The sequence below is a fragment of the Hipposideros armiger genome, unplaced genomic scaffold, assembly GCF_001890085.2.
Source record: "Hipposideros armiger isolate ML-2016 unplaced genomic scaffold, ASM189008v1 scaffold_97, whole genome shotgun sequence".
NCBI lineage: Eukaryota > Metazoa > Chordata > Mammalia > Chiroptera > Hipposideridae > Hipposideros > Hipposideros armiger.
In genome coordinates, this window is record NW_017731447.1 from 127,830 (window position 1) to 191,791 (window position 63,962).

The following is a 63,962-nucleotide window of genomic DNA, read 5'->3' on the forward strand; positions in this document are numbered from 1 at the left end:
GTTTGGTGTGGGGTCTGTAACCCGTGCTCATGGAGCAAGGAGTGCTCTTCTCAGTGTAAAGAGACAGAGCCTGCAGCCATGTGAGCTAAGCAACAGGCTAGTGTGGTGGTCAGGGTCTTCAGCCTTAATATGCTTTGCATACTGCTGTGATCTTAATATTATACCACCATCACCAGCAATGGTCACTGCCATTATGGTGGGAGCATCTAAGAATATCAGCAGTGAGGGCAGTAGAAACAGCATTGGCACTTGTAGCCAGTCCTGCAACTGCCCTTGAGTAGCTGTGTGACCTTGAGCACGTCCCCTAACCGCTCTGAAATTCAGTTTCTGTTAAAAGGATAATGGCTCTCTTGACTATATCACAGTGGGTTCTGAGGGTCGGATGAGACCGTATAAGGGAAAGTGCTTTGTAAACTGTGAAGTGCTATGTGGCCAATGCTGTAACTGTTGCTGATTACAATGGGAAAACCAAGCTTCATTTATTCTCTCATTCCCTGGATATAAAGTGCCTGCTATGCCTGATGCTAAGCCAAGTCCTGGGAATAAACAGGCAAAAAGCAACAGCCTCTGCCCTATGGCCCAACATTAAGGTCCCCACGTGCAGGTTTGCTGGTGCGCCACCTATGGGTTTGGAGCTACATACTCTGGAGCGGGTGGGATGTGCTTCTTGCGAGATCTTTAGATGGACCATCTTAAGGGCCTTGAGAGATGTGCTTTTGAAACAAGGCTCAGGGAGCCCAAGCGTCCCAGGCAGAAATTCACACAGGGGAGGGGCAGAGGAAGCAGAAGGACCTCGTGGGCCACCTCCTGCCGTCAGCCAGGTTGGCTTCTCTTTTCCTGCTGCATTTCATTGTTGGAAAACTGCTGCTTTGGTAGAAGCTGGACAGCCTGGCTCCTTAATCTTTTCTAATTTTTCCATCTGACTCATCAATTAGCCTCTTTCAAAGTCTCTTTCCTCCCCTCCCAGTGGTTGCTGGGGAGAGAGACAGCTTTTTACCATTATCTGAATGTGACCAGGGTGTGAGGACTTTAACCTCAATTCCTTTATAGAATGGGGAAGGGGTTGGGTGGGTGACCAGTCACCTGGAGGGGTGGGTTGGTTTCCTTTCATAACCATAGGACATCAGCCTGCACAGATAGCTTTGACTCCCGGCTGGGAATGCCACGCTTCCCAAAAAAGGCTGGGGATGACCCTATCTAATGCAATTTCTCTCCTCTACAGCCAACCTCAACAGGTAACCTGGTAACCATGGGGCAACTTCGCCCCTGACACTGAGCTTGTGGGTGGCATTCTAACAGCAGATGGCATTTCGGGTAGTCTTTGACCTCAGATGAAACAATTCTGCAGCATTTAAACTCTGTAGTGATTGACCCTGATCACTGACAGAACATTTCTAAGGGAACAGGGTCCCCCAGACCAAAAACCAGAGTCTCCCCAGTACACAGTGATTGTCAGACCCCAGAGAGGACCAGAAAATGGATAAAATCCCTTTCCTAGTGTATGTGTGCAATATCCCAGGGTTTTCTGCCTTCAGCTAGCTCCAAATTATTTAGTGTTTCCAAAATGAAGTATTCTGCCTTGGGAGATATCCCAAAATGCCCAGGGAACTGTTCCCTGAGTTTTTTCTTTACACTTTTTTATAGCACCCATGATCATTTTAACAAGTTAGTCCTCACTACATTGTATTAGCATGCTGATGACTGCTGTAATAAACCCCAAAATGCTCTCAAACACGATAGAAGTTTATTCCTTGCTCACATTAAATCCGAAACTGGTGTTCTGGGTTGGTGGGTATCTCTTCCCCAAGTGGTTATTCAAGGACCAGCCATCTTTTGTCCTGTGGCTCTGCCATCTTCAACATATAGCTTCCAGGTTCATCATGCTTGTTTGCATCAAGCCAGTGGAAGGGACCAGAGCATAGACAATAGCATGTGGAAGGTTTCATAGGCCAGTCTAGGAAGTGGTACATATTGCTCCACTTAGGTTTCCAGCACCCAAGATGCTATCTACCTACAAAGAAGTCTGGGAAATGCAGTCTAACTGTGTGCCCAAGAGAAGAGGTTTGATGGACATCTAGCAGTCTCTGTGACTACCATCTGCTTAGGTTATGCCTCCATGTTTATGAAAGTGGGGGTGGGGGGTGAGAAGTAAAACAGAGAGGAAAACTATCTTAAATAGCAGTAACGTAGTTGAACTTTTACAGTTAAGACCCTGAGAGGCAAAATCAAACAATAGCGGGAAGCTGTTTTCACTCATCTGGTTGGCAGTCATTTTAAAGTTTGATGGTGATGGCAGGAGTTTAAGGAAATGGGTCCTGTCATATAGTGCTTGTGTGTGTGTGTGTGTGTGTGTGTGTGTGTGTGTGTGTGTGCGGGGGGTAAATCGGTGCAAACACTTTGTCAGTGTTTATGAGATCTTTAAGTGTTCATGCCCTTTGACCCAAAGATTCCATTTCTATTTTTTAAGCGTAATACCCTCATATGTATACAGTGAAGCACAAATAAAATGCCTATTGCCAGCAATGTACATTAACCAAAAGATTTAAAACTATCTAAATGTCCAGCAGTGGGGGACGAAGTAAGTAAGTGCTGGGATATTTGTATTGTGTATCACCATGAATGGTTAAAAATGTAAAGTAGATTTTTATGAAAAGACATGATAAGGGCTTTAAGGCATATTCCAAAAGAAAAAAGAAAGTCACGAAGCAAAAGGTACCACAGTATACCATTTATAGAAATAAAAACGAACGCAAGGTAAGAGTGTAGATGTCTTTAGGAAATATGGGTTTATATGTAAAAGTATAGAGAAAAATCTGAAAGGATACATACCAGGGAAACGTTGTTACCTTTGAAGAATAGACTGGGTTTAAGATGATAATCAGTGGGGTTTTGGTTTTTATTAGTTGGATTTTAATCATAAAGCATCATTCACATACTACTTATGTAATTAAAAATAATAAGAAAAAGAAAGAGATGACTTAAAATAAGAAGAAACATCAAAAGCCCAAGTGGGGCCGGCCAAGTGGCGCGTTGGTTAAGAGCTGGCTTGGGATGCCAGAGGGCCCTGGTTCGGATCCCATATATGAGGGCCAGTGACACTGCCCTCCACAGCTAAGATGCTGAACAACAGCTCAACCTGGAGCTGGGCTGACGTGAGTTGCCCGCGACGGCATAGGCTGCAGCCCCTGCTGCCCTGGGTTGCCATAAGCTACCATGTGTAGCCAGCAGCCAGCGTGAGCGGCCCTCAAGCCACCGTGAGCGGCCGTCCAGAAGCCAGCGACTGATCTGCCTCGCCCGGGAAAAGCGTAATGATGGTGCCAACTTGGGCCAGTGAAGCAACATCCTCCACAACTAGACTGAAGAACAAAAAGACAGCAACTTGTCTGTTCCCCTTCCCCCAATTCCCCAATAAAAATCTTTAAAAAAAAAAAAGAGCCCAAGTGTATTGGATTTCGCAAATACAGAGGGTGCCAAAAAAAATGTATACACGTTTTAAGAAAGGAAAAAACTGTATTAAAATTGTAATGCTTACTATATACTGATAACAAAAGATGAATACAAGTCACTTTGACTTCTGCAATTATAAGAGGTGCTCAAAGTGGTTCCCATCAACATAATTTTAATACAGTTTTTTCCTTTCTTAAAAATGTGTATACATTTTTTTTGGTGCCCTCCATATAAATAACAATATTATTCATTATGCTTTATTGTTATCACAATGTTTTAAGACCTGGAACAAAACAACGAGAACCCTCTTATGAACCTTACTCAGCAGCAGGCCGCTTCTCCAGGGTCACCTCCAAGAAGCACAGGAGGACTTGGGATTACGACCTCATGCATATTGAGTGTGTCATTCAATCTTTCAGGACCAGTAGGAGCTCATGTGGCCCCGTAACTTTGTATATGTTTATCAACAAAACAAGAGCTCGTCAAGAAAAAGTAACAAGGATGCTGCTGTTGCCTAGTCTTTCTCAAATTATGCTCCAGCTGGCGGGAGAGGTTCCATGGCTACAATGAAAGACTAGATCACACACTTTTGCTTTGCTTCTAGAAGATATCAGGCATTGTACTAGGAACTCGGAGCAATGAATAGAAGGTCATTACCACTTCCTGTGTGGAACTTACAGCCTAGAGATAGTTTCCCAATTTACAGAAAACGTTTAGTTATTGCGTAGAATTTTCTCCATTTTCAGTTTTTTCTTCCCTTTTCCTTTGATTTTGATATTACTGATGTGCCAGCAAGCATGGACAACCACAATAAAGATGAACCAGGAGGAAATGGTATGAACAGGGAAATCCAGAAATAGGGATTTTTTTCTGTGTGTTTAATTTGACAACTAATCTTTTTGGACATGTACGCCTGGTTGTGGTATTTTATTTCATACATATGATAGAGTCATATTGCTTCCTACTAAACATTTTGGTTTTGATTTGTAAAATGGGGTTAAAAATGCAACTATCTCATGGGGCTATACAGAGGACATCATGATTTCTAGGATTGGAAACAACCTGAAAAAGTTTGAAAACCGCTGACATATACTTCTATGTTTTGTAGGGTTGTTTACTTTTCTTAAAGAGTTCGAGGCAGGCAGGAATCGTTAAGGTTTTCTGGGATTTACGCTTCTCTGACATTTTCCTGGTGTGTGAGTCATTCCCATCTGAGCCACAGCTTGTCTAGTCACAAGGCAGTGTCTGGGTCATGGAAACACAGTCTAACAAATTAAAATTTTTTCCAAATAATTTCTGTCCTGTTCTTGCATTTCTTAATGTCACAATGTCCGCGGCGATAACTCCGTAAACCCACTTTTCTTTCCTAGCCACTTTTTTTTTCATGCAGTACAGTTGCTCAAAGGCCCTTCTTTCCACCCTTAGCTTTCTGCTTCTTTTCTCTCTCCTTTCCTCACGATCATGCATCCCTAAAGCCTAGGGCTTTTGGCCTGGCCTGTGTGAGCCTGGCCTAGAGGAGGGAATGAAAGATGGAGAGGCAGGCAAAGGAAGGTGGAATTGGAAGACAGTGTGCAAGGACATGCAGAGAAGAGCCAAAGATGAACAAGGACTGTCCTTTCACAGAATCATCTGTTTATTTACTTGGTCAATAAATATTTATTAAGCACCTACTAAGCACCAGAGCCTGGGGACGTCAGGGTAAACAGAATGAACACAGCCTCTGCATGCATGCAGCTTCACCTAGCAGGACGTAGAGAAGAGTCAGCAGGCATTTGCAGCACCCTGGAATGAGTGATGGGCTCAGCAGTGCGGGGTCTTAAGGGAGCTCCTGGGCTCGGGCTAAGGTCGGAGGAAAAACTTCCTGTAGAAGGCCGCATAGTACGCCAAGAAGCCAGAGGCTGTCGTCATCCCTAGTATTCCTTCTCTTCTTCTTCCTTTAATAAGACCTTTAATAATAGCATGTCCAAAATTTAGCTGGCCAATGGCCACCCAGCTAGAGGCTGTATTCTCAAACTCCCTTGCAGCTAAGCTCAACCACGTGTCTAAATCCTGGCCATGAGATCTGAGCAGAAGTGCTGTGTGCAACTTTGGTTTATGCCCCTAAGATGAAGGGTGTGCCTCCCTTCTCCTATTCCTATTGTTTGGAAAGTGGACCTGGTGGTGGTGACTGGAGCAGCCATCTTAGACCATAAAATGAAAGCTCACTGGTACAGGTGGAAGGGGAGTGAAGTAGAATGAACCAGGAATCATACTATGAAGTAGTTTCAAGTCCAAGACTGTTATGCAAGGATGAAAAAAAAATTCTGTCTGGTATAGTTACTGTTATTTAGTCTCTGTTAGGACAGCTAGACAAATATATTAAGCCAAATATCCAGTTTAAAAGAGAATTCCAAATTCCTAATCTCTCCTTTACCACTTGGGATTCCATTGTGTAACTCATGGGCAGCTCTTGCATCGGCCAATCTTGAAAGACTGGGAAATGGGCTGTCAGTGTTTGAAACTCAATGGAGAGGTAGTTTCAGCGATACAAGCACTTTTCCAATTTAATTCCTCTGAAATTTTCTTAAAGACAGAGATGCACTGCCTTAGGAGCTGAAAGAGTAGCCTAGAGGGGAAGGATTTATGTAGTTGGTCCCAAATTGAACTCTTTTCTATTAGGAAGACATTGGATGTCCAGAAACCAGGAATAGAGTCATTTTTCACTCTCTGACTTAGAGATCTTCAGCCCCGTTCAGGGATGGACTTTGGATTAGAGTGGAGACTGCCCATCAATTCCTGTGCAGGTCCGCCCAGATGGTGCCTTCTTGGTCTCCAAGTTTGCTCTTTAGACTCTGGGCCATTTCTTACATCATCACGCCATCCTACGCCCAGTTCCCTGTTCTTCCTCCCCCCACCCCCGTGATACTGTGGCTGTCACTACTAAGGAGCAATGCTAATTGGGAGAGATCAGCCCTCAGGGACAAACCCATGACTGTGAAGGCATGTGGTTCTGCACAAATAGTATCAGTCAAGATAAGTTAGATTTTGCTTCAGTAACAAACCGTTTCCAGACTTCAAATGCAACATGGCTCAGTAGCGTCAGCTCATTTAACCTCTTGAGGGTTCCCGGATGACCATCTTATGACACCACATTTCAACAGGAGGCATCAGGCTCTTTTGAGGCATGAGAAGAGAGGACATGGAGAATCGTGGTTTGGAATGCTTTCAAGCACAAATGAGCTATTTATTGGACATGCAAGTCACATAGCCACTCTTACCTTCAAGGGCTGGGAAGGGCAATCCTCCCCTGTGTCTGGAAGGGAAGGGGGACTGGAACTATTGGTGAGTGGCAGCAATGCCTACCACAGGGATTGCACTGTGAGAAGGCTGATGGGCGAGCCCCCAGGAATCTTCTAAGTGGGTGCGTGCTCCAGGAGGTGCACGAGACCCACTGGGGACAGGAAGAATATAGTGGAGCTTCCAGTTACATTTATTCTTTCTCCTCCCCAAATTTCTATTTCTTGAGTATGTCTATTCTATCTGTTATAATGAGTATGTCTATTTATGTGGCGCATAATGTGTATGTAGTTGTACACAATTATAATCTGTAAGTAAATAAATATGCATGTACCGGGGGGTGGATGCTCAAAAAGGTTTGACGGATGGGCCAGGCATTCAAAAATGAGTGGCGAACACTGAGCCAGAGAATAGGACCCACAGACCCTCAGGCTGCGAGTGCTGAAGGCTCTTTGAAAATATGGCCGAGAGCCCTTAACTCCAAGGTGACTTGACTCAGTTTTCTTGGCTGTGAAATTCCAATCAGGATTCCCTTTTTAGAAGCTCAGATTGGTACCCAGTAGGTCTTTAGTGAACAGAGTCTGAGACAGGGTAGAATGTGGTTGAATACATCCTCTCCTCTCATGCCTGTAGCCAGCAAATGCAAAAGCAGCTGCAGTTTTGTAGAAGGACTGCTAAGAGGCGATGAACATTTATGACGAGTGTGGTGCCTGGTGTAAGGTGTGTGTGTGTGGGGGGGGGGGGGTTTTTACATCAGGGAGAGAATGGTACCTCAGCCTGCAGAGCCACGGGAAAAAAGAACAAGGAAATGGATGCATGGTCTGCCACTGCTTTCCCTACTGTGACTGCAAATCTTTGAAAGGTTCATTCTAGGGGAAGAGTATTACTGAGGAAGTCTGTCTGATGGAGAGAGAAAATGTGTGTGTGTGTGCGCGCGCACGTGCGTTGCTGGAAACTGGTGAGGACAGAGTCTATAACTTTTCCTTCCTCTGGTTAAAATAAGGTCTCCCAGCTCTGAGACACAAAATGAAGGGAAGAAAGACCACCTAGGGGCATATTGGCACAGGGAACAAGAGACAGGTGCCAGTGGGACAGATGTGGAAAGTGTCATAAGACACATCTGAAAGCACACACCAGAAGTGCCTATTTGCTGTATTGAAGCGATCAGCAGACCAGGAGACGAAAGACTATAATCCAAAGGCTTTAGGGGCCTGCTCAGACTGGGGCGCTCTTGACAGGCTGCAGATGGGCAGCCGTAGCCTCAGCCAGGGGAGAGAGGTGAGAAGTCAGTGTATAATGCAACATTGTCTTTCCTTGAAGACCTGATGATCCCCCTGGCATCCCCCTCCCATATGGGTGAAGGACATCATCAGTCTTCCAGCCATCTAGGCTCAAACCCTCAGCCATCTTCCTCACACCTGCTTCCCATTCAATCAGTTGTTAAATTTGGCAATTTCACCTCTCACACGGATCCCCTCTGCTTCCTCCCTATGCCTTCTTCCCAGACCAGGGGTTAAAAAAACACTGCATGTGATAAAGCCCGGTACTAATAGTATTTCTTAGGACTTCTAAATCTTTAGTTGCATGGAACAGAAACCAGCATGCTAGAAGAGAAGCGAGAGATAAAGGGAGCAGTAGAGAGAGATTTTAGTTTAAGAGTTAGGACACCCTAAGGGCGGTATTTCAGGAGAGGCTCAGAAGAATCTGGAAGGTAGAGCTAGAAAGCCAAGCCAGTGGGAAGAGGCAGGCTTCTCACAGCCCTTTGACTCCGCCCCTCTCTGCACATCTGCTTAGTTCTCCTTTCTCTGCGGCTTGCTTTCCTCAGCTGCTCAGGTCATGGTGGGCGGTGCCTCCCCACATCTCCCTAGATTAATATTTATGTATCCTCCTTTCAAGAGACTCAATTGAAGTCTCAGATTCCTTGGACATTTCTTAGTAGCCAAGTTGGGCCAGGTGCCTCTGTCCCATTGGCTGTGGCCAGGCAGACAGGTCCTCCCATACAATCCTAGCTGCTGGGGACTCACGTCTGTCACCTCCTGGCCTCACTTGGGTGCATCCCTATGGGTCTCATGTGTATAACCCCTGCTCTTGACCATGCTGCCTCAGTCTTCTGTAGATTCCATCTTTTTGTTAGTAAACAGTATTAAACATGCCTGTTTGAACTTCACCCTCTGTCAACACATTCTGTGATTTTCCCAGGGTGGACATGCCCAAGCCCAGCCCACCTAAGTGACTAGACCAGTCTAGTAATGTGGCCTTTGGCCACATGTGACTGCTGAGCACTTGAAGTGTGAAAATATGGCCAGTCCAAATTGAGAAGTGCAGGAAGTATCAAATGCACACTAGGTTCTTAACACTTAGGAAAAAAGAATGTACACTACCTCATTAATAATTGCTTATCTTATGTTGATCCCATTTTGGAATGAGTGTATTTGGGATAGACTCGGTTTTGGTTTTGGTTTTCCTATCTTCTACCTACCCAACTCCTATTCATCCTGCAAAACCTCCCTCCAGTTCTGCTCTTTGACCAGAACTTCAGGTTGGTGAACTCTTTTTTCCTTTTTCTTTTCCTTTTTTTGTATTTTAAAATACACTTTTGACACATTTAACCTTTCTTATAGTTATTAGCATGTGTGTGTTTTCTCTTATATTGTAGTTTCTTGTGGTCATGCTTCACTGATTTGCCTGTTCCAGGTAGAGATACCCAATAAGTGCCTGTGACTGACTGGAAATGCTAAGTCTGTGAAAAAAAGTCACTCTTGATACTGATTGGTCATTGTGAGCTCGGGTATGGCCTTTGTGCGGGTCTGTGTTCCAGTTCTCTCCATCACTCCCTTACCAACTCCCTCACACATGCCACACCCTCTCTCACCTCCATTACCATATTCATTCGTTCATTCATCCATCCATCAAATATTTAATGGCACTTTGCTGTGCCAGGTGCTCATGAATATAGGTGAATAAAGAGACCCAGTCCCAATCTTAATGGGGAGAGTGATAACAAAAGTGAATATACTTGTGGACTGTATATGTAGAATTCAGAAGAGGAATCAGTCAGTGGGGAGGGCAGGTTGAGTTAGATTTGTGGTCAGTATGAACTCATGACCTTCAAACAGGGAAGTCAGCTGCGTCCAGAGCAGAAGGAGGAAGGGCCCAGGCAGAGGCAATGTGGTGTGAGAAGACCCAGGGACGGGGGAGGGGAGTTGCATGAGGGCAGAGGACATTGTGAATGGGCAACAGGGGTCACTAGTGGGTCGGTTTCCTCTCTGTGTTCTGAGGTTTCTCTTTGGAATCCTGGGAGCATCACAGAGTACACTTGACTCTTAAAATCTCTTTTCAACAAAGCATATAGATTAATTCTGTTCTCATAAGTATTACCCCTAGGTGAACAGGTGTAAAATTTATACTCTTTCTGTATGAAAATCATGTGTATAATCTTATTTTAATGCCCTTTTGATATATATCAGCGGTTCACATTCAGGGGTGATTTTGTTCCCTACAGGACATATAGCATTGCCTGGGGACATTTTTGGCTGTCACAAATGCTGGGGGTGAGGGTCGTGCTGTTGGCATCTAGTGGGTAGAGATTTGGGATGCTGCAAAATATTTCACACTGTATAGGACAGCCTCCCATAACAAAGAATGAATGGGCCCCAAATGTCTATAGTGCTGAAGTTGAGATATCTTGAGACAGACATAGTCAGTGTAAACGTTTTCTTTTGTTAGATGGAAAGCTGAGTCTGTGACAGAAGCTGCCAGTTGCCACCTCATATCCGGTAGTCTCTCTGTCCTTAGTAGAAGAAGCCCACTTTTTTCAATATTGCAGTGCACCTGGCGAAAGGGTACTATTTCCCAGTGTCCCATGCAGTTAGAGATGGCCATGGGACTAAGTCCTGGCCACTAAGCTATCAGCAGAGATAGCTTGTCCTTTGGGGAAAGTTGCTAAAATGGAGCTGACTTGGCTTGCTTGGAGTCATGAGGACATTTTGCTCTTGTTTTAATTCCTTTCTGGTCCGTAGAATGTAGTGCGATAGCAGGAGCTCAAACAGCCATCTTGGAATACCAGTGACCTGGAGGATGGAAGCCACTTGAGGATGTGACCTTGAGGTGACCTTGAAGATGGCAGCGCCCAAAGCAGAAGGAGCCTTGGTTTCCAGTGGCTTCCTGGAGTCCCTGGACTCCCTCCTTCCAGACGTATTTTACATGAAAGAATGAGCCTGTGTGTTAAAAATCTCTATTATTTGGAGTTGCCTGTAATATATCGCTGAATCTACTTCTAGGTGAAACACAGTCACCCAGGAGACTAAAGGTCCATCGCTCTTCCTACTGTATTTCGGGACTCCTTTCTCACCACAGGCATCTACCCATCTCTTTTGGCCCCGGTCTCCTTGCATGCCAACTTGTCAGCCAGCCTCAGACACAATTTTCACGATTTTTCAAGTTCTTGGCCAGGCTCTACCTATGGGAGATTTGCACGCAGCCCATCTCCCAGGGTTGCACCCCGGGTTGTTAAACGAAGTCCCCACCTTTGGCTGTACGTCATCATGCGGGCTCAGTACGGGGTCGTCTCCCTGCCGCCTGATCCCTCACAGGAGACATTCAGAAGTTGTGAGCAAGTCGGGAGCCGAGGACCATGCCGGGGGTGGCATCGTGCTGTCACTTTTGAAGCCTGCGCCACAGCTTGGATCTAGAAGCCCTGAGACATGTTTGCCAAAAGGCTGGCGTTTTGATGTGGAGTGGAGAAATCGCTGTTCCTTTGAGGGGGAGGAAAACACCTTTCGTTTCTTCAGGGAAAGATAAGTCATGCAACTTTGCGGTTTCTCACTTCTGATCTCTGTAAAGCAGATGTTCCTTCAGGAATGGCTGGTCCAGAGGCGACATATTGAAGTTCGCAAACACCACACATTTCGATGTTAGACATTTCAGGATTGCTAAAGAAAACCACCAAATTAAACAGCCAACTTTTCCTCCTCGTTTTTGTCAAAGAGAGACTTTTAAAAACGAGCTTGGCTGCCTGCAGTGGGGCTGGCTCATTTGCCAGTCTCAGGGATGGGGAATGGGCTTGGGGGATGGGAGGAGGTGAGGAAGAGGGAACGCCTGGGCACGCAGGGAAGCCCCGCTCCTCGTGGGACAGGCATGCACGCTCCCAGGGGCCACGCACACTCCTGCTCACCAGCCTCCCAAGTGGCAAACCCCTGCTCCTCCAAGAGGCACTATCCCCACACTGAAGGGGACCTCCTCCCCCCGACCCCACCCCCATCACACAGGCGTTATCTCCTGAAGATGCAGCCTCCAGGAAGGGAGAAACTGGCAGGAGAAGACAGCTGCAGGTAAATAAATGGAAAGCACTTCTCGGGATTAGAATGAGTTTAAATGATGCACTTTGGGCTGGGCAAATTGCTTTCTTAGCCTTATGAGCCGCTTATCATTTCTGCATGCTTTAGTTTTTAAAACCCGTTGGGGGCTGGGTGTTGGAGGAGGTGGTTGCAGAGAGAAGGGAAGTGGGGCTTCAAGCAACTCTAGTGCCGCTGTGGTATGAATGAGATGAAAGTCAGCTCTGTATTTTTAGATGGGCTGGGGAAACAGGGAGACTCTTGGGTGCAGGGTTTGAAGAGCTTCTTCTGGAGAGTGACGATGAGAAGTTTGGGACGGTCCCTTCAAACCCCATCTGAGGCACCAGGTCCAGCAGCAGGCGCAGGCCCGTCACACAATCAGCAAAGTGCCACTTCCGTATTGGGCAGGGATTCCAAAGCCAGTGCCCAGGAGGAGAAACTGAGGCCCAGGGAGTAACAGTCAATTGTCTTCTGTCACTCAGCAATTCCCAGGGCGGAGTGGGGCCGGTCCCCTGGCGTCTGGTTTAAGGGTTTTGTCCGTGTGATTGGCTTGGCTTCAAATATCACTTGCTACTCCAGTACTTGGATGTGTTCCATAAATGCCCTGCTATGTGAAGCTCTTTCTTAAAATAGGAAAAGGATAAACTCATCGGAAGGGACGGAAGGACCTTGTGAAGAGAACTGGGCATAATTACAAGTCACCCTGGTTTCACTAGTTCAAGCAGGCAGATGGTGGATAGAACCGAAGCCAGGCAATTTGCACTTACCAAATTAGCACCCGTCTGTTAGCCTGCAGAAACAGGGGGGAAATGGGCATCTCTCTTTTCACCATATAAGGTGAATAAAAGCCAGTGCTCAGGGAGCATTGGCCCCACGGGATGCAGAGGCGATGTTATCCAGGCTGCCCCTCTCTCAGCCACGTGTTTCCCTTCCCTGATCCACTGCTGGTGGGAGGCAGCCCAGAGTGATGGCAAGATCTCAGTCAGCCTGTGGGGTCAGACAGGCATAGGTTCAAATCCCAGCTCAGGTGCTTACCACAGCTAGTGTGGCCTTGAGCAGCTTAACCTCGGGGAGGCTGTTTGCTCACCTATAAAATCAGGGTAATAATATCTATCAATCTATTGAAGTAAATAGAAGTAAAATGAACAGTCCATGGTGGACTCCTACAGTGATGTCTCATTAGTAATGGTTGCCAGCCATACTCTAGACCCCATCCAGTCTTCACCTATGCATGACAACGGTCACACGAATAATGGCAAGTGGCTGAGGGGCCCAAGGAGTATGACTGGCCCACTCAGGACAAATTCCTTCTCCCTCCAGGACATCCTCACAAACCAATGTTTTTGTGGGAGCTTTATGTGAAGGAAGACGGGGGTTTTATACTGCAGGGCTTACAGTCACATTGCAGAGCATGTCACATACTTTGAGGGCAGTCATTGGCACAATTTTGAAATAGTTGGTCATTCGCCATCCCTTCCATCAGCCATTACCGTGTTCGCCTGCTCTCTGTCAGGCCCTGACCTGGCCCTAAGGAGATGACCCTGCCCTCAAGGAATTGAAAGTTTCGAAGGGAAGATGGATATTTAAAACAATTATGACAAAATTTTTAAAATGCTATAATCAAAGTGTGATACATCCTACATGGCATTGGGGGATGTGAGTTACGGAGCTGGACCTTTAGGGAGGACGGGGATTTTGACACGTAGCCAACAGGGCGGAAGGGACAACATGTGAGCAAGTCCTCAGGGTGTGGCGGTGCCTGGCTCTCTCAGCGAGCAGTGAGCAGCGAGCAGCGCTGGGTAACAAGTGCCAGGCCCCCCTGAGGGCGTTTGTTGTAAATCGCTGAACGAGGCCTGGTCTGACCCTGAACATGGGCCTGGAGACAAGGAGAGTGGTTAGTCAGTGGAGTGAGTGACTCCTTCAGGTTTGCACCATGGGAAGATCAGTTTGGCTGTACTGGGGAGAATGGAGCATGAGAAGCAAGAGTGGAGGCAGGGAGACCCATCTTTAGGCTATTGCAAGAGCCGAGAGGGCCTGAACCAAGGCCTCCAGGGGCGGAGGGACAGATTGGAGGCACAGTGAGAAGAGAGGCTGGGAAGCCTTAGTAATGATTGGAGATGGGGGATGAGTGACAGGAGGCTGAGGATGATTACGCATTGCTTTCTTGGGTAATTAGAATCTTGGACCAATTTTATCTTGTGATGCTTAAGTTATAATGTTTGTACTTTATTTATCCTTTGCCATTAGACTGCGTATTCCTTGTGTGCAAGGGCTATGTCTTATTTGTTCTACCTGTATGCCTCATGCTAATACAGGGTTCTAATAACCTTAGAATTAATATATTGGTTAAGTGAAGTCATGAACAAATGAATGACTGAATGAACTCTTCATTCTGCCTGGTACTGCAGACCTCTCTCTCTCGAGAGTATGTGCCCAGCTGGTTTGTTACAGCTCCCAGAATGGGGTCTGTTGGATGCCTGTCAAATCCCATGGGAGGATGGTGGCAATGGTGGTGATGGTGCTGTTGGTGGTAATGGTGGCCATGGTGGTGATGATGCTCACAATGCAATGCTGCTCACCTGCCCCTTTCCAGAACACAATGCTCCCAAGCTTCCCTGGGGAACGCAGGGGGCCTAATTAACTAATGTGACCAAATGCCCTGGTTGGAATTTCTTGGCTGGATGAAGCCATAGGCTCTGGGAATATTTCCATTGCAGTGATCATTGCTCTCATAGCTCCCGAGTAGCCTCATTAAGGCTCTTCTATCAAAGGAAGATAAAACTCCAATCCCCTTAGCCTGGTTATTACACTTACAAACTATCCATCTCTCCATCTATAAAATTTTTGCTTGATTCCTCATCTGCTCAGTATAGATTTGTAGCTGCTATTCTGCTTGCTCTGTGCTGCTCTTAGCTGGGTCATGGTAGCCCTGAGATGAAGCAGGAAACAATCAAGGGTTGGTGGATGTGGGGAGGGGGCAAAGAGGCAGCTTTATCCTAGACAATTTGAACCACCCAAGCAATTTCTCTAGCGTTTTAAGCAGTGATACATCTTACACACTCGGAGGGCATGACTCCTGTGGACATGTGCAGGCCAACTTTTGGGAGCTAGAATGAACAGGGCAGGGGTTTTCTGGTTAAGTAGAGATTTTCAAAAACCTTTGTTTTGGTTAGTCTTGTTAAACTCCTTTTCAAAGGCTTTGGTCCATTTTTATTCCTTAAGCCGTTTAAATAAACTGAACACTGTTTACTCTTGATTTTGTGATGCAGAAAGCATCCAGGATCACGGTTCAGAATCCCCATTCCGAAATGCCAGTTTTTATTAAACATGACCACAGGTGTGGAAAGCTCAGGGGACTGGGTGAACCTCATTCCAGGACACATTCTTGATTTTATTTGGTTAACTTCCAGATATCAGCTCATTTCTTGCGATTGGTTTCTTCTGAATGGTGAAGACTGATCATTCTAAATATGTGAAGGTTTGAGTTGCTTTCTGGTTAGTGAAAGTATTACCACATATCAGATGCCCCCTCTTCCCTCTTAGCCTAAAAGTGAGATGTCACCCTGTGAATCAGGAGCATTTAGCGTAAACTGCGCTCAGCCCTATTGTAAACTTGCTATGTGGGTTTGGATATACAGCCAGTTCTGCTATCATGCTTGTTTCAGAAATGCAAAGTTTGTTCCAGTGCAATTGATGTCATTAGGAACAATTTGAGCATAGCACAAATTTCACGTTTACTTATGTGCTATTTAGCCTGTGACAAACATGAGGTGAATGCAGAAAACAGTACATGGCTAATGGAGCAGCATAGCATTGTGTAGAATGCACACACGTGTACATACCTCAGACATCTTCTGGTTATCTAAGTTTGCCCAGCGTGTTAAGAGTTACGCCCATCCACATCTGTTGTGAAAGCTTTCTGTTCACTCCAGTTAAGACTCCTTGCACCGGGTCACAATAACTCACAAGTTACAACCTTTCCAGTGTCCATTTCCACAAGCAAACATCAGGACTTTTTCTGGGTAAAGTACCATATTTATTGCTATATTTATGGGTTTCTTAACTACTTGAACTGTCATATTGAGCTACATTTTTATTAGAGTCTCTCTCGCCCTCTCTCCCTCTCCCTCTCTCTCTCTCAGCAAATAACCCAATCAGAGCCTAATAAACCAGATAGTCTGTTATCTTCTAAGTCTTCATCACAGCCGTGCAATTATACATTAGTCTTCCCAACATACTGGTGCAGAAACAGGCTCGGAGTGATCATGTAATTTGCTCAAAGTCATCATCAATGCATAGTGGATGCAGGGTTTTAATTCAGATCTGTGTGGAACTAAGACTCAAAACAAAGCGATTTGCTCAAGGCCAGAATTAGTCAGTTGCCAAAGATGGGCTAATTGGTGTGATAGATTCTTAAAAAAATACAAAACCACACCCAAAGAAAACATATAAATAAACACCAGCCTCACAGCTGGGAGCCTAATGCACTTGGAGGCAGTCAGCGACCCCATCTCCCAGGTCCTAAGGCAGGCCCTGCCCACCTGTGTGCTGTGTGAGCTGGGATGTGGGGGCCCTCTCCTATAGCAGGAGCTGTACTTTCATCAAGGGCTTCTCTACCCAAGATGTTTACGAGCAGGCTCAATCCTGGCTCAGAGTTGGTCACAGAGCTGGCACGCATTGGGGCTGGGCTTCCCAACTGCTTCCTGCAGCCGCCACTGATGCCAGCATGCTCTTAGGAGAGGTCAGCGAAGCTTCTGCTCAGAGACCAGACACAATCACTGTCTGGATTATCGGCCACTCAGGGCTGCAGAGTAGCTGGGCAAAAGTGATTACCAAGGAATAATTTCCGTCAAGGGATTCTGGTGACCTTATAAACCAAGAGACTCAAGCAGCTTGGCTCCTCTCCTTCTACAGTGGAATTAATTCCACCTAACTCTCTGCAGTCCATTTGATTTTTTTTTTTTCTGAGAGAGAATACAGATCCCAGTGATCTTTGCTGCTTCTTGGAGACATTCATGCTGGCAGTCACATTCGTGTAGGAGCTACTTGAAGGCAGATTGAAACCAGCAAACTAACTATGAGAAGAATAAAAACATGGCGTAGACAAAAAGGAAAAAAGAAAATTAATACTTTCATTTCAAGGCTAACAGCTCTTTTTTGGGAACTTGTAGGATTCCTTTCTATTTTTTTCTTTTTTTTTATTGATTGTAAATGGTTGATGGGCAAATGGATTGGGGGGTTTTTTGGTTATGGTAGGGGAGAGATTTTCTTCATGTTTCTTCTGGTTCATGGAATTTACCAACGCTTCCTGATAATCTCAGGAAGAAGCTCCTTTCTACCTTTCACTGACTAGTCCAAGGTAGAGGAGGTTCCACTGACAGGTGGGATGGTGTGAGTCTGACATTCTTTGTCCGTGTGTCCCCATGGGGCAGGATCTGGCTTAGACAGAGACTGGTTGTCTCTGCTCTCTCTCGTACTCTCTTCCCTGGCCAAGATTGGAGACAGGCCCTTGTCACCCATGATACCCATCCTTGTGACTGGGTACGTATCTGCTCTGCATACCCCAACCTCCCCTTTGTGTGAGCACCAGGGTTGTGGCATGGGAAGAAAGATTAGGAAGCTTGTTTTGGTCTTGGGTCTAAACTGTGTCATCTACTTGTATGAGTGAAAAACCCCAACGTTTTTTATTCCTTTTTAACTCCTGTTCAAGTCTATCTCAGCTGATTTGGTAGTCAGAGGGGAGAGGGCTCAGATTGGTGTTCATCTCCTCAAAGGCCAACAGTCCATTTTCATTTCATCGTATTAGTGACCCTGAGAGAAACTGCTTTGTTCATAAGGCGTCATAAATTGTGTCTAGAACAACCATCTAGGGAAGGATTCGCTTTCCGGGAAATGGCTAGGGCAAGGAGCAAGGAGGTGGGGGTTAAATGAACCCAGATTTGAATCCTAGCTCTTTCTTTTATTAACAGTTGGCCTTCGGAAGGTTAAGTCTCTGACTCTTATATTCTGTGACTTCAAAATGGGCATAATAAGACCCATTTCAGCATGTCACTGTGATGAGTAATGCAAGCAGTATGGAGAGCATATTATGCGACAGGCATTGTTCTCAGTACCTTGATTACATCAGCCTTATGCAGTTAAGAACTATTGGGTTGTGGGAAAAGTCGTGACGCATTTTTGCAATGAAAACTATAGAAAAAATACGTCATGACTTTTCCGACAACCCAGTAGTACTATATGTAATAATTGTAATGGAAACATTTTTAGGAAATATAAAATGCCAAAATTGGTTCAAGAAAAAAATTTTAAAAGATAATTAGACCAGTAAGTATTAAAGAAATTGGAATGGTAACCTCTTATTCCCCCAAAGTCAGGCTCAGATTATTTTAAAGTTTTATAAGGAACAGTGAATTTCTGTTATACACACACACACACACACACACACACACACACACACACCATCTTGAAACATGACATTATATATTTATGTAAATAAAAATTCCACGTGCATAAAAATATACACACTTTATAAAATGCATATGAACAAAAGAACCTCATTAACTTGATTAGATTGGTAACCAATGATCAAGGTAACAGGACTGGGAATGAGGAATAAAGGGAATAAATATGAGAATGAATGAGTGAGCGAATGGAGTGATACCATGTACGAATGAAAGTGTCACAAACTAGGAGTATGGTTGACTCAATTCTCTGACCTTAGATCTAGTAGAATAGAAAAGGAAAAAAGTCATCAAATTATGGTCCTTAGGTCTGACAATTTAGTAGAAAGAGATAGACATTTAAAAAGTAGAATGAAGTGAGTTAGACATTTTGGAATGATTCTGCTCATGGTAGAGTGGGCACATAAATCATGGTGTAGTAACTTCCACCTGGGTGGAGGCTGGGGAGATGAGATTGTAGAGTAGACAACATCACACTAGCAAGGGAGACAGGCATGCTGTAAATAATATGTCAAAGAATGATAGGGAAATCCATTAAAAGTGAATATTAAAAATATAGCCAATGGGAATGCACAGGTAAGGGATGATAAGGCTGTATAGCGAACAGAAGAAGGTGTCTTGAAATCTGAGCTGGGCCCACAGAACTGGGTAAGTGACCCAGACAATCAGCTAGCCTGGGGCCACGTCTGGGTGCTGATGCTGGCTCTCGACTATCCATGGAGCCCAATGAAAGCTCCCTGAACAATTGTACACCATACAAACGTGAGGTCAGTGTGACCTGAGAACCAACCCAACGACGATTAATAGAACGCAGACTTTTATTCTGCCTCCTGCACTAAGAGGTGGTCCCTTTAAATAAGGCCCCAGTGCTGTTTGTGTTGTTGTTTTGTTTGTTTTTAGTACAGTGGCATTTAGATTCTGCCTCCAAATTTACAGATATAATGAGATGATTTATCATGGAAAATTATTGCATGATCATCAAAAAGTAATGAAAGTTGTCACAGCCTCTCTTCTTAATGGCAGTTCTCACTGACCTCCTTCCCTTTCCTCTGAAAATGAGAGCTAGGAGTCTAGCGTGGAGCCACGCCAGGGATCTGACGCTGTTTAATTCACCCAAGCAGTCAACCATAAACACATTTTTTCAGAAGTAAAGACAACTTCTGTAACTTTTTAATTAAAGCACAGAGGCCCCAATTAAAGAGACATACATCACCAAAGAAACCTGTAAATCTTTGTAAACTTTTGTGGCACTGCATGTATGTTTCCAGCTATGTTCACTCTGACCTCCGCATGAAGAGTCGCAGCAGTGCTTTCCAGCGGGCCTAGAGCAGTGACTGGGCGGGACCAAGCTGTCAGTGGCAGCGCCATGGCGGAGATGCTGGCATGGAGCCTGCCTTGGGTGGAGAGAGAGATCAGAGACCCCTGGAACCAGAGCCCTGTTACTTGCTCAACCTCAGTTCACACTCAGCTTTTGGTAGGGCAAGATGGTAGCTGCCTCCAGGGTACAGAGGGACAGTCAAACACCACCACTTGGAGGAAACAATTAGATAGGTGGAGAACATGAAACAGCCCATAAAACCATCAGCCTGGGTTCCCCAAAGAGTCAGCCTCTGAAAGAAAGGAGTTGGAGGACAGTACTGGGTTAAAGGAGAGTTAAGAGGCACACAACCAAATTTAGTGTGTAACCTTTGATTGGCTCCTGCTTAGAAACAAAGTATGAAAGACGTTCCTTGGGACAATGAAAAATAAAATGGGATATAGACTTGATATTAGATAATACGATGGCATCATTATTAATTGTATTATGTGTGATAGTGATATTGCAGTTAAGTAGGATAATACTTTATTCTCAAGAGAGAGATGCTGAAGTATCTAGAAATGAAATGTCAGGATGCGTCCACATGTGTCAAAATGATACCAGTTATTGGGTATAGATGAAGGCATCCATATGTTTATTTTAGGGAATTTTAAACTGTGTATGTATGAAACAATCTTACAACAAAACTTGGGGGAAGAAAGATTGGCAGCCTGTTTTTCTTTGTCTCTTGGAGCTCCCTCTACATGAGTCATAAGTCTACTGAGGTGGGGGCAGAATCGGGTTGGGCAAGTGCAGCTGGATAGGTTTTCCTCTCTGCGGTGACATGGAGTCTGGATGCTGTGGCTGCACCCCTTTCCCAGTTTTGAAATAATTTGGGCTTCAGGAAGGAGGTAGCTCTTTGTATCTTCACTCTGTGGTACCTATGGTTCACCCACCTGGACCTGAGGGTTGCAAATGGATGAGCACAGCAGCCCCTACTCTCATGGAGCTGTCAGTCTAGCATAGGAGACAGATAAATAATTAGTCCCCACAGAGTAATCATCTCATGTAGAGGCTCCTGATATGTCCGTGATCAAAGGCTGGCATGGTGTCTGGTATCCCCAAATATGTGTGACATCATGACCCTTCTTTCTCTGTTTAAAGATAGAAACAAGGACGTCTTGGTTGGTGTCTATTTTTCTGTGAGGCTTTGGGCGCAGCCACTGGATGCTGGGGGTCAATGTTGGAAGGAAAGGGGGTGCTAGGTCACAGGACCCATTGCCTGGCTAGATCCATTGCGGAACTCAAGGTGATGATGACCGGGGTCTAGAATAGGATGGAGTGTCCAGGATCCAGGTCCAGCAAAGATGTATGTGTGAGAGTGGAAATGTCAATGAACTAGATAGACCAAGCATCTGCAAACCTTCTAGGCCCTGGATGATGTGGCTTCCTTCTCCTAGGGCTCCAGTGGCTGTCGTTAGGGTGGATGTGTGTGGTATAGAGATCTGCATGGGGCCAATGAAGGGACTCGCCTGTCCACACAGCTAGAGAGGAAAATGTCCCTGGTACATCCTTTCTTAATTTTTGAACCTTCTTTGTCAAAACTGAAAAGGGCTTTAACTTAGAGAGCTCGAGGGGCCTTGGAGATCACCACCTCACGGCTTTAAAAGGGGGCTGCCAAGAACTTCTAGAACTCTGAGGAACTTCAAGACTCAGTTTGAAAGTGACAAATCCAGTCAAACCCACGCCCCTTATAGAAAACAGGTGCATTCGCTCTCTAGGGCGATTGTAACAAAGTACCACAAACTGTGTGGCTTACCTGAAATTTATTGTCTCACAGTCTAGTGGCTGGAAGATGCCAGCAGAGCCACACCCCCTCTGAAGACAGGAGAGAAATCTCTATTCCAGGCCTCTCTCTTAGCTTCCAGTACCTCCTTAGCTTATGGCAGCATAACTCCAATCATGGAGACCATGGCATTCTTCCTGTGTGCTTGTCTGTGTCCAAATTTCTCCCTTTTTAAGGACACTGTCCGTTTCCAATATGACCTCACGTTAATGAATTACAGCTGCAATGTCCTATTTCCAATTCAAGTCACATTCCGAGGTGCTGGTGGCTAGGACTTTAATATATGAATTTTGGAGGTGGGGTGGGGCACACAGTTCAACCTCTAACAGTAGCTAGAGGGAAATGAACTTGCCTCAGCTTAAACGGACATGCCTGCTACAGGCACCTAAGCCTACGAGGAGGTCTGGATCTCCTGAGTCATCGTCAAGAGCTCTTTTCATTATTGCAAGCTGTCACCTACCCGATGCTCAGACTCCACAAGAGGTCCCAAACTGGCTTTCCTGAGCCCTAGTCTAGGAGTCATTTGTCAGTGTGGGGGTGCCCATCTCTCAACCTGTTTGTATCAGCACCTGATTTTCCTCTTGGGGCGTCCCCTGTTTTGTGTAGCACTTCTTTGGCAGGTGACACTGTTTCCACTGTGGGAACTGAAAGGGCAGGCCCCACCACTCTTATCTCCAGTGAGCCAGGTGGACACACGCCTTAGACTCAGCCCGCCAGATCATTCTCCTGGGCCTCATCCTAGTTGAGCGACGCCATGTATAGCGTGAAGGCCAGCTTTGAGCTCCAGGGCTGCAGCACCCCACTCCTGGATGGTGGCTTGCTGGCCTCCTCCTGAACCTCCCTCCAGGACCCCCTAGCTCCCTACCTTGTGAGGCCCTGATGGTCTCCAGCAAGTCCCACTTTTGTTGAAGACAGGAAGAATCCGTTTCTGTTACTTATAAAAACAATCTCTGACTGATACACTAGGGTGTCACTGGTTATCTGGAGAGGCGTCACTACATTTATTTAATTTTAGAAGGAATCAGGACACATCATGAGACCCAAAGATGACAAATTACCATTGCGTGGATTTTTTTTTTTGGACCCAGGTGTGATCTGGGACTTGACTTGTGCTCTGCGGGCATCACTAACCCACCCTGGGTGGAGCAGGGATGAGGAGTGGAAGGAGGGACCGCCAGCCAGCTGCCACATGCTAATCTACATTCCATAGCAGCCCATACTGCATGTCAATTGTGCAGTAAACCACTTCACTAGTGGCAGATCACAGGGCCCAACGATTTTATCTTGTTAAAATTGAGCCCCAATACAACAGATAAGCGCCATATCATCTCCCTGAATTAATCGACGTACAGTTTATCTTCTGAGAGGGTTGCCATGGCGTCACTTGTGTCACTGTAAACATACGTTGGGCGGGTCACTCTTACTAATGTAATTTGCTGTTAGATGTGTGTAGGTGGGACCTCCCCTAAACCAAATTATTTGGAAAATAGCATCAGGGCGAGTGATATATGTAACAAACCAAGGTCTCAGGGTTTTTGTGTATGTGTGTGTATGTATGTGTGTAGGGAAAAAGGACATGTAGGGGTCTTATTTTTTATTAAGTGCCTTAGCCTTGCTTTGGTATTTATCTTCCTGTGACAGCCCCTGATCCAGTCACAATGTGTAATTCCATTAGCATTATCTCTCAATTCATTTGAGAGGGGCTTCGGCCAGGACAGTGGTGGCATAAAGGGTTCCAGTGTTCAGGAAGCTTATTTCTTATTTCTTCAGCAAGTTTATTCCATTATCGGCAGCTCATTTAAAAGGGACTACAGGAGAGCCTGTCAAATCGCTAAAAGTGGGTTTTTAAAGTCACATCCCAAAGCTTCCTGGGAGAAAAAAAGGTTAAATTAAATAAGTGAACAATGCCTTCACAGCTAGGACAACTGAAGGCAACAGGTAATATTTAAGGGCCTCATATTTATAAAGGAGGCTTTATCTTTGTTCTTTTAATGAGGAAAATGATTTCAATCAGGTGTTAACGCTCCTGGGCGTAGTCTCACTGAGCCACTGAGTGACCTTGTGACTCTGTTTCTCTGCCTGCACCCCACTCCCATCTTGCCCACCACAGAGAGGATGCTGGGAGGAAGAAAAAGATGGTTTTCCTAACGCGCCTTGAGTAGCTGCAAAGAAAGATGAGGGCAGATGGGAAGGGGATATGGGCAATTCTCATTTGTCCACGCTAATGGGAGGCAGGGTTCACAGGGAGAAACAAATTGCACAGAAACCCCCGAATCCTCATTTGACTTTTAACCCTCCCTCCCAGAGAGTCCCTGTATTTCAAATGCTGCCGGCCCCCTCCCTGGCTTTGCTGCCCCGCCTCCTTGCCCTTGTTCACCCCGTCATGGAAGTGACCACCAGCCCCAAACATTCAAAAGATGGAGAGCAGGTGGAAGAAAAGAAGCCAGGGGTTGGGGAGGCAATGTGATAATGGCCCCTGGGAGCTGCTTGCGTTGCACGGTGCTTGTAATCCTGTTTTCTGGGAGAGGGATTTGAGGTGCCAAAAGAGTACATTATATGCAGTATTTTGAGAGTGGATTTGGGCGGGACTGTGACAGATGCCTGACCTTGCCATTAAAAATCATAATACTAATACATCCGAAAGGCAGCTGAGGGAAGAGGCTTTTTTTGAGGGCTCAGTCTACCCCCGATCCTGTGCTAAGTGCTTGATATGCATTATGTTCTTTAAAAGTGTTTCCAATTTGTTTTTGTTTTTTTGTTTTTTTAACATCTGGGCCCTTATCAGTAAATTTTTTTGAGCACTCCCAACATACACATATTTATCTATGTGTAAGTTATATGTGGGCTATTGTTTAATGTATTATGTATATTATAATGTGTGCATTACTATACATATTTTAAAAGAGTGAGAAGAATAAATAGAAATAGGGGTTATAATGCATTCTCTCTGTATCCCCAGAGAGTCTGGGGATTTGCTAGGTACTCACAACCCGCTCTGAAAAATTTCTGCTCCTCCCAGCATGCTTGACATGTAGACGCTGTCACTTCCATTAAATGAATGAAGAAACTGTGGCTGAGACTGGGTCAGTAATTTGCTCAGAGCTGGGATTGTAACCCACATCTTCTGATTCCAGGTCTGGGTTCTTTCCATGACACTGCATTTCTTCATTCTCCAATGAATGGCCTTCCTATGCCCCATTATTCCCTCCCCGTTCCTTTCCAAGGCCCTCCATGTTGATCGAATCTGCGGGGACTAACTCCTTGAATCTTGACTACCCCAAATCAGTGTGGATAGTCCCATTCCCCTTTGCCAAACACGCCTTTTCTCAGCCTCCCTTGCAGCTTAGAGTGGTCATGTGACCCAGTTCTGGCCAATCGGACATGCGAGAGCATTCTGAGAGATTTCATCTGCTGTTCCGAGAGACAGCCCTCCAGAGGAGCGCCCCAATACCGCTTCTCCTCTCTCTAGGTCTTAAATATAGGGGTCCCCCTCCTGCCTGCAGTTTCGTTTTCTGTGGTTTCAATTACCAGTGGTCAAACCAGGTCTGACAATATTAAATTGAAAAATCCAGAAATAAACAACTCATAAGTTTTAAATTGCACGCTGTTCTGAGGTGCATGATGAAATCTTGCGCCATGTTGCCTGGGATGTGACTCACCCCTTTGTCGAGCGTCTCCACGCTGTACACGCTCCCCATCCATTAGTCACTTAGCAGCCGCCTGGGTTATCAGATTCACTGTTGAGGTATCATAGTGCTTCTGTTCAAAAACCCTTATTTTACTTAGTAATGGCCCCAAAGTTCAAGAGTGGTGATGTTGGCAATTAGATACACCAAAGAGAAGCCATAAAGTGTTTCCTTTGCGGGACAGGTGAGTACAGTACAAGATATTTTGAGAAAGGGGGAGAGAGAGAGAGAGAGAGAGAGAGAGAGAGAGAGACCACATTCACCTAATTTTTATTACAGTATGTTGTTACAATTCTATATCATCAATTATTGTTATTAATTTCTTACTGTGCCTAATTTATAAGTTAAACTTTATCATAGGTCTGTATGTAAAGCAGGTCCTCGAATAACATTGTTTTGTTATAATGTTGATAAGAAAAAAAAAAGATTTGGGCCCTGGCCACTGTCAGTGGGGACTTTTGCATGTTCTTCCTATGTCTATGTAGGTTTTCTCTGGGAACTCTGGGTCACCAGCTGTGCATGTGAGGTGAACCGGCGTGTCTACATTGTCCCAGTGTAGGTGTGTGTGTGTGTAACCTGTGATGGAAGGGCATCCTGTCCCTGCATCCTGAACTGCTGGGAGAGGAACCCGCGACCCTGAACTAGAATCGGTTGGAAAAGAATTCTCTTACTTATTGTTCATCTTTCTTAAATGTATGGCTAGCTCACATTTATTTCAATGTTTAATATTAGAAGTGTTTTGGGGCCTTTATTGAGAAGTTTGGGGATGATTTTCGTGACCAGAAATATGCTGTAGGAACTTAACTTTTGTTTATATCAATTAGCTTGTGGAGAAATTGGTTTCATGACACGTCATTTTGTTTACAGTAGCAGTTTCCAGGAACCTATTGACGAGGTTACATGAGAACTTGCTGTATTGGAAAAGTCACAGTATATATATATATATATATATATATGTAGGGTTTGGTACTATCTTTGATTTCAGGCATCCATAGTGGGTCTTGAAAGGAATGTACCCCCCACAGATAAGGGGGAGAGGGCACTATTGTATGATTATGTGGATGGTATATTTGGAAATGATTTTGGCCATGAGGAACTGGGCTAAGGGCAAAAGGCAACTTGCGAAGGATCAGACACAGACAAAGCAGAGCGAGCCTGGGTCTTTGAGAGCTCATGGAGTCCCTGTTCTAACCCAGAAGCCACCTGCCTTCAGCCTACTCATGTGAGATATTAAATGTCTTTACTGCTTAAGCAGGTAGATGAGTATTTTGTATGTGCACACAAAGCCTTCCTTTCAAAGACACAGTCTCCATTTCTACATTTCTAATCAGCGTCTTCCATCCCCATTTCATCATTTTGTCAGTTTCTTTCGGCTCCTCAGTCTACGTCACTTTTATGGAAATAGGCTTGGTCCATATGGCATAAGAAGTCACATGACCTGAAGATCTTTTTAGAGCTATGCATTATTTTCCTAACTCTTTTCTGTGTTATTTTCCCAACTGTATTACTCTGTGTGTGTGTGTGTGTGTGTGTGTGTTTATAATGGCTTGTTCTAGTTCTTTCCCTTGCACTCTTCTGCCCACACCAGCCCTTTTGTGGTCCCCAAAGCTTGCCTCCCTTGGAGATAAGTACTATTTCTCCTCCATGTCCCATCACAGGGCCCTTGAACTGGCCACTTCCTCTCCCCACATCTTTATCTGGTTGGCTCCTTCTTGTCCTTGAAGCCTGAGCCCAGATGTTGCGATCTCAGAGAAGTCTTTCCTAACCCGTGTACCTCCACCCCTCACAACACCATGTTCTTCATAGAACTCACCACGCTTTGAAATGATCTTACTCATTCATTTAGCTTGTTCATCCTTGCTTCCATCCATAACGGACACTGCACAACAGCAGGGACCTAGTCTGTCTTGAGCTCCATTTTATCCCCAGCACCTAGAACTTGGCACATAGTATGTGCTCAGAATATATTGACATAACACATGAATAAAAGAAAGAGTCTATAGAGAGCTCCTTTTTATCTGTTCGATTGGATGCTGCTCGATTCATAAATTACTTAATAAAGCCAATAAGATCATTAAACTTTTTTTAAATAAAAAAAGGATGAATGGATACGAAGTACTTGCTCATGTGAATCCCTGGTTTTGCTCCCTAGGGGAATATTTCAGTATTTATGAAAAGAGGGTGCTGAAAGGTAAAACAATCAGCAATCCTAAGCAAGTGCTGGATAAATAATGTACCATCATCGTTACTATAATTTAAAATTCCAACTTAGAACATATACTTATTGTTATTATGTCTCGTTGAGAGGAGCCTTGTTTTAAAAATATTGCAACAGTAGACACTATTAATAAAAAAATAATAGTTGTAATTTAATTATGGTATTAGGGTCAGAATCAGGAAGAACTGCTTTCTGAATTGATCCTCTCCTCCTTACAGTCCCCACTACCTGGCGAATACCTATATCTTAACATTAATAACATATTGCTGCACTTGTTTATTTACTATTTGGTCCCTCGTTCACCTGAAAACCCCTAAGGGTAGGGACTATGCCTGAAACAGCTTTGATCCACAGCATAGTGACATATGGTAGGCACTTCATAAATGTCTTTTGAATGGATGATCTTAACATGATATGAGTTACACAAAGTATCCCTGTAGCCCCTTGGCATAGTTCATTCTGCAATTACAGTGAAATAAAAGACAAACAAACAAACAAACCCTTTATAGTTCCTTGAAAATCTATGCTATCTGGTTTTGGTGTTTGAAAAATGTCTTTATCATTGTTACCATCATTATCAGTGCACTCTTTCTTTCTGAAGGTGTGTTTTCTCTTCCTGTAGTTATATGCCTGAAAAAGCGTGAAGAATCAGGGAGGCAAATTACGACCATGCCCAAAAGGTGTTAATGACATCACTGCAATGAAAGTGATAGGATGCTTTAGTTTTCTTTGCAGAAGAAAATGTTTAGCGTGTTAATAACACTGATAGAAATATGGGAGGAAGCATAAATTAAGAATGGCAAAGGGACATTTAGACTGAAAATTTGGAACGCCTGCAGAAGAAGCAAACACACTTCCCCTGCGCAGAGAGGTGCATTTAATGATGGACTAATTTCCCCCAGGGGAGAGATGAGAATGCTCAGGTCATTTAAGACAAACTAGAGGATGGACGAACAGTCATTATTTATAGTTTGTTGAATGTCCACAGTGTAGTTAGATATAGGACAAAAGCCTGTCCAGTCCCCAGGTTTACAGTCCATGGAGGAGATGACGTCAAGTGACACTGAGCCCATTACCTGTGACATCTCTGAGACACTAGGATCCCTCGCCTGGTTTTCAGGCCCTTAGTAGCAGTAGAAATCTTCTGAGGCTTTCGTGGTCAGAACAGAAGAATGACAAGGATACCCTATGGAGTAGGGAGAGACTGCCTAGCAGAGCGGAAGATGAAAGCAATCTGGGCACAAAAACGAGAGACAGGAGTTGGGGGGCGGGTGGGGGGACATGGTAAGCAATGGGAGGAAAGTTTAAAAATCAAAGGAAAAAAAAAGATAATTCAGAGCCCTGGATTGTAGGAGCATCCAGTGGACGAATGCTAAGGAAAATGGCTCTATAGAGCCTGTACTGGACGAGGATGGTAGAGCTGGTGAATGAGTGCATAGTACAGAGCAGAGAAGAGATAGGGGTTCATTTCTCTCGGCATCTATTCATTCCCTTCCTCTCACTCTTAGACCTTAGATTTCTGACGTCATCCTTGAGTTCTCTCTTAGTGATGGTCTTGGGTGGGGCATTGGTAATCTTACTCCCAAAGCAGTCCAGTTCATTTCGATCAACCACTGAGACACAGCAACCCTGAGTCACACCACCTCCATCACCGTGCTGTGGAGGATACAACAAGAAACACAAAACAACTAAAACCACAGACCCTTAGAGATGTTAGAGGTCATTTCATCCATGGTCCAATCGTCACCGAAGCATCACCTAGTTCCTGCCTGAACACATCAAGTAACGGAGAGCTCACTGCCACCCAGTGAAATCTGTTCTGTCTTTAGAGAGCTCTATTGGAAAGATATTGTTTACATTGGGCCAAAATCTCTCTGTAGAAGATCGATTCTTATTCATTGATCCTACTCCTATATCTTGAAGGTATATAGAGCCAATGTAGCCACTCTTCCCCCTGACAGCTCTTCAAATATTGGGAGCCATCATATTGCCTTGAGTCTTACTTTCTCGAAGCTGGACATCACCAGCTCCTTTGATTGTTCCAAATATTATGGGGTTTTAAATCCCTTTTGGGCTTGATCACTCTCTCTTGAATGTATTGAAATTTATGCTAAAGCCTGGGGCCTTGGAACTGGATACAATAACCCAGGTATGGTTTCCCTATCTCAAAGCAGAGCAGGGGGGCAATCACCCCTTCTTTTGGGACACCATTCTCTATTAATATAGCTTGTGATTCTATTGACTTTGGCAGCACCTCGCCGCTGGTTCACATTGGTAGCTTATTGTCAACTTTCGCTTGTACTTCTTAAGAAAATGTCGTCACATCTCCCTCATCCTGTATATGCAAATTTGTTTTCTATATCCATATATAGGACCTTGGCTGTATCCATGTTACACTTCATTTTGTTATAATTTCACCATATTTTCAACACAAAAAATTACTTCTGAATACAGGTAGTATATTCTATGTTGCCAAGCTTTTTTTTTTTTTTTTTCATGCAGGAGCCGAACCAGCAACCTTGCTGTTAAGAGCGCATGCTTTATCCACTGAGCCATCTGGGCGGCAGCTCAGCTCAAGGTGCCGAGTTCAGTCCCAGCCACAGGTGGGCGTAGCCCACCACTGAACAGGCAATCTTGTCATTAGGAGCACGTGCTCTCACCAGCTGAGCCATCCTGCCACCTGTTGGCAGTTCAATGCCAGCTCAGCTCGGGCACAGCTCACGCGAAGCTCACTGACCCATGTGGGAATCGAACCAGCGACTTGGTTGCTCAGAGCTCGTGCTCTTAAACTCTTAACCAACTGAGCCACTCAGCCGGCCCTATCTTGATAAACTTTGATCATATACTTGTAGCCTGAAAAAAACAGGGTCTTCTTTTTCTTTTTTTTAGAAATTTTATTGGGGAACAGTGTGTTTTTCCAGGACCCATCAGCTCCAAGTCAAGTCATTGTCTTCAATCTAGTTGTGGAGGGTGCAGCTCCTTGGCCCATGTGGGGATCAAAATGGCAATCTTGGTGTTATGAGCCTTCGCTCTAACCACCTGAGCTAACTGGCCATCCCCAAAACAGGGTCTTCTTGATTCTGCCTTAAGATATATCCAAAAGAAATGCCAAGTCAAACGTTTCAAAGCACTGAAAAATTACAGTTTTATACTGATGGTCTCTTGAGGAGGTGTTAAAAGAAGGAATTACATCATACACTCTGAAAGGCTTCCCCCAAACTCCTTTTTTTTTTTTTGGTGACTAGTGCTCATGTTCCTCCAGAGTCCCCATCCTCACAGTCTTCCTCCTACCTGCAATGCTCATCCTCACCCCACCTTCCTTCCCAGGCTGCTGCTCCATTCTTCTCCCCATCCCCAAATCGTTTTTCTTTCTGCAGAGCTCCATAAATTCTCAAATGTAGATCAGTTAAGCTCTTCTCACCTTTTTTCATTCCTCGGCATGGTGCCCCAAGTCAACACCAAAAATGCCCAACATTAAGCAAAGGTTTCTTTCTCTTTAGAAAGGAGGAGGATTGTAAATACTTATATTTAATAGTTTTCTTTTATTGCATCATAGACAAATTTGATGACCACAGCTCCTCCATCTTTATCCAAGTTATTGGTAAATCTGTTGAACAGGATTCATTTGAGAACAGAACTCTGACACCTATCCCAAGAAAACCTTCCTCCATGTCATCTCTGACTCATTCATGAACACCTCTGGGGTTTAACCATTCGGTCAGTTAATCCGTCGAGCCCACATTGCACCATGTTCTACAGGGATTTTATTGTATTAAAGAATCCATCCAATGCCTTGATGGAATTCAGATAGTCCCTATTATGTTTCCTTGATCCAAAAGCCTCAACGCCTTGAGTTAGACAGCAAGGACCGCCTGGCAGGTTTTGTTCTTTGTGATCCCAAGCTTATCCCTAGTGATCAACATACCTTTTTCTAAATAATGACATGTCTTCCATTTACTGAACCAATGGTCAAAATCTGGGCCCAGTTCACTAGTATTTTTCAGAACTTACATTATTTTCACCTTTTGCAAAACTGGAATGACATTTACCTGTCTCTAGTCTTTCTTCACCTCTCCCTGCACAGTTCCTAATGTTATTCATAACTCACTATGGAGCTCTCACCTATTAATCTCTAAATGTTTCTTGGCATGATCATATTGGTAGCCTGTACCAATTCTGGGAGTTAGTCTCCATGTGCTTACTGATGCCGGTGTAGAAGAATATTACCTTTGACTTGATCTAAAGTTACTTTAGCAGGGAAAGAAATGATGTTCTGGATCGTTCTGAGAATCTCCCTCTAAACAGTTAGTGCCAAACAGAAGTCCTTAGGCCAAACAGGATGCTGGCTGGTCTAGCGAGTGAGAGATGAGGACTTATTGTCTGGGATGTTTAGCTCATCATGCCAGGCAGATGGGCTGCTGTGTGACCTTCATGGCAGCCCACAGAGGAACAAGATGGAGCCGATCGTTGGAAACTAGAACAAAGACATGTTTGCATATGATACAGATGGGGTGGAGGAGGGGTTGGCTGGATTCGAGAAGCGAGCATGGAGCACTAGTGGTGTGATGATGCTTTTAGCAGCAGCATTATTTTTGTTCCTTTTTAACTAGCTATTTAAAAAATGGCGTATGCAATACTTGCACATGATAGAATGTCAAAAAGAATGAAGGATATACCATAAAACAACGAAATATATGTCACCCTGGCTCCCACTCTGGGGCTGCTGGTGTTAGGTTTTTCATGTAGCCTTCCAAAATATTCTATGTATACATAAGCCTACGTAGATATGCATGCACCGTTCTATATATTCAAAAATATGCAAATATATACACAAATACACTGTTATGCACTTGGTTGGGTTTTCTTTCTTTCTTTTTCTTTTTTTCAGAGCATAGATTACATAGATTTACTTCATTTGTGTAAGATCTACCCCATGTTCTAGTGGATGGGTGTACCATAATTTTAACAGCAGTGCTTTGAGGGAATGAAAATAGAGTTGTTGTCAGGGTATTAATTTTAAGTTTGAAGTGGAAGGAGTAAACGACAGGTGTTCAGAGCTTTACATTTCAGATTCCTGTGTGACCTGAGATATGTTACTCCAACCTTCCTTGCCTCAGTTTGCCTAGCAGGAAAAGAAAACCACTTTCCTTCTTGATTCTAGTGTCAAAAAACATGAGTCAAGGCTCCTTAAATATAGGACATGGGGAAAATAACTAACAGAGTATGTATTAAGTTGTTCTTATCAGCTAGAGGTGAAATGTGGGCAGAAGGAAACCTTTATTCCAGGGCGAGGTTGGTGGTGTATTTATTGGGTGCCCACGAATAATCAGCAGAACAGCTAAGCAGGCCTGAGCCGGCTGACCCACCTGATCCTGGCCCACAGCTGGCCCTGCCTGGTGGTGTGCTGGTAAATGGTTAACAACTGCTTCACCACAAAAATAAAAGCCCTGGTTTGCAGTGTGTGCTGATTCCCATGGTGTAAATATTTCCACTGCGGCTGAGTTCCGGCCCTCAGGGTGGCATACAGAATACAGAGCTGGCAAGAGTTGTGCACAACTGAGTCTCTTCGACCCTGAAGGCACTGCACACCACTGTGATCTTGGGGCTGCGAGGGGACTCCACAAGGGACACCCAGCATGTGCAAAGCCTGCAGTCCGCAGGGGAGTTTGGGGAGAAAGCCCTTTAAAAACAGAGGAAGGAGAATGGGGCAAGGCCACAGAGTCCTGGATGATGCTAAGGAGGAAATAGGTCACCTTGGGTCCGTGCACGTCCCCGGAAACTGCCTGAGACAGTGTGGCTTCCTTTCTACTCTGCCTGAGTATAGGCACCTCCTTCGCTTCGTATTCTTCTTCCTCATTGCTTCTTTTTGTCGCCTCCTTTCTTCCTACCCTTGGGTATGCCTTGGCCCACTGATGACCCTCAGGGGCTGCTTTCTCTAGAAGTTGCTGAGTGCTGAGGGGATTCCTTGGAGCCAAAAGAAGGTGATTCGAGAAAGTTCCCACAGGGCGCTGTGCAGAGTGCCTCCAGCCGCTTCTATTTCCAGTCCTTCTTGCTGTACCTTTTATCCATAAGAAGAGCCCTTGGACCTCCCTCCTGCTCTGCCCGGCAGGGCAGTGAGGGTCAAGATCAGGTGTTGGGAACATTTTTAGCACCGTAGGAACTGGTGCTCACTAGAATCCACTCCATCTGACCTCCAAGAGGCTCCCTGGGAGAGGCAGGGGACAGAAAGCTTGTTAAGATGACCAGGACTCAGCACCACTTCCCACCTCACTGCTGGGTGTCTCTGAGGCTGACACTCTGGAGGTAACTCTGCCCAGCAGAGAGTGCGTGCTGGATGTGAGCATTCTGCTTGGTGATGCTTTCCAGCCCCCTGGCTGGATTTTCTCCTTTTCCTTGAACACATTGAGCTATACTAAGAGGCTTGAGCCAGGAGCTCTGAATACTGGGCCCAGTCCTGCTCAGTATAACCAATACCATGCATTAAGCACCTCTCTCTCTCTCTCTCTCTCTCTCTCTCTCTCTCTCTCTCTCTCTCTCTCTCTCTGTCTGTCTTTCTTATTCTAAATCCACATGGGCTCAAATAATAAGAGTAAGAGGATAATGAGGCCAAGGTCAGGGGGACAAGTCCCTCACTGTAAGTCACTGTATCAGTTATCTACTGCTGCGTAAGAAATCACCTCCAAACCGCTGGCATCCAACATCTCGTCTCTGCGCCATCATGTCTGTGGCCTCAGCTGGAAGGCTCAAAGGCTGGAATCCTCTGAACGCTGGACAGGAGCTAGAGGGTCCTCTTCTAAGGTGGCTCACTCATGGGATGGCAGGTTGGTGCTGACCCTTGGTTGGAAGGCTCAGATCCTCTCCACAGGCTGCTTGAGGCTCCTTACCACACGGCAGCTTGCTTCTCCCAGAAAGAGTGATCCGAGGGACCAAGCTGGAAGCAGTGATGTCTTTAATGAGTCCAGCCTTAGAAGTCACACACTGTCTCTTCCACGGTATCTCTCCTCGGTCACCTAAGTCAGCTCTGACTCAGTGTGGGAGGGGACTGCATGAGGGCATGAATCCCAGTTGGTGAGGATCATTCGGGCCATTTTGGAAGCTGGTTACCACGGTCACTGAGAAGATTATACTCAGACTACCTGGCAACTCCCTTAGGGATGTGTGTTACTAGACAAGAGTATTCAACCCATCGGCACAACCCTACCTTCATCACAAGGCAAAGGACTTGAAGCCTTTGTGCTCCAGTCAGAGAGGTCAACTGATGCACCTAAGCTACTTGGCAAGTGAACTAGGTAGAGGCAAGATGGAACCACGAACTGCATGTAGTTCTTGGAATTCAGGCATACTGTGGGACCTCGTGCCTGCTGGGACTGGACCCCCGAGAAGGGTCACATTGCAGTGTTTACATACTCTTGTAATAAAAGTTGGGACCCTGCTGTTTTGGGCCACTAGAGTTAGCTCACATCCTCTCCCCGCTTTACACCCCCCACCCCCTCCTCACTGCATCCTCTAACTTCTGGTTCCTTCTTTTGAAAAGACAATTTTGTTTGTTAGCTGAAAGAGAAGGAAGTACTCTTGGGAGGAAGGGGGTAGGGCAGTAGGAAACGTAGGAGCGGCTTCATGGCCCAAATGAGCAAGACCCACACCATGTATGACTTGGGGGGAGTCAAGTATTCTCCCTCCCTTGGCACCAGCCCCTGGTGTGGCCTGGGAAGTTACAGTGGAACAGCAGGGCTGGCTGGCAGAGGTGGTGCAGAGATGTCCTTCCATCAAATGGCTTGCGGCTTGTGGATTTCCATGTCAAGACTCATAGAGAATAATATGATCAGACTCGTTACTGAGCAGACCCACCACTGGGGGTCTCATAATGGGGGGTGTCAGTGGTACAAAGCCTGGAATAATCAGGAGAAGCCGGGGAGTTGAGGTTCAGAGGTTAATATTGTTGCATCCTCACTAGCACCCACAGGCTAGAGAAGCCAGGGACAGTTTGGGTCTACTAACAATACCCAGCCACCAAGTTCAAACTACAGTTAGGAACTGTGCTGACACAGGGATGCTCTTTCCTACCCTCCTCCAAAGACAGTCATTTTTCTAACCCTTGGGTTAGAGGCTTACTCAAACCCCTTGGGAAACAGAGGCAAGAATAAATTTGTTTCCATGGATTGAGAATCTTGAGAGCAACCGTTGGTACCTCAAAATGGCAGCTTTTGAGGAGCATGCAGATTGAAGGCTGCTGAAGTGTACAGTGGACATGGGGTGACACACCAGGAAGCAGGGGTCAGTGGGGAGTCGGCGCCCTTCTTTGTCGGCAACCCTGACCTCGGTATCCAGCGCAATGTCACTGCGGAAGGCTTGTACCCCTCCCAGTCTCTGCTGAGAGTTGGGATAATGTTGATATTTCTTCTCTCCTGCAGGTGGCGCCACAATTTAGGTTTTTAAGCCGCTGGCTGCCTGCAGTTTTCATCCAGCGCTCTAAACACGGTGTAAAACCCAGCCTGGGGGCCAGCTCTTGAGGGGGAAAATTCTCTATAGCACCACCAGGCTCCGGTGATTTATTTAACAAGCAAATCTGGCTTTTATCAACTTAAATAGCAGTTCTGTTCCTAGGCTAATAAAATGGTGGTAGCTAAGCGAAGGGAAACAAGGATTTCTTCTCTGCTCTCCTATTAAGCTGGCCCTTTTATTCAGCCATGAGAGATGAGCCAATACTTTTCTCCTCAAACCCCTCAATAAACCACAATCGAACTGCCACAAAAACAGCCTCTTTGGAAACAGGGCTTTACAAAACAATATGCCATGTAGCTTCTCCCCCTTGTGGCCATGGGTCCAGGCAATGACCTACCCAGCTCCCTTGCTGGGCTAGAGGTACAGAGGGCGACTTCCAGACCCACAGTCAGCAGGAGAAAGCTTGCGTCCCTCTTTGCCCCTCACCAGCTCGCAGGGGTGAACGAGGGAGGTGAAGGAGGGGGCGGGATTCGTACCTAACACAAAAACCCACGTTGAACCCTTGTGGAGGGGGCCTTTGCCCATGTGTCTGTTCATAGAGAAAAGTCAAGGCCACATAGGACCTTCCCGCCTTCATTGCATCGCGCCACTTGAAAAAAGATGTGTTGTTCTGAAAAGCATTGCTAATTCCCTATGCGTGTATTGCACTTACCTTAGCGTTTCCAAACACAGGCATACATAGCATCTCCTTCGAATGTCACTGGCCCTAAGGGGTCCAAGGGTTAGGTGGGAACCCAGGGTGCCACTGAGAAGACATGATTTGCCTCCAATTATAAAGCCGGTGGGTGGCACAGCCAGGTCTTCTAACGTCCAGGCCCTAATCATCCCACCCCATCCCACTCTCCAGCCTTGAGAGAGATGGCCAAGGGGCTTGGATTTTTTAAAAAAATTATCAACTTGGGCCAGTGAAGCAACATCCTCCACAACTAGACTGAAGACCAAAACGACAGCAACTTGTCTGTTCCCCTTCCCCAATTCCCCAGCGCTGTTCCCATCCCCCCAATTCCCCAATAAAAATCTTAAAAAAAATTATCATTAAAACAAAAAGCATAATTAAAAAAAAATCGAGTCCCACACTGTTGTTAATTTGACCCTGCCAGTTCTTCCTTACCATGACATTTTTACTGCCGCTGCTGCACACGTCTCACCCATGTTATTAAATGGAAGCCCCCATGAATGACAGGAGAGCCGGCTGGGGCCCCTCACCTGCCCATTGTTGGGCCAGCTTTTGGTCCACTTCCTCCCTGTCATTTGGCTCTTCAGGCACCACATGGCATTCGTGTCTCTTGAGTGGAAATAAATGACATCCCACACCAGGCAGGAGATAAAGAATAATAAATACATTTTATTTGCCACCTCTAAAATAAAAGGTCTTTGGCTTCCCATCCATCCATCCATCCATCAGAAAATGGACCTGGAGCCCAACAGCTACCGTCACGCATACACATACATGCGTGAATGTACACTCACAGGCGACAAGGAGGAAAAAAAATCAAGTTGTATTAAAAATGCATGCTAGAATGTCTGAGAATGGAAGCAAAGCTGTTTTCTCACTTACCCCCTCCCGTTCAGCATTTTTATGGCATACCCTGAAAGCCAAGTGGCAAACAGACATTTGAAAGGATCCCCTCCACCTCCCACCCCTGCCCCACTTTTATTGAACCACATTCCTTAAGTAACCCATTATGGTTTTCCATGGTGCTATCTGCAGTGTCACCTCTGGGAAAAGCCTATGATGGTCCCATGCAGCAGTTGTAGAGAAGATTCCTTGAAGGGGGGTCCGGACTAGGGTGGGGACAGCCTAATAGGAGCCCGAGCACATGCACCTCCTTAAATTTTGCATCCTGGCCACCTCACTTGATTCGCCCTCGTCTCAGTCCTGCCAGGAGAGACAGTTGGCCCTCCGATCCCTCAGGCCCCATGAAGGTCCAATAAGCCGCAGCACTGAGTTATTTTGTTATGTTTCTCTGGACTTCCGAAACTAACCTGATATTGTGTGCTTTATCTAGAGTCTGGGATCCAGGGTTTCTGAGAAGAGAGGAGCCAGATCAATGTATTAACACAAGCTAATAAGATAACTCCTTGCTGCTTTCTGGGCCATGCAATACTCAGCAGAGAAGCAGAGGCTAAAAGGGCTCCACTCTGTCTCCTGGAAAACCCTTTAACCAGACAGCCGAAAGTCTGCTTCCCTCCTCCCTGGAGCCTGGCTCATCTCCTTCTCCCTGAAGCACCCACCTCTGGAGAGCAAAGCTTCAGCGAGGTCCTATCCATCTAGGTGGACCCCGCCTGACCCATGTTGCTGCCCACCTTGTGTCTTGTACAGCCGGCCAGTTCACAGCTGGTTTTAATATCTCCCCAGTTTACAACTATGATGTCTGTGCAAACGTAACCCCTACAGGTAGGTGTAGGAATTCATGCTGCTGTCAATCATTTCCACCTAATAGAAAGATTCTGAGATGTTTTTGATGGGAGGGACAGTAATGGGTGTGGAGGGGAAAAGGAAAGCAAAGGAAGAGACACGAGGCAGGAGGCCAGAAACCAGCGGTAGCAGGTCAACCTTGATTGCTGCCCACGCAAGGGGGTACCTTTGTGGGCACAATTGGTGGCGCTACTGCCCTGGGACCACGGTGGGGTGGGGTGAGGGGCGAGGCATAATTAGAGTGGGAATCCCTTAGGCTTCTCTTGATGGGTGGGGCACAATCCTAGAAGGACCTGGGTAGAGGTTTCAGAGGCCGTGCTGCCCACCTCCCATCCTGGCACACGTCCTCCCTGCCAGCCGGCTGTCTAAACCAGAGCATCATCGGTGATTTCTTTCTGTGGACTTCCGAAACTGTCCTGATGTTCGCATTGTCTGTTTTGGCTGTGGTGTAGAATGTAGCGTTTCCAAGGAGTGAGGCGCCAGGTCAGCCCCTTAATATAATCATGGCTAGACAAGAGCTTACCGGGCAAGCTCTAGGGCGCTTGGCCATTCAAGTTCTCTCACCCATGCCTTCGGTCTGTCCTTGGGTGCCGTGTGTATGGGGGGGGGGTACCTCGGTGGGGTGCTGGGGCGGGGCTCTGATTAGGAATGGGTGCGTGCACCTGTGTCACCTGAGCATCTTCGGGTCCCTCCGACCATCGGAGCCCATGTCCCCACCTTCTGAGGAGGCTGTGTGCCTCATTGCTGGCGAGTGCACGCCCTGCACCCCTGTCACCGTGTACGCGCTCTTCTTTGCCCCATATCGCCACTGGCAGCGTCGCTTATGGCATGCGGAGGGGACAAGGGGGAGGTCCGCAAACGTCCGTGCGGGGGAGCGCAGGCCAGGCGGCCGAGGCCCGCGCGGAGTGTGGGGGAGGCGCCCTCTGCCCCCTCTGCCGGCCGCTTTCGGTCTGCCTGGATGTCAGCCACGAGCTCCCAGCCAGCCAGAGAGAGCCAGAGAGGGAGCGGCGGCTGGCGGCGGGGAGGGGAAGAGGCGAGGCGAGGGAGGGAGGCAGGGAGGGCGGGAGGGAGGAGAGGAGGACCCAGAGAGCGCCAGGCAGCTGGAGTTTTTGCAGCGCTTGGCCGGGCTTCAATGCACAGCAGCAGCGAGCCGCGGCGGCAGCAGGCAGCCCGGGAGCTCCGGCGGCGGCCGAGCCAGCGGCAGCCCCGCTCCCTGCCCCCTGCAAACTTTGCGAGCAGCCCGCCCGGGGGGCCGGGGGCGCGCCCGGGAGGCCGGGCTCGGCCCGCGGCCGCACTCTCCGCAGCCGCAGCACCAGCCTCCGCCGCAGCCCCGCGCCTCCCCGGGGAGCAGCCGGCGGTTCCCGCGGCCCCCCAACCCCGGCCCCTCAGCACTGCCCGGCCAGTCCCCCAGCAGGGGCGGGGGCAGCAGCGGCGCGGCCGGCTGCGGGCTGCTGGGGGGCGGCCGCCGCTGCCCAGGGAGACGCGCAGAGGCGCCGAGAGCGCTCCCCGGCGGGTCCCCAGCGCACTCGCTGCGCCCGGGCAGCGGCCCGACCAGGAGAGCATGGGCGGCGCGGAGTGACGCCGCCGTGCCCGCTTGGCATCAAGGACATTCAGCCCGCGGGGGTGGGACGAAGGGGAACAGCCCGCGTCGCCGCTGCCGCTGCTCGGGCTCTGGTGCTGGGTGGAGGAAAGGGGTGCTTGGAATCGATCCACATTTTCCGACCTTTTTGTTGGACATTCGGCCCACGTTGGACGCTGCAAGAGGAGCTGTCAAGCCCCGCAGGCTCTGATTCCGCCCTCCGTCTTCCTCGCCTCCTCCCGGGCTCCCGGTGGCTCGGTGGAGTATTTGCGTTCCGGGCTCGGGCTGAGGAGGCAGCCACACGCGCGCACACGTTCAGAGGAGGGCGAAAGGCAGCGGCGCCCGCACCATCTGCAGTGTCAATGCGGCGCTCCCGCTGAAGGAGGCAACAGCGGAGCTTCTAGGTAAGGGGCTGGCGGGGCGGGCGGCGGGGGCAGCGCGGGCGGGGATACCCAGTTCGGTCCGGGAGTCCTCGGCTGCCCTGGAGCCAGCCCGCTGCACGCACGCACACGCACACACACACACACACACACACACACACACACACACACACACACACAGGCACAGGCACACACCGCGCACAGGCACCTGCCCACGTCGCACCTGGACACCCGCGGAGGTGCCGCGCGGCCACGGCAGGTATTTCCTGTGTTCTTTCTCGGAAGCTCCCGGACTACGACGTCTCTTCCCCGGGACTTTCAGGGTGGGAATCTGTGTACGACTGCCTCTCCCTCCCACCCGGGGTAGGCTGAGCGAGTGATTTTTTTTCTCCCCCAATTCCCAGCCCCCTTGCATCCCTAGCTGGTTTTCAAAACGGGAGAAGTAATGGGAGGTCTTAGGAGACCCGCCCAGTATCATCTGGGCTCTGTGGCCTTAAGACACCCTGGGATTTTAATGGTAGATAGACCGACAGATACTCAGACATTTGGAGAGTCTGGGGGCTCAGCGCGCGGGGAGGAGGCCACATCGGCGGATGGGGCTGCAGTTCTGGAAGGCGGCGCATATGGAACAGACACTGCGTTTCCCCAGTAAGAGGCAGCACCATCGCTTTTTCTGAAGCGTGGCTCTGCTTCCCCGAGAATGCGCCGGGATTTCAGGCAGGAAGGGGTTTAAGCACCGCTCCGGGTGGGTGTGTTGCTTGTCAAGGGAGAGTAGGGGCGTCAGATTCTCCATAAAAGGTATGACCTACTCACATCTGCAGTCTCTGGCCAACAGTAAGGACACAGGGCTTGGGGACACAGGTCTTGGGTCTCCCTGTTCACCTCCCCACCCTTCCTCTGCACTGTGCTGGAAAGCATCACCTTTAGTCTCTGTTATCACACTGTTAGCCTCTGGCTAACACCTTCACGTGCCTTTCCAGGGTGTGTGCCTGGGAAACAGATCTAGAAGGGGGGGTCCACGAGGGTATAACCCAGGAAGGGAGGAGACACCCCTCTCTGTTGACCACCTCAGCAGTGCCCATCCTGTAGGAGGCAAGACACTCTTAGATCTGCCAGCGTCCCCAGAGCCAGGCTGCTCCTGACGGCAGAGCATCACTTTCCAGAAGCCTGTGGTTCAGGGCTCTGTTTCCCGGAAGCTTTTCCTTCCTTGCCTTGTCTCCCTGGCTGGAGGTTCACAGGCTGCTGATTTTCAAACTTTTTCTGGAGGAGGTAGGAGATGGCTGGGGCTCCAAGAAGGCTTTTTCACAGTTCCCATGGCGGGAAGCGAAGACCAATCCACTCAGGGCTTGGCTGGTGTAGGAAGGAGAATGTGAGGTCCAAAGAAAAGGTTAGTTTGGAGTTGAATATAAACATAACAAGGTCCCATGTTTCTATAGCAGGCGCATGTCGGGCTAGCTTGTCGTCAACCTGGAAAGAAGTGGAATAAGCTTGTGCCCTCTAGACAAGATTATGTGTTCTGCAAACCCACCAGTGGCGAAAAAGATATTGGGAGTTTTCCAGAACCTTAGGGGAAAGAAGTCAACATGCTTTTTAAACAAGAGGACCTCGGTGTTGGGCACAGGATTTGGTTGATCCTGTAAACCCTAAAGATGGGTGCTGAAATGAAGAGCTCTCTCGGCAACCCCCCCCCGCTATTTTTAAACTTTTTTGCAGCTCCTGCAAAGGTCTCTAGCGAGGCTAGAGTGGAGAGGAGCAGACACCCCGGGAGGCAGATTGTATTCTGGCTGTGTGCTGTGTGATCTGCCCTTTGATTGATTGAAAAGGGTAGATGGAATAAAGCAAAGCTGTCACAATGGGGAGAGCCCAGGAGTGGGAAGAAGCATTATTTTCTTTTTAAGAATGGTGTGTGTGTGTGTGTGTGTGTGTGTGTGTGTGTGTGTGTACGAGTTCTCAAAGAACCTAGTTATACGTGGTCAGCGCGTCCAACCATGGGTGGCAGCAGAACCCACCTCTGTCTTCCGGGCTGTGGAAGAACTGGAATATTTCCCCACGCATGCCCCTTGAGAGCGTGGACAGGGAGGTCCCGCGTACACGTTGAGCGGCACATGGCTTTCAACAGAAATAGAGAACTCCAGCAACAGTGGGTGGCTCCCAGGTAAACATCCCCTCATGGGACCTTGAAGGGACAGAAAGATGGGGCGCAGAACTCCCTGAAATGCTGGTGCCTCTTGCCCATGGACTCACCTCCTTTCTCTGCCGCCCTCTCTACCTTCTTTTCTCATATATTTGTAGCCTCAGGATCTGTCATGTTAATGCAAAGCCAGCAGTCCTCATGCTGGTGATCAGCAAAAGATTTTTAAACATGGGTTCAGAAAAACATCCCCACAGTTTCCACACTTTGTGTCGGGTACCCATTTGGTTTCTAGGACAAAGCAGGCATTAATTAATGTCTGTTTCATTTTTTCCCTGGCTTTCTGGCCCAGCCCTGGAGCATGTCATGTTGTCACTCTCGCTCTCTACCACTCCTCTGTGGTCTTCCCTTTAAGTTCCCGGGGGTCCTCTCTCTCTCAGAAACGAGTTGCACTAGAAAAACCCAACTGTGAATGCTTTCTTTGGGCCGACCTTTGCTGCTGCTGGGCTGTGCTCTAGGCAGCTCTGCTGAGAGTGTGAGCTGTTCCTTCTTGCCTAACCCAGTACTCGCTTGCGGGCTGGGCCTCTGTCCTCCCAGAAGTTCACCCTGGATGCCTACCGGTGCTCTGCAAACATTTCCGGAGGAATCAGAGGGGGCCACCAACTTGTTCCCTTTCTCTGCACCTCTCCCGGTGTCTGCTGCTGCTGCTCCCTGCAGACAGGGAAATCTGCATGGCAGATCCGGCCTATACTTGGCCTCCTGATCCTTTTCATCGCAATGAGGGCTGCTGGGAATTAAGTGTGTGTGTGTGTGGGGGGGGATGGGGGGGTTGTGCAGCAGTCCTGAAGTGAGGAGAGAGCTAAGGGGGCGGGGTGATTAACGGTCCTCAGTTCCTAGTTATCACCAGGCTTTGATGCAAAGAAATTGCAGCCAATCTCTCTCTTGCTAGCCAGTTAGGAGGCTTTTTTTAAAAAAAGCTGCGTCTCCCCAGCCTCACCCGGAGAAGCCACTATACAGATAATGCCACCTCGGAGACCTGTTGGAGTGGCTCTGTGATGGGCGGTGGTGGGACGGCAGCCATACAGGAAACCGCTTGTGATCCGGGCTGTGATTTGTCTGTGCAACAGATGTGCCATTAATTTTTAGGCTCTACTCTCTTCTTATTATTTGTATCCAGTGCTACCCGATGCGAGACTGGTTCAGACGCTGGGGCGGTTGAACAGGGCTCCTGTCCCTCCCTGAAAACCCCGCTTCTTGCTTCCCCACACCCCCTCCCCTCCTCCGCGTCCCCACCACTTGCTAATCCACCTCCTGGCTTTGTGCGCATATCCGCCAGCCCGTTCGCCCTCAAATTTGTGGCACTCCGAGAAATCAATATAACATGAATTTAACGACAGCTGGATGATTAAGTGTTATTTATATTTAAGAGCGGCATTTTAAAAAGACGTCGTGCTAATAAATCAAACGGCTGTTGGGGAGATGCACGTGATTAGGGTAATTGCCCTATAGGCTACTGAGCAATGCGTGGCCCATGCAGAGCCCTGCAGCTGCAAGCCCCACTGCTCCCCACCCTGAACTCCCACCTGAACCCCTCCCTCCCATCCTGGGGGCTTACTCACTCTTCTCTCTCCCCTCCTCGCTGCCCAGGCTGTAGCGGTTCCCGTTGTGGCAAGAAGGTAGCCTCAGCAGGGAGACTGAAGGGGGCTCTGCTGCTTAGTGGTAAGAGATGGATCTTAGAAGTGGAGGCAGGCAGGGGCTTCTAATTCCCAGGGCAGAGGCCCGGTTCCAGAAGGAGGAGGCTGCTTCCCTGCTTGGTCTGAAGCAGCCTGGAAGAGAAGCTTCCTGAGTCCCTGTGTGAGTCCCTGCGAGCGCCTGACCCCTGTGCTACAATCATGGGACACCAGCCACCCCATGGAAGAGGAAGCTGTTAAGATCTGTCTTTGTGAAGTTGACAGAATGGGAAAGAATAATAGTTCATGATGATGATGACGATGGTGGTGGCTAATATTTATTGAGCCTTTTCTCAGGTGAGGCATCATTTAAGTTTCTTTGCACAGGTTGGTTCCTTTTCCCCTCCTAACAACACAGAGGGGCAGTTGCTATTACTATACCCACTTCCTCCAGGAGAGACCTGAGATGGGGCGGGTAAGGACTTTGTCCAAGATCACACAGCTGGTGGGTGGTAGAGCTAAGTCTCAACCCTAAGCAAACAAACTGACCTCCCTCCTTGTCACCACGCTGTTTGCCTCCTTAGACTATCTGTGAGGAGCATGCTGCCAGGCCCTTGGGAGGTTTGGGGGAAGAGTGTGCCGGGAAGTTTAGACTACCTGGATCCCCCTCTGGCCTACCTCTGTGACCCCAGGTGAATCTGTTTAACTTTTGAGGCTCATTCTCCCACTCATCAGAGGGGGCCGAGTCTCATCCTCACTGTTGGTGGGTTGTGAAATGGCGGGGCTCATTCTAGCAGAGCCTCAGTTTCCCAGGTGACTCTGGCCTCATTTGGCAAGTGAGGACTCCGCCCACTCGCTCCTGCGAAGAACTTAAGGAGTGAGTGAGTGGGGTCCCGATCTCTGCTTTCCATTCTGTAAGGCTGAGTCTTGTGCTGGTAGGAATCTCGTTGTCCCTGAATGACTGCTTCGAGTTTGCTGGCATCGGGGAAACACCTCTCTCCCATTTTATCCTTCAAATCACCCTGAAAGGTGAGGATTAGTGATTTCCATTTTGATGGTGGCGGAACTAAGGTGGAATGCCCCAAGCTCCAAGATGCTGCATGGTGGATGGTCTTTTCACTCTTGGAGAAGGATGCCCCCAGTCGGTGCTCAGTTAAGTTCATTCATTCATTCATTCATTCATTCACCCTTGGGTTCCAGATTTGAGAAGCCAAAAGCAGGGAAGGAATCTTTGCTCGTGGATGTCACACGCCACTGGGTGCTGGGGTCATATGGTAGATGGAGCAGAGGTTTATTGGAAGTTGGCGCCCAAGGGCCGTGCATGGGGAAGTCGTCCGATTAGGAATGGCATCTGGATTCCGAGAGCTGTGGGCAGTGAGGCCCTGATGGAGCTGTGGACGCTGGTTGGGTGCTGTCCCATCCCAAAGCCGGGCCTAGGCTGCCTGCGTGGGCCTCTCCCACCTGAACATTAGGAAACAGCCACGGGTGATCCTCTGTGGTTAGCTGTTTGGTTTTCTTCCTCCAAAAGACAAGCTTTTATTCTATGCATTATTGATTTGGCGTTTGTTTGTTTTTTCCTACACTGAAGTGAGTGAGGGTCCTGCCAAACTCGCAGTGGCTAGAAGGGGTGCACTTGGAATAGCATCACCGCCCCCCTAGGGCAGCAGTTGGAGGGGCTGACACTGTTGGATGTGGGGTCCTGCTCAGACTTAACACCAACAGGTGTGTGTGCCATCTTAGGCACCCTCACTTTGCCGGCTAAGCATGGCTGTTCCCTCCCTCCCCACGGTGCCTTCTCCATGAACCAAGATTCGCAACAGCAAATTGGATTGGGGGATGTTTTGTCACTCCAACTCAAAACAGATCGCTAGCTAAGAGGATATGGTCTCCACAGTCGATGCGCCGAATGCAGACTGGCTGAATTGATCCCCGAGGCCTTATGGGTGAAAGCACTTTCAGTGGAAAGAAGCATTCGAGGAGGAGGTCACTGGAACTGTAAGAAAGGAGAACCAGGACTGGTCAAAGGCTTTCCTGGTCTTCACTCAAGATTGGACATACTGATTGCCCCGTCTCATAGGAACCCAGCTGGGTTTCCCTCTTGGCCATGCAGAGTCTAGGACTAGAGGACGAACAGACCATTTCTTGGCTTTGGCCCAGAGGTCAAGAGGAGGGAAAGTAAGCAAGCAAAGCAGGGCTGGCTGATTGTAGAGGGAGTGGACAGTGAGAGGCGGGCATGTTGGGTCAGTAGCCATTGGGTTGCATAATTGAATCAGGCTGTATGGAATGTCAGCTAACCTTTCAGAGAGAGTTCATTTTCTTCCTCTTCATCTCAGACCTGCTACTTGCAGGTAAGCCTGAAGCAGCGCAGAATTTCCCAAAGTATATTCCGTGGAAGTGAATAGATGTTGCACACGCACAAAGTTTCCATGGCCAAATAAGTTTAGCCTGAGTGTGAAGCGAAGCTAAAGAGGTTCCTTGTTGCAGGACTTCTCAGAGCCTTTAGACACACTAATATGGATTGTGCACCCACAAAAGGGAGCTAGCCTATATAGTGGCCCTAGGAATCCACCAAGAAATGCTGGGCTAACACATACTCTTTCATTTGCCTGATTTGAGCTGTGAATAAGGGGGTGGATTCTACAATAAAAAATTCAGCAAAACGTTCATGCCACACACACAAAGTATCAGGTTCTGGTGATTATGTGGATACTAAGATTTCAAGCAGAATTTTGCCAGATGGGCCAGGCAGTCCAACTCCAGGCTCAGCATTTGCCCCTTGTCCTTTCAAGGCAGCAGAGAACTTCTCAGACAGGTGTGAGGTCCAGGCAGGTGTCTATTTTCTCAGGTTCCTAGACAATCCTGGTATGTTCCCCTGGTTCAAAAGCACTGGTCTTGTGGGAAAAGCTAGATGTTGGAGATAACTAGATGTAGATAATCCCAACTTTGTCACTTACGAGCTAAGGGGTCTTGGGAAAATTCCCCTTATGTTTCAGGGTTACCACTGATAAAATGAGGGGGTGGTGGTCTAGATCAGTGATTTAAAAAATTGTTTATCTATGCAGGTAGAACGCTTTATTCAAATGAAAATGTGTATGGAATGCCAATGCACAGAACAGATACAACGAGGACTGTTACGGTCAAAGCTTTGGGGGAGCCTATTGGCTTGCAGGTCCGTCCCTCTTCCCCAATCTTGTTCTGGATTCCCTGGAAAGCAGAGCCCGAGGCAAAGGCTGATGTGGTAACCCTTTGTCGAGGGTGGGATCCCAGGGCAGGAGGAGTGAAGGAAAAAGGGAGGAGAGGTAGGGAAGGAAGAGAGATAAAGAATGTATTCTCCGAGCGAGCTGTCGCTTCCTGAGGAAGCACAGCTGGTGGCTCAGTCACTAAGGGAAGGGTCTAGAGAAGCCGGATAGGAACATGCATCAGAAGAACCTGGAGGACAGGCACGGCCGGCACCCATCGGCTGGGTCCTTCCTGGGTGCTGCAGCTCCCTGGGCACCATTCACCCCATGAGGTGGGATATCTCCTCACTTTGGGGTTGTGGTGCTACATCAAACTGGCACCTCTGTGGTCAGGCCCATGGGCTGGGCTTCTGGGGCTCCCCCCACAAAGGGCTGGATGGTGCTACACCTGGCAGATTCATTCTTTGCCCCGAAAGAGGAAGAAAGGCTTCAAGAACTCAAGGACCAGAGGAATGGTGTGAGGTGTCCCTGGGGTCCCTCTGGCAGGAAGGGGGCAATGGCTGAAGTTCAGATTTGGGGGGGTGTGGGTGTCAGGATGGGGCCAGGCAGATCTGGGCGGGTACACAAATTAGGGGCCTGGGATAAGGGGTTCCGTGTAAGGACTCCATCTATGGTGTTTGACAGCAGAGTCAGATAGCAAACCAGGGCAGGCTACTCCCATAAGGCATCATGCAGCCCCCCCAATTCATGGCTATAATAGCAATAGCCAACCACACTGTGGGTTACCCACTGAGACCCCAAATAGGAATCACATGAAGAATGAGTTCCAGTTAGGTTTCAAGAGGCTTTCCTAACTTTGAAGGCTCATTAACCAAAGGAGTGTCTTCCACATGGTTGTAGGTGAATATCTCAGCCACTTCTGTGTGTGGTAGCTGAGAGGGCAGATGCAAATGACCTCTGCCTCTCTCCTTATTTTAAAAACTATTATAAGCATTAGACTATAAAGCAGCAGGGGACATTTCTGCATAAAATAGTTTCCATACATAATCGCCTCTTGCCAGCTCTGTCCTCCTTTTTATTACAACTCTTGTGCTCCTGAAGCCCCTCTAGGGTCATGCGGGCACAGGACAGATGGTTGCACTGTGCTTATGACCCCTTTCCCCGCTCTCTTCACCATTAGATGCTGACCCTGTCTCCCTCCCCTAAATGTGCTTGCCCTTAACTGCTGATTGATGTGGGCAACTCACTGACTTGGACGTGTGCCTGCGTTAGCATGCGTGCCTGAGATTTCTGGCTCCCTGAGGGTGAGGACCAGCCCCTGCTGGAAGCAGTCCCTTGTGTCATCAGGGACTTAATTCATACTTTTAAATAATGGTGAAGAATCTGCTGCTGGCAGTAGCAACGATGACAGCAGCCTTGAAATGATGTCTTTCTTTATGTCTTTACATGAGAGGAACCATTTCTTACTTCTCTTGCATACTCGGTGCCTAACCTAGGGCCTATGATACCAGAAGCAATCAATGAACATTTGCTGAGTAAACTGAATGAATGAATGGAGCAGGAGACAGTGGAGACCAATGGGCTCTAAAGGATAAAATAAGGGAAGTGTGAACAGGCTGCAATGGTGGGTGTCTGCATTCTGGCCAGGGCAGGGTTGGAGGATTGAGATAAACCAAGACGACAGCAGACTGAGCCCGTCAATCACCCTAGTGTGTCCTGGATGATGGCGGTCTGGGGGTGGGTAGGGTGCAGTGGTCTAATCACATTGTTGTGCATAGAGTTGATTGCTTGCTTTCCACGTAAAGCTCGCTGTGGGTTTAGGTGCTGATAGATTGGGGGGTGGAGCGGGGGCGACAACCAAACGGTATTTCCCAGAGCATTCTAAGGACAAGTTTCTCCATGGAAAAAGCATTCTGTGGCCAAATAAGTCTTACAAGCACCTTATGCTGTGTCCTCTTGGGGATTCAAGATGCACGTTAAAAGCTTAGGAGTCCTGCTATAGGAAAACCTGCTTATTTATTCTTAGCCAACCACTTTCCAGCTTATTTGGCACTGGGATCCCTTTGTGTGGGTGTATTGAAACCTGGAACGGGTGTTCAGGAGGAAGCATTTGGGGAGGTGCTGGGCTTCAACGGGAAGCCTTCAGGTCTGAGTTTTGTTTGGAGAAATAAACAGGAGAATGAATCTACCGTACTGTTCAAATGCAGACTTGAGGGGTCCAGCTTCCGGAGGAGCTTGGCTTGCTCTTGACCTTGTCATATGCATTTTGAGAATCTCAGAAATGGCTGTGAATTGTTGTGAGACTTTGGCGACTGTGGTGCCTTCAGATGTGTATCTTCTAAAGGGATCATCTTAAGGAGTGTGATTACAGCTTTGACAGGTTTGCGGACGTGTTTCCAAAAAGTAGCACTTCTCAGTTGTACGTAATAGATCAAGATGGATGTTTGCAAAATACGTGAGTAATGACATTCACCTTCCCCATGTCTTCTTTTCAGCTACACGTACGGAATAATAGGCTTCCATATAACTGGCGAAGATAAATGTTCTGAATTAACTAAGAAAGTTATTAAGACACAGCTCCCTAGATTTTGGATGGTTGAAACAAATTTTCTCTTGGGAAAGAAACTTTGCTGAAGGTTTCTAATGAGACTGTAAATCCATGGTTACCCACCATTGGGTAGTGACCCCGAGAGCAGAGTTAGGAATTTCCCGTGGGAAGCGTTTCACCGCCTAGTATTCATCTTACACTGGTAATGATGTGTGTGGTTGAGCGTTTGGGTGGGGGTGGGCTATCACCCCAGTGGTATCTGGGTTTGGATCACCTGGGGCCATTGGCTGATAACCCACGTGCCCAATTACAGGGCCTTGGCCATGTTTTGCCCAAGCACCGTGCTTCTTCCCAAAGTGAATAACAATTGCTAACACACACTTGCTAACAAAATTCCCCTGGCACCCATTCATAAAGCATTGCACTGGTGATTTTTATCAGCATTAAACTGTTTGGTGACTGAGTTTAGAATTATAGGAATCGTAGAAATGAATTAGCAGTAAATCAAGTCCCAGCTGAGTTTGAACCCAACTGCAGTGAGTTTTAAATTAAAAATATCTTGCTATGATGAAGCGGTTGTAAGTCAAGCACTAGAGCTCCGTCACTCTTGACTTTGGAGAAGCATAGCAGTCACCCTTTGAAAGGAAAACCCTGACAACAGCTTGTATTGATTCCCAGTCATGCTGGGAAATTGCCACTTCATTTCTTCTTCATAAACTGTTGGCTTTCTTTTTCTTTTTCTTTTTCTTTTTTTTTTTAAAGGAATCCTATTTGCAGGGACACAGCAGAGCTCTGGGAACAGGGCAGGTGGGAGAGGACTCAGGCCCAGGGGGCCACGATTCATCACATTCTTTTGGGTCCTTCTCAGAAGGAGCCATGCGGAAGGGGCGTTTGGCTCTGTGGGTATTGTACGGTTTGTTTTTCCACTTGGACCATATTGGCTTCTTCTTTCGGTGGGGATCTGTACAGAAAAACAATAAAGGGAACACTTCAAGGGGGCTGCAAGTCTGTCATGTTTCAGTGACAATTGCGGTGTAATAGGAAATCCTTTATGTAAGTTACGGTGCTCTCTGAATGGAGCACCAAGCTGAAATGTGGCTACAGCTTCTCAAGGCCTATTTTTTTTTTCTCCTGCAAAATAATCCTGAGGTTTACATTTTCAGGGCAATTGAAGGAGTATTACGTACTGGCCAGGGAATAGGGAGACCCAGCTTCTAATCCTAGGTCTGCCGAATATCTTTCAGCAAGTTCCCTCTCTGGGCCAGGCCTTGATTTCTCTTTCCTTAAAGCCGGAATATGCTCTTGCTGTTTTGGACCTGAAACCCAGGAGATGACGAGGAATGTGGCATGCATATTAAAGGACCAGGTGAGTATCAGAAGAAAGATTCCATTTACACACAAGGTCAGAGAAAATCAAGAGCGAGAGAATGAAGTCTAAGCTTAGGCCTCTCACTATTACACCTTCACCATCTCCTGCGTGTTTGCTGTTGCAGTGCAGAGCTGTACGTGATAACAGCAGCCTGCACAGGGTCAGAAAGGAGACTACGTGTGTGAGATCAGGGGGCCGTGGGAAAGGATGGTTGATGCAAGAGTACAGAGCCTGGGTAGGACGGGGTCCTGAACCTGGCAGTAGTAGTAGGTTAAAGGGGGGGACGGTGGAAAAGCAAACGAGTCATCATTTCCCTTGATGCCTATCTTTCACTTCGCCCTATTCATATGTTATATATTTACATATCTTAGAGAGATAGATGCACTGTTATGCGATTTTTAACCAACTAACCCATTGATCAATCAACTAGTCAATTTAGCCACTCCTTCTCGAGTGTCTACTCTGTGCCATGCACTATGCAAGAGTTTGGTTGTATTGCAATGAAAGACCTAGTTTCTGCTGTTAGGGAGCTAGCTCACTGCTTGGTGTGGCCACAGCACACATGTTGCTAGATCATTTAAATACAACGTAGTAAGAAGTGAGATCTGGGTATGCAGAGGGCACCCTGGAAATACATAAGAAGGGGCACCCATCCAGATATGTAAGGCAGGGTATCGGAAAGGTCTCCTGGAGAAGGAGAAGAGGGCATCAAACTGAGCTGTGAGGGGTGTTTTGTAGGGAGAGTGGGATTGGCCTGGTGAACAGGAGGCAGAGGTGCCAAGGCAGAGGAAGCAGCATGGACAAGGCATAGAGAAGTGAGAGCACACAGCACCTGCAATAGTTCCAGGCAGAGGTGGGAGGTGGGGCTGAATGTAAACACAGGTAGAGGCTGGGCCAGGACCAGGGCTAAGTGTCCAGCTAAGAGTTTTATCGGGCGGGCCTTGGGGATTTCCAAGTTTGAGAATCAACAAGACTGGATGGGCGCTGTAGAAAGATCACTGTGGGGGCAGCCCACAGAAACAGTCGGAGTGAAGCTATTATAGTAATACAGGCAGACACGGGAGAGGGCTGATCGAAGGCAGTGACAAAGCAGAGAAAGGGACTGACTGGAGAGGAACCTAGGAGTGAGAGTGAATATGGTGGTGAAGGTGGAGGGGTCAAGGGGAGTCATCTAGCTTGGGCAGCTGGTGGAAGGTGACACCATTCATTTAGCTTGAGGTTTCTAGACTGAGACTCTACAGAGGGGGCGTGGTGGGGAAAGGGGAGTGTGTTCTTTTCTGGACATGGTGAATTGAGGTGCATGTGGGGTTTTCAGGTAGAGGTGACCAGGAGGCCAGCAGATATATGGCTCTTAGTGCTCTTGTGTTCCTGGCGGCTTCATCGAGTGCTTACTATGATATTTACTTCTGGTCCCATTTGTAGATTTAGGAGTTCATTTTGGGATCTGGCAGAAGCTTACTGCAGAAGCTTACTACAGAAGCGAGAAGACCCACATATAGATTTTTACATTTTTCAAGTGGTTCGTGTTTTGAATTAAATAGACGAGCTTGAACATTTTGTTTGAGATTCTTCTGAAAACATTCAGGCATTCACCTTGCCTTCTGCGATCCTCACTGTTTACCAGGGAGAGGTTGAGTCGTGCGCAAAGCACGTGCACAAAACAGCGTGGTCCGGTGAAACGAGCGCCATCATGACCTGAGGGATGATTAGAACGTTGCCCTTGCGCTTGAGAAATAACGTTTTGTTTGTCTGGTTGTAGGAGCGCATCTGTCCAATCAAGGCCTGCAGGTTAAGATTGGACCCCTAGAAATGTTTTGCTTGGCCCAAAGCGCATGAGAGAAAAACCTGTATTTTCAAATGCCGTTAAGTGGGATGGTCCCTATTCAGGTCCCACTGTCTGTTGTCACACCTTTGCTTCAGATACTTATGGTGAAGGTGTTTGAATTAAAATACCAGCAGCCTAGGACCTAGCAGGTTCTCAAACCATGCTTAGTCCGTCTTCCCAATAGGCAAAAACAAATCAATGAGTTAACGGAATAGTGTCAAGTGCTTTGCTTTCTACAAGGAAGCTTTGTCATTTATTAGGCCCTATTCATGGCGGGAGACCTAGACAAAACTTTTAAGCGCTCTGTGCTCCACTACTGTGTTTGATACTGTGGAAGCTTTTGAAAACAGGCTGTCAAACCCCCACTGTTCTGTGCTGCTGCGGAAGGTCGGCAGGCCGCGTCGGGGGGGTAGAGTTCCTCAGGCAGTGTGAAGTGCCCGACTGGCACGGGTACCGTTCAGACCAGTCCTCTAGAATGAGGGACTCTGGGAAGGTTAGCCTCAAACAGTGTCTTTAGCTGCAAAATTGCAGTACAATTTCAAGTGAAATGATGGATTTACTCTCTTCTCTAGATCGCTTCTGGGTAGCTCAGAGCTGCTAATAATAATGGCTTGGACCGTGGGCTGTCTTGTGAAGAGGGGCCAGGGGGCAGGCGAGGTATTTTTGAGCTTTAACCTCTCCAGAGCCCCACAGAGATGACAGGGTTTCTGTCCTTCCTTCCTCACGCCTCCATACCCAGCCCTTGCTCATTTCATCAACTGCACTCAGCACCTAATGCGTTTACACAGCTACACTTTTGATCCCAGGCAACTCAGAGCAGTTTTTCCCAGTTTATCTGCTGCCAACTCGTTTCCCTAGAAAGGACAGACGACAGGTCCAGGGTCCTAAGAAGGGAAGTAACCTAACCGCAGGGACGTGTGGTCAGGACCAAAATAGAGTAGTCCCCACTACCCTGGGCGGTGCCTGGGTGTCCATGCCTCTCTCCACAGGGGGTGGGGAGCTCTAGGATTGGTGAGCTGAGACCTCTCCAAGGCTGCCTCAGAGTCTGGGACAAAGGTAGGGAGTCCCCATCGCTTCTGCTTCTCTACCCTGCTGCCCTCTTACGTGCCACTGCAGTTTCCACTGACCTGCAGGTTAACAGATGTCCTCCAAGGGGCCTCCGGTTTTAGGCTCAGAGGAGAAGATCTAAGAAAGGTGCAAATACTCGGGGTGCTGACCATATGCACGGTGTCAAATTAGACAGAGAATCTTGGCTGTTGATGGCCCCTGGGCTGGCTGGTGGGGGTGGTGTGAGACAGCAAGCTTTGCTGAAACCCAGATCTGATTTCATACAGAAAGTGTTGCAGCTCCTTCTACTCTCCTTCATTCCTTCTTGATTCCAGCAAGACCAAATGTTTCCTGATAAATACTTAAAAATAAACTCGTTCCATATTTTTCAAAACCTGTATATTTAGATGTATGGCAGTCATTGTTGAGTGAAATGGCATTTTCTTGGCACCTCAGATTTGAGATGTAATGGAAGCTCTCTCGCTTTCCCTGGACGCTGCCTATGTTTGGAGCGTTCGAGAGAGCTCCAGTAAAAAGCAGCATTTCCCCAGGACACACTGCTGTGAAAGGATGGCGTTTTGATCCCCAGATTTATATTCGCAAATTTTAAAACTCTTTAGGCCTGGAAAAGCTTTGACCAGCTAACCAATTTTGCCTTGTCCACATTCCAGGCATGAGCCTCGGTGTTTGTGAGACAAGATAGTAGTCTACCTAGAGACTCTCTGCAAATTCAGGCTGCCAAGGATTTATGCGTAATATACAATTTATTGACTTGTCTTTGTAGCGTTTACATCTCATATTCCCACTTAATTGAAAGTGTCTTGAAAGCAGGCAACTGTCTTAGACACATGTGCGGGTCCCCTAGGACCCAGCATTAGGCTGGTTTGATTTTCTTCTCTCTCTCTCTGCCTTAAACTTGGTTTCCTGAGCTTAAAAAGACGAGTGCGAGAATGGCCAGACAGTAGAGGGTATCACACAGACTGAAATACCTGAAAATCCACAGGAAGTGGGAAGCAGCATCCTGAGAAGTCTGCGTTCAGTGGTGGCTGCGTGCTGGCAGTTAGTCTTCTGTTTAATAGCCACTGCTCACCAAAGCGCTGTGAACATGGCATCCACTGGGTCTCAGCCTTGACCACAGACTTACAGCCACATAGGAGCTGCTGTGACTGCCTTTCCCAAATGAAAACTCCATTAAACTTGGCGGACTTCCTGTTGTCTTTGGCCAGAAGGCTCTGAGGTGTCACAACGATGAAAAGAATAAAAATGATAACAGCACAGTGAAATTCAAGGACATACAGAGATTTTTAAATTTAGGGGCACCAACGGTTGCCCCTTGGTAGTTGATTGCTTGCTTTATGTCCCCCTCTCCTACTGCCCCCCCCCCGCATTCCCTCTATCTTCTGTGAAGAAAATCTTAAATTTCAGGCTGTTATCAACTCTCCTTCTGCCTCTTTTTTTCTGAGACACACACCTGGGCTGTGCTGGCAAGTTGGGAGTCTTTGCAGGGCATGGAAACAACCCCGTTTGGGTAGCGCATGATGGAGACCGCTTTCTCTTGTAATTACTTTCCACATTGATTGGGAGCTCACTGCTGCTCATGTGCTCTTAAGCCTGACTCCACATCTGACTTTGGGACAGTGTGTGGAGAAGGTCAGAGTCTGCAGGAGTTGGGAGTAACAAAGCCCAGTGTCAGAGTCCATCTTGTGTCAAGGTGGTTGGTGACAGGCTCCCTTAAATTCTAGGGGCAGCCCCACCCCCCTGCTGGTTCATCATCTATGGGGTCTCTAAACTCACCCCATACTCATTTGGTGTATATTTTGCATGAATTTCTGCCATCTGGGACTTTATCCATTAATATTTCTTTAAAACCTAAATTTTGAACTTCTGTGTATCACATTCAATTTCATTTTAGGGTCCAGTTTGGGGCCTGTTCCAGCCTGCTCAGATAGCCTTGAACTATATGTCATTATCATCAGTAGGGAAAGCCTTACAGTAATAGCACGTGACTTTTCTCCTAGTATCTCATTTGACCTTCACAAGTCCTAGAATCTGTCATTTGCGAATTCGATAAGTATGACTCAGTCCTCATTCAAATTACTGATAAAAATGTGACACTGCATAGCACCAAGGACAGAACCCTTTAGTATGGCATTTCCTTGAGAGCTTCCCTTGTAGGTTTGACAAATATCCATTGATTAAGCCTCGTTGGGCCAAAAAGCAATGGAACATCGAGGACCCAGCGTAGACGTTGGAGGCAGGCAGACCTGGCATTGCAACTTGGCCTACGCCAACGTGGCCATTCCCAGTGGCGAGATTCAAGGGGGACTCAGTTTTTGATGATTCCAAGTAGATGAGAGCTATAGATTTCCTCCTCCCCAGCCTCCCAGACACATCAGTGCCAAACATTGGTGCCATGCATACCAACCTTTGTTAGGGAGCAGACACAAGAAAAGTCACACAACCTGTTTTTGAAGCTCAGAGTGATTCCTGAATTCTGTCCTTACCGCTGGCTTTGCAGACTTGTCGAGATAGTGACTCCCCTCAACCCTGGGGGTGGACACGTGGGGCGTGGGGCCGGCGGAGCCCCCAGGCTGGCCCTCTCTGGCCCCAGGTTGTAGTGCAAATATTCTCATTTTCCGTGTGTGTATGCCGGGAAGTGAGAAAGGTTGGGAAGCGTTGTCTTAGGCTGCTCAGCTTCGGTTGCAATAACAGAATACCACAGATGGGAGGCTTAAACAGCAGCGTGTATTGCTCCCAGTTCTGGAGACTAAAAGTTCGAGATCAGGGTGCCAGCATGGCTGAGTTCTTGGGGAAGGCCCTTTTCCTGAGTTACAGATGACAACCTTCTCATTGTATCCTCACACGGGAGAGAAGGGAGAGAGAGAGAGGTGGGGGTGGGGAGAGGGATATTGAGATCTAGTCTCTTTCTCTTCTTATAAAGACACTAGTCCCATTCAGGAGGGAACTACCTGTGTGACCTAATTACCTTCCCAAGGCTCCAACTCCTAAAACCACCATATTGGGGGGTAGGATTTCATCATAAGAATTTTGGGAGGATACAAACATTCAATCCACAACAGTGTCTCTGACACGTTTGTTTGAAGGAAGGTTTCCTTGAGACCGATACAACAATATTATGTTGGTTGCAGGTTTCAGCTCACTTTCTAGTGGAATCAGAGGACAGAATCGTTTTTTGAAATATGTAACACAGACCTAATGGGAACCGTAGGCTAAGAATGGAGCCACCAAAGGCTCCGGGCTTGCCAGATTCTTGGGTCTGTAGGGCAGGGATGTCTGGACAATATTTCTAACCAATCAGCTGACCTTGACACCACTTCATTCCCCATTGAAAAAGTATTTCTACCCTCTCTTCCATTCCTGAACAAACCCAGCAGTGCCGACTGAGATAGTGTAGCTAAAATACTCAGCGTGGGCTCTGATGCAAGCCTTTCAAAAGCCGACTCACCAGCCCTGGAGTATGCATTTTTCATGATAGCACTTCAGATGCTGACTCATTGTTCTTGGGTATAGATTAAAACTAGCTCACACACATTATAGCACACTGTTGAAGCTGTATTTTAAAGTACTTTAAAGTGAATTACAGATGTCATCAAATAGCTGTGTGATGTTGGGCATCTTCACTGATGCTCGGGTTCTTTTTTTTTTTTTTTTAATTGGGGAACAGTGTATTTTTCCAGGACCCATCAGCTCCAAGTCAAGTAGTTGTTTCAATCTAGTTGTGCATGGCACAGCTCAGTGGCCCATGCAGGGATCGAACCAGCAACCTTGGTGTTATGAGCACTGTGATCTAACCACTGACCAACTGGCTGCCCCTCAGGTTCTTTATTACTGGAAAGGGAAAATAGTACATGGCAGGACTATTGTGACAATGAAGTGACATTATACCCATGGCTTGGCACATAGTAAATGCTTAATAAATGGATGCATATATTGTTGAAAGCTATTGCCTGCTCTTCAGATACCTAAAGCTCGTTATGCTTATTGACACTCTGTGTTGGATTAAAACACTTCAAATTTCTTGGTCTATAAATAGTTCCATCTGTTTCTAACGTGGGGCTTCCGTGGTCCTACCACCTTGAGGTTCTGCAAGCCAATGGGAAAAGAAGAAAGGCTGGCCCTATGGATCAATCCTGGCCTTCCATCTAAGTAAGTCCTCTTAAAAAGATTTAAAAATATATGTAGGGGTTCCTGCATTTTTGAAAGATCTAGCATTTGCCTGGAGTTTACATTTAACAGCCATGTTTATATGGCCAATCTGCATTCAATTCAGCCATCCATTTTGCCAGGGCACACATGTAAACACATATTGTTTTTATAGTTCTAGAACCTCCAGTGATAGCTTAGATAAGGTGTTGTTTCTTGCCAGGTGGTGGCGATGGTTGCTGGCTTTTTCAGGCTTGTCACCCAGGACTCTGGATTTGGTTTAAGAGGGAACAGGCAGAAGATACTTGGCTTTAACGCAAGGCAGTAACTGCCCATGAATGGGTAATTACTGCCTACAGCCTCCCTGATAATTATGTCAAGCATTGCAGAATGGGCACCTGCTAATGTTTGCCTTTGACAAAGTCGTAAAGCTGACATGGTCCATCAGAGACCAGAGGGGTGAGTCCAGTGTGCATGGCATTGACCTACCTGGATATGCTCACTTGCAACTGACAGGGGCTATTTATGAAAACAGCCCCCTCTCAGCTGTCTTCAGGCCCGGGTTTCCTGGTAAGGTAGCCTTAAACTAGATAGGAAGGGCCTCTGGGATTTTCCTGTGTGGTTTTGACTGTGTGGATCCAGCTATCCAGTCAGAATCCTTGGCCCTGAGGCACCCTGGCTGTCAGAGCATGCCCAATTCCTCCAGCCACTTCAGCTCTGAAATCAGTAAAATCTCTGCATGATGACAAACTATGAAGCTTGGAACATTGCATTATTCCCAGCAACACTCTGGCTGAGGGAGGCAGGAATCACTGGTTAACTGTGGAGAAAGGTGATTAGCCACTGCGGGGAGGAAACAAAAGCTTGGGAAACTGGGGACCTTGCAGTGCCTTGGTGTGTTTTCATGACGGGGCCTCTGTGAACAGAGTTTGGGCCAGCTCTGAATGAGATGGCCCTTCCCCTGCAAGCGCACATCGAGAGACATGTCCCTTCTTCTCTGTCCCCTGAGGGAAAGGAGGCACCTCACAGGCACACTGTCACCCCAGGATCCTTGTCACAGCCATGCTCCATTTTCAGCCTATCTGTAGTAGTCACCATAGGTTCTGGGTTTACTAGAGTAGCCTTCACTTCCACAAAGATGGCTTTGGCCGAACAGAGAGGACCCATAGCCAGAGCATGCATCCTGATAGTTTCGGGTTGAAAATAATTACTATATAGCTATAGCTATAGATATATAGATACACACACACACACACACACACACACACACACATACACACATATACATATAGAATATATATATCTGTCTATTTTTTTTTTACCTACATATATCTCCAAAGGGTATCCTTGGACAAAACCAGGGAGTAGTTGAATTTTCCCCTAAGCACTCCTTTCAGAATGAAGGTACTTTCTTCTACCTCTCCTTTGCTTTCTTTAGACAGGGCCTCTAGTGCTATACACTGTGTGTATCCATGACCTAGGGATGGCTGAGAGCTGACATCCTGCCCATGTTCCCTGGGCCAAGCCTTGTTTATTCCATCTCCATGCTGAGGAAAGGGTTGCCTTTTTCTTCCACAAAGATGGCTTTGGCCAAACAGAGAGGATGGCTTTCTCTAATTGTCTCAAGTAGCCTTGTAGACGAGTGGGATCCTACTGTTTGAACCATCTCCAGTCCCCTATTCTGCTTAGTGCTGTCCTAAAAGTCCTCTTGGCCACAAGCAAAGGAAGGCGGTGGAGGAGAGAGCATAATGCTTGACCGAAGAAACCAAGTTCCAATGGTGGCATTTCAGTGGAGGGGATGAGATGTTGATTGGCAGAGGGGAGCTTCTCTAGAGCTTCTCAAACCCTGACCACCACTGTGTTTCAGATTGTGTCTGGGAGTAGGTGTCCCTGGCCTCTCCTTCTACATTTCATTTTGTGGACCTATCAGGAAACTCGGCCCCTGAGCTGATGGTTGTGACCCTTTGGCTTTTCTGATGGGTCTGGGGTAACACGGAGCCTCTTGGGGCCAAACACCATTAGCAGTAATGTGGAAATGAGCTCAGGGGCGGCTGAGAGAACCTCCCTCCATGTCCCCACACTTCCTTTAATCTGTCTCCTCACTGTCATTCCAGGAAACGCTGACCTCAGTGTGAGCGGGCCACAGGCCACAGCTGGGGTTGGCTGGAACAGACCACAGGAAGCAGATTCTGCTTCTAGATCATCTGGGTGTGGATGTGGGTGCCAGAGATAGGTACTCAGAGCAGCAGGAGCAGCCTGCAAGGTACACCCCGAGCGCCTGGCTTCTTCAGGAACCAGAATTAGAAAGAACCACATTTTTATGGTGTGGGGCCCCCTGGAGCACCCCAGAACCCTGAGCCATACATTCCATCCAGAGCTAACAAGCCAATCCCCTGAGTCCTGGCAGGACCACCCCCACAGGGGGCTTGTTGTAGGCAGTGCTGGACTCAAGGTAAGATTTCTTTTTTGCACCTCTTCATCCTAACATGACTTCCACTTCAGCTAGTGTCACTTAGCTGGCATTGGGGAAGGGGCTCAGGCACCTAATTGATTTTTGTATAAAAGGGTGTTACTCCTGATATTGATCTCCAAGGAAATGAAAACGCAGGCTCAGAGTTTTGGGGCCCAAAGGGGTGTGTCTCCAGATGGAGGAAATGCAGTTGGAGTATCACGCTAACCTGAGCTCCCACAGCAGTGGGGGATGGAGGGGTAGAGTGTTTGCAGGGAAGCAGACCACCACTTCAGCTGGAAACCTCATCCCTGCAAAAGAACTGCCTCTTCTCACCTTCCAGAGCCTTCCTGTTATGAGGTGTGCTACAGGAAATTGGGGGCTGATGAAGGAGCAGGGGCTGCCCCGTTCCCACCCCCAGAGCGGCCCTCGACCTCCCAGTGCCCCATCTCCTGGAGCAGAGGTACAGTAATACCTTGGTTTGTGAGCATAAGTTGTTCCAGAAACAAACGACTCGTATTGCAAGACAGCGCTCATTTACCATGTGAAAAAGTATTAGAAATGTTTGCTCATCTTGTGGAACACTCGCAAACCAAGTTACTTGCAATCCAAGGTTTTACTGTCCTTCTAGTTACTCTTTATGGACCAGGATTTCTGAAGGGGAGGAAGACTAACCAAGAGCCTCAAACAAACAACCTGCATTGTGGCTTCTTGTTTAGTGCAAGTGTTTGGTGAGACCTGAATCAACCCATCTAGCTTGTTATTTTTTCAATAGTTTAAATCAAGGTCTAGGACTCAGATCTCTAGCACCAAGATTCTGGGTGGCTTTGCCAGCTGCGATCTGAGTGGGATCTTGGGGCTTTTCCAGCCCCCAATTAAGAGCCTCCCTGCTACTCACCTTAACTCTCACCAGGGGCCTTCCTGTCAAAGGGAGGGAGGCACTTAGTTTTATATACTTGTCAACTCTGGCTACATCTCAGTTGCATGCAGGGCATTGATTTTCATGTGTCCCTCCTTAGCCAACCTGCTGATAAGATTCTTTTGCTCTCTCTCTCCTCCCCCCCACCCCCTTCAACCTGGCCTGACTCCTGGTCAGACCTTGATTACATGTCTCATTGATTCCATTCAGCTATTTATTAATACACTAATTAGTATGTTCGTTTAAAGGGGAGTGACACCGCTTTTTAAAAATAAATGTACTGAGGTGCAGGTTAATGGAAATTTCTGTTGATTTAACATTGATGTCTGGTGTGAAGAGGATTTGTTTTGGATGTTAAAGGGACACAAGGTTTTTCCAGGGCTGAAATCACAGTCATGAACACCCTTTGAAAGGTGACACCTGGAATCATATTGCATTTTCTTTCAGTGATATTCAGGCAGAGAAACTAGAGGGTGACCGAGAGGGTGCAGGACTGGCTGTATGGTCTTTCACGGATGGACAGCTCTGATTGTGGATGAGGATAGGCTGCCTGTCATGGTGGAAACTAGTGAGGCACAGTCACTGCTTGGTAGGGCTGCCTGGAGTTTTGTAATGAAAGGTCTATGAATGGATGAACACTGCTTTTCTATCATAGGCTTGTTCTGTTTGTTCTTGAGTTGCTCCTGAATGTACATTAATCAGGGTATGCAAATTCTGTAACAAACAATACACAGTATCAGTGGGTTCGCACATCACCATCTAATATTGGTTAGTATGTGGGGGAATTCTGTTCGGGGCAGTCATTCAGGATCCCAGGTTCCTTCCATCTTGTGGTTCCATCAGCCTGAGGGCTTCTCAGTTCCCCACTGGGATGTTTGCGTCTGATCAGGAGAGGAGGAAAGAGAAAGTGTGTGAATGGAGTTATGGGGACATGAAGGTACCCAGGCTGACAGTCTCCAAGTCCAGCAGTACTGGGATTAGACGCTGAGAGCCTCTCTCTACATACAAGAGCCAAGTGCAGCTGCAGTCTGGCCCAGGGAAATGCAGGGCTGAGAGAGCCTGCAGGATGCTGCCAATTGAGGAGAGAGCACGTGCAATGCCTCATACTTTAGATCAAGGTAGATTTTTCTTTTTTTTTTATTAAATTATTTTTTATTATGAAATACACATTTTTTAGAATTAGTTTCAGCTGTACAACACAGTGCAATAGTTATACTTTTTACCCCTCAAAGTGACAACCCCCTCCCCCAATCCACCGCCCCATTTCCCCCCAATACCATACATATCTATTACAAATCCCTTGACTCCACTCCCACACTATACTCCACATCCCATGACCATATATATATTCACTTATAGTTGACATACACTATTATACAACATCAGCTTCAGGTGTACAGTGCAGTGATCAAGGCTCTTCCCCATCCATGATGCAAGACATGTGACCACCTGACTCCCTACAAAATATTCACAACATTATCAATTACATTCCTCAAACTGTCCCCCATGTCCCCATGGCAACACTGCAGCTGCATATTTATGCTGTCCAGCCCCCTCCCTCTCTCCCTCATCCCCACTCCCCAACCAACAGCCATCAGCTGCACCCCCACATCTCTGAGACCACCTCTGTTCACTTTCCTCACCCATTCAGTTTTTTAGAGCCCACATATAAGTGAAAACATATGGTATTTGTCTTTCTCCAACTGACTTATTTCACTTAACATAATAGTCTCTAAGTCCATCTATATCGTGTCAAATGTTACGATTTCATTCTTCTTTATGGTGGAGTAATACTCCATTGTATAAATGTACCACAGTTTCTTAATCCAGTCATCTACCGATGGGCATTTCGGTTGTTTCCAAGTCTTGGCTATTGTGAATAGCGCCGCAATAAACATAGGGGTACATATATTTTTTCGAATTAGCGTCTTGGGTTTCTCTGGATAGATACTCAAGAGTGGAATTGCTGGGTCATACGGTAGTTCCATTTCCAGTTTTTTGAGCTATCTCCATATTGATTTCCATAATGGCTGCACCAATCTGCAGTCCCACTAACAGTGCACCAGGGTTCCCTTTTCTCCACAGCCTCGCCAGCACTTGTTGTTTGTTGAATTTATTGATGATAGCCATTCTGACTGGAGTGAAGTGGTATCTCATTGTGGTTTTTATTTGCATTTCCCTAATGATTAGTGAGGTTGAACATTTTTTCATATGCCT

General features: G+C 47.2%; 1 protein-coding gene across 3 annotated transcripts; it reads left to right on the forward strand.

The window, feature by feature from the left end:
• Window positions 1-39,310: 39,310 nt before the first annotated feature.
• Window positions 39,311-60,724, forward strand: LOC109384610 (collagen alpha-1(I) chain-like). Of its 3 annotated transcripts, none has more exons than XM_019646105.1 (2): window positions 39,311-40,468; window positions 60,492-60,724. In XM_019646105.1, exon 1 carries the CDS (start codon window positions 39,314-39,316, stop codon window positions 40,442-40,444), a length of 1,131 nt encoding a protein of 376 aa, XP_019501650.1. In that variant the 5' UTR covers window positions 39,311-39,313; the 3' UTR covers window positions 40,445-40,468; window positions 60,492-60,724. The 3 variants fall into 3 exon arrangements, with proteins under 3 accessions (XP_019501650.1, XP_019501652.1, XP_019501651.1); XM_019646107.1 differs by lacking the exon at window positions 60,492-60,724 and adding an exon at window positions 58,268-58,350; XM_019646106.1 differs by lacking the exon at window positions 60,492-60,724 and adding an exon at window positions 41,881-41,928.
• The last annotated feature ends 3,238 nt before the right edge of the window (window positions 60,725-63,962 follow it).

Excerpts from the sequence above, each read along its gene's own strand:
- LOC109384610 (XM_019646105.1), top strand. The coding sequence starts at position 39,314 with ATGCGGAGGGGACAAGGGGGAGGTCCGCAAACGTCCGTGCGGGGGAGC.